Raw genomic sequence first — 72,089 nt, 5'->3', positions numbered from 1 at the left:
AAGGACAGAAGCAATTTAACACCAGATACTGAATAATCAACTCTTCTCAAGTCACTCGGAACCAGCAGGTATGGCTCGCAAGTCTTCGAAGACTGTCTCATGCTACCGGCTCCATTCTGACAAACTAGAGAAGTTAACACATGAGGCTGCAGATATTGTATGCAATACCGTACCTCCTAGCATGATATGCCTCACATTCAACTTTGCAGAGTATGTACTTCCTGCTTCAGTGGATTTCAGGTATTTATTATGCCCTGACGACCTCTTTGTCCTAAACTGCAGTTCATTTGTCTGAGTTCTTCTGCCTTATCTTTCTTTATTGTCTAATCTTAAACTTTCGGGCCTTGCGCATGAGAACAAGCCGAATAATACCATAAAATCATGCAAGTTGCTCAAAAAAGTGTGCAAGTAAAGAGCTGACCAACTTAATAAGTAAAGGGGGAATGGCAGTCACCAGCTAAATCACAAATAAAATATATATATTGTAATGAGCATGTACAATTGTGTACAGAACTGAAGGACGAAACTATCTTCACATGATGTATCAATGCCATAGTTGCTGAAACACTGGCTATACGTAGAACAAACAGTATAGATCAGCAGTTAAGTGAAAGAAATACACAGTGAGACGGACAGAATTATGACACTTTTTCCAGACAATGAAGTCACCGCTATTCATGATGGTCACTGGTATTACAATCGGTGCAACACGTTTGTTATCAGGATGTGTGATCGCCACGGAGTGCAGGGCACGCTCTGCATCATGGTCCCAGGCTGGCCAAAAGATTGGTAAGGTGTTTTGTGGTAGGCACTTCTGTTGTTCCACAAGTGCGATTGACAACTACTGGATGGTTCGGGTAGTTCTGATGGTAGAGCTCTTATCTGCGAAAGGAAAATATTCCGGGTTCCAGTTTTGGTCCGACATTCAGTTTTAATATGCCAGGAAGTTTAATATCAGCCGACACTCATTAGCAGAGTAAAAATTCATTCTGCAGGATGGTTGTTGGTGCATGTGAAAGTGCGGCAATACGTCACCCCCGCCAAAAAAATGCCTCTGAGCACTATGGGACTCAACATCTATGGTCATCAGTCCCCTAGAACTTAGAACTACTTAAACCTAAGTAACCTAAGGACATCACACAACGCCCAGTCATCACGAGGCAGAGAAAATCCCTGACCCCGCCGGGAATCGAACCCGGGAACCCGGGCGCGGGAAGCGAGAACGCTACCGCACGACCACGAGCTGACCCCCGCGCATCCCACAAGTGATTGATGAGGTTTAAGTTGGGGTACGGGCAGGGCAGTCCATTCGCTGAATATCGTCTCGTTTCAGGAGCTCATTCACCTGCTCTCGAATGGAACGTGCTACAACAAGAAGTCCTCACCAACTTTGTGGACAACATGGGAGCACGTTGCAGGGCGTGCTTTGCCATCCGCGGTGATCACATACCCTGTTAAGAAACATGCCCAGCGTCTGGTAATGGCCAGGGAACATCAGGAAACTCGGTGACTCTGCAGACTCACCACTACTGCTTGTCTGATTTCGTCATCTGCTACTATCGAGTCTGAGATTCATTCATACCTACTATGGCTGCTTGGTTGTCTCATTTGTTAATGCTTCTGATGGTTATTGCTTGAAGTTACCTCTCACTGCATTCTATGACTTGTGGCAACAGGGTTCCTTTCGAATTACGGTCCATGTAATTAAATGGGAAGTATTAGTTAATTTTCATCACTCAGTTATTTGAAATAATGCACAACGGATAATGCTCCTGGCTCAATTTCTTTCAGTTAATTAATTGAAGAAGAGTCGTGTGGCACTTAGAGAATTTATAGTGGCGGTCATCAGATTTTAAGTGACACATGCATTACAGAATTCTTAGATGAGCTACCATCAATATTTTAAAATTAAATTAAAATTCAAGCACTCAAAATTAGAGCACAGTTTACCACACAATGATTACACAGCCGCCGGCCGGTGTGGCCGTGCGGTTCTAAGCGCGTCAGTTTGGAACCGCGTGACCGCTACGGTCGCAGGTTCGAATCCTGCCTCGGGCATGGATGTGTGTGATGTCCTTAGGTTAGTTAGGTTTAAGTAGTTCTAAGTTCTAGGGGACTGATGACCTCAGTAGTTAAGTCCCATAGTGCTCAGAGCCACTTGAACCATTTGATTACACAGCCAGCCTATTATGTCGTCGATGCTCTCTGATGTAATATTGCATCCTGAAGCTCTCTGCAGTGCACAAAACACACTTTGTCACGCGAGGCATACCACGTAGTACCCCCACCCCACACAATGAAAACATGGAAAACAGTCACGGAGTTGCTATTTTCCTTAGCAATGACTGAACATTACAAAAAAAACACACACAAGTGATTACTGGCCACTGAGAACTGGCTCCCTGACTTGGTGCAAAACACGTGCTGCGAAGCCTTTAAAAATAGAGAGAGAGAGAGAGGGGGAGGAGTGACAGACTCGAAATTTAAAAATATATATATATATATATATATATATATATATATATATAAATAAATAAAAAAAACTTCAAAATTATTTCAAATCAGGCTATATACCGTCTATTAGCAAATACACTTACATAATTACCCGATTTCTCATAGAGTCCGTTACCTTGGGGAGCGAGTAACAAAGAAAAACCACGAAATGTTAAAATCGATCCCGTTACACTCTTATGATTACCTTTCGACCTACACAGCAATTACAAGCTTGGAAATTTTATGTATTATGGCTCCTTTCCCCCCGTACCGTTGGTGCATCCACAACGGAGGACTATCGGTTGAGAGGCAAGAAAAACGTGTGGTTCCTGAAGAGGGGCAGCAGCCTTTTTAATAGTTGCAGGGGCAACAGCAGGATGATTGACTGATCCGGCCTTGTAACTCTAACTAAAACGGCCTTGCTGTGCTGGTACTGCGAACGGCTGAAAGCAAGGGGAAAGTACAGCCGTCATTTTTCCCGAGGGTATGCAGCTTTACTGTATGTTTAAATGGTGATGGCGTCCTCTTGGGTAAAATATTCCGGAGGTAAAATAGTCCCCCATTCGGATCTCCGGGCGGGGACTACTCAAGAGGACGTCGTTATCAGGAGAAAGGGAACTGGCGTTCTACGGATCGGAGCGTGGAATGTCAAATTCCTTAATCGGGCAAGTAGGTTAGAAAATTTAAAAAGAGAAATGGATAGGTTAAAGTTAGAAATAGTGGGAATTTATGAAGTTCGGTGGCAGGAGGAACAAGACTTTTGGTCAGGTGAATACAGGGTTATAAAATACAAAATCAAATAGCGTTACTGCAGGAGTAGGTTTAATAATGAATAAAAAAAAGAGGAGTGCGGGTAAGCTACTTCAAACGGCATAGTGAACGCATTATTGTGGCCAAGATAGATACGAAGCCCATGCCTACTACAGTAGTACAAGTTTATATGCCAACTTGCTCTGCAGATGACGAAGACATTGATGAAACGTATGATGAGATAAAAGAAATTATTCAGATGGTGAAGGGAGACGAAAATTTAATGGTCATGGGTGACTGGAATTCGATAGTAGGAAAAGGAAGAGAAGGAAACGTAGTAGGTGATTATGGATTGGGGGGAAGGAATGAAAGAGGAAGCCGCCTGGTAGAATTTTGCACAGAGAATAACTTAATCAAAGCTAACACTAGCTATCATGAAAGAAGGTTGTGTACATGAAGAAGCTTGGAGATACTTGAAGGTATCAGATAGATTATATAACGGTAAGACAGACATTTAGGAACCAGGTTTTAAATTGTAAGACATTTCCAGGGGCAGATGTGGACTGTACATTAAAACTGAAGAAACTACAAAAAGGTGGGAAGTTAAGGAGATGGGAACTGGATAATCTGAAAGAACCAGAGGTTGTACAGAGTTTCGGGGAGAACGTAACGGAACAATTGACAGAAATGGGGGAAAGAAATACAGTAGAAGAACAATGAGTAGCTTTGAGGGATGAAGTAGTGAAGGCAGCAGAGGATCAAGTAGATAAAAAGATGAGGGCTAGTAGAAATCCTTGGGTAACAGAAGAAACATTCAATTTAATTGATGAAAGGAGAAAATATATAAATTCCGTAAATGAAGCAGGAAATAAAGGAATACAAACGTCTCAAAAATGAGATCGACAGGAAGTGCAAAATGGCTCAGCAGGGATGGCTAGAGGACAAGTGTAAGGATGTAGAGGCTTATCTCATTAGGGGTAAGATAGATACCGCCTACAGGAAAATTAAAGAGACCTTTGGAGAGAAGGGAACCACTTGTATGAATATCAAGAGCTCAGATCGAAACCCAATTCTAAGCAAAGAAGGGAAAGCAGAAAGCTGGATGGAGTATATAGAGGGCCTATACAAGGGCGATGTACTTGAGGACAATATTATGAAAATGAAAGAGGATGTAGATGAAGATGAAATGGAAGATACGATACTGCGTGAAGAGTTTGACAGAGCACTGAAAGACCTAAGTAAAACAAAAAAAAAAACTCCGGATGTAGACAACATTCCATTTGAACTACTAACAGCCTTGGGAGAGCTAGTCCTGACAAAACTCTAACATCTGACGAGCAAGATGTATGAGATAGGCGAAATACCCTCAGACTTCAAGAAGAATATAATAATTCCAATCCCAAAGAAGGCAGGCGTTGACAGATGTGAAAATTACTATCAGTTTAATAAGTCACGGCTGCAAAATACTAACGCGAGTTCTTTACAGACGAATGGAAAAACTGGTAGAAGCCGACCTCGGGAAAGATCAGATTGGATTCCGTAGAAATGTTGGAACACGTGAGGCAATAGTGACCCTACGACTTATTTTAGAAAATAGATTAAAGGAACGCAAACCTACGTTAGTAGCATTTGTAGATGTAGCGAAAGCTTTTGACAATGCTGACTGGAATACTCTCTTTGAAATTCTGAAGGTGGCAGGGGTAAAATGCAAGGAGCGAAAGGCTATTTACAATTTGTACAGAAACCAGATGGCAGTTATAAGAGTCGAGGGACATGAATGGGAAGCAGTGGTTGGGAAGGGAGTGAGACAGGGTTGTAGCCTATCCCCAATGTTATTCAATCTGTAAATTGAGCAAGCAGTAAAGGAAACAAAAGAAAAATTCGGAGTAGTTATTAAAATCCGTGGAGAAGAAATAAAAAGTTTGGGGTTCGCCGATGACATTGTAATTATGTCAGAAACAGCAAAGGACTTGGAAGAGCAGTTGAACGGAACGGACAGTGTCTTGAAAGGAGGATATAAGATGAATATGAACAAAAGCCAGACTAGTGTAATGGAATGTAGTCGAATTAAGTAGGGTGATGCTGAGGAAATTAGATTAGGAAATGAAACACTTAAAGTAGTAAAGGAGTTTTGCTATTTGGGGAGCAAAATAACTGATGATGGTCGAAGTAGAGAGGATTAAAATGTAGACTGGCAATGGCAAGGAAAGCTTTTCTGTTGAAGAGAAATGTTTTAACATCGAGTATAGGTTTAAGTGTCAGGAAGTCGTTCCTGAAAGTATTTGTATGGAGTTTAGCCATGTATGGAAGTGAAACATGGACGATAAATAGTATGGACAAGAAGAGAATACAAGCTTTAGAAATGTGATGCTACAGAAGAATGCTGAAAATTAGATGGGTAGATCAAATAACTAATGAGGAGGTATTGAATAGAATTGGGGAGAGGAAGAGTTTGTGGCACAACTTGACTAGAAGAGGAGATCGGTTGGTGGGACATGTTCTGAGGCATCAAAGTATCACCAGTTTAGTATTGGAGGGCAGTGTGGAGTGTAAAAATCGTAGAGGGAGACCAAGAGATGAATACACTAAGCAGATTCATAAGGATGTAGGTTGCAGTAGGTACTGGGAGATGAAGAAGCTTGCACAGGATAGAGTAGCATGGAGAACTGCATCAAACCAGTCTCAGGACTGAAGACCACAACAACAACAATGGCTCCTTTATGTGTTCACTGTGGAATGAACTCAGTACTATCACACAAAGGAGAGATCTTCAAAACCGAATAAAATTTGTAAACAAGTGCATAGATTTGAATAATTCTGTTCGCTCCCTTAACTGAAGAAAAGTAAACACAATGATGTCGCGCTGAGAGGCAGCACTACGCCCTAACTGCTGGAGCTGCAATACTAGAATTATCAAAATTGTCCAAAATATGAAAAATACGTCTTCTAGCATTTCCCTATCTATGTTGGCTTTATTTAATACATTTTGACTATGATCCCAGACAATATAGCTCATTTTTCATCTAGTTTTCTTACCATACCAGTACGACGACGAGACATCCGCACTCTAGGCCCTCGAACTACACAGTGCCTAAATGGGCGCACCCAGGGACGAATGTCTTACAGTTTGAACCTGTGGGGGGAGGGATGGGGTGTAGTTTCTCTTTGGTGGAGTTATGTGACAATCGATACAATGTGACAACCTCTGCTAACCTCAGTTTTCACCCTTTCTCGCAGATTTGTCTTCGGAAAACTACCACCCTCTATTTGTCTCTGGATAGTACTATCTATTCTACAACACACTGATAGTTTCATTCACTCATTTTCACGTGAAGGTAAAGACGGGACTAAGACTATGTGAGTAAGTAAACTAAAACGCAGTTTAAAAGCATTTTCACATCCAAATAACCATTGTGTGAGCGAATTATTTCGCGTATTTATTTCGCGTATCTTCTCTGTTTGCTACCAAAAACTCCGGTCATCAATAGAAAGATCTTTTGTATTAGCAGCCCGAAGGGCTTATACTATCGTACGATTTCTGTTCGTCTTCTTGCGTATTTCTTTCAGTTACTTTTTGTACTATACTACATTGTAGCAGCGCAGTAGGTACTGAAAAACTATCGCCAGGTATTCATCAGTACTAGCATTTGAGATATTTTATATTAACACACGTCAATACGTATAAGTCCAGTCAAACGAAATCCACCGTTTACAAGGTATGAGGCACTGTGCCCACGGGAGGTACTGGAAATATAATGAAAGTTAAGGAGGACATCGAAATTAAATTCATATTTGTGAGGTGTAATCTGCCACATACGTCACCTGCTGAGAAAGGACTGAAAATTCCTGTTTGAGAAACTGAAAATGTGGGAAAATGTACCTAAATAAGCAAGTGAATGGACAGTGAAATTTATTAGCAAAACAAACGTGCTAGCTAAGAATTTCTGGTGTCCACATGTGATTTAGTTACGCAAATATACTATTGGTAAATGGAGAATCCTGATGAATTGCAGAGAGCGCTAACATGTGTAGAGAAATAATATTGAAATTTTAAGGGAAGCATCAAGATATTTCATCTTGGCAGATACTCTGTAAGCAAGATTTTCGCTACCAAATGTCAAGGACGTGCGAAAGAAATATCTTTTACAGGCTGTCGCGAAAGTAGGCCGCACTGAAACAGGGCTAAGGCTAACCACGCCTCGCTGTCGCATGTTTGTCTCTGCCTCGGGTGCGCACTCTCTGACACATTGTGGTGTGTGTCAGAGCCCTGAACAAGTGCTTAGTCCACCGCCTAACAGCCAGTACGTACTGATATTTTATTTATCATGGAAGCTATGTTAACCCATAAATGCAGAGAACAGAAAAACCATTTTGTTTTATGTGTTCTGACCACAATTAATGACTACAGCTGCCTGGGGCTAAGCGGCGTATGTCTTCTAAATGAGTGGTCGTGCGGTAGCTTCCGCGCCCATGTTCCCGGGTTCGATTCCCGGCGGGGTCAGGGATTTTCTCTGCCTCGTGATGACTGGGTGTTGTGTGATGTCCTTAGGTTAGTTAGCTTTAAGTAGTTCTAAGTTCTAGGGGACTGATGACCATAGATGTTAAGTCCCATGGTGCTCAGAGCCATTTGAACCATTTCTTCTAAAAGCGTACCAGCTGGCGGACAAAATGAAAGTCCTTGAACAATTAGACAAAGATATGAGTCGTAAACAGTTAACTGAGACGATTAGCTTGGGAACATCTACAATTTTAGACATAAAAAAACATGTCGTCAGTTATAAAATTTCGTGTCTGTCTATGAGAATCAGGATTGGACTTCGCCGAGAAAAGCGATGAAAACGGAAGGTAACAAAGAGCTTGAAAAGGCCGTATTCAAAAGCTTTTGCAGCAGCAAGCACTAGGAAACCGTCTTTCATGACCGATCGTTTGTGAAAAACAAAACTTTTAGCCAAGAAAATCGATAGATTGTGTTTATGTAAAGCGAACATTGGTTGGCCACGGAATTTCAAGGCAAGATACAGTATAAGTGAGTTGGATTTAAGTGGTGAAAAACTATCAGCACACCCAGAAGCAACGGAAAATTTTACTGCAAGATACAGAATTGAAGCAGAACCTTCTGACAAAGAATTTTTATACAATGCATATGAGACAGGCCTTATTTGGAAGAAATTGCCTGAAACAATTTAAGCTTCTAAAAGAAAAACGAATGCTGCTAGCCATAAGGTTAGTCAAGACCGTTTTACCGCGCTGAACTGTAGTATCACTATGGGAAACCACAAAATACCCCTTTTGTTGATAGAAAAATCGAAAAATAACCGGGCTTTCAAAATGTGAAGAAGCTTCACATCTTTTGCAGGAATCAACCAAAGACATGGATCAATGCTACTTTGCTTTGCGAGTGATACAAGTTTCAAACCTGAAGTACAAAAACACAAACACGCCATAGCGAAAGAAGGCAGTACGGTGATGTTGAGCAACGGGCTCACCCACCCCAAAGAAAGCCTTCTTGATAGACAAGATGGTCGTTTGAAAAACGCTTCCTGCTGCCAAGTGTCACGAGTTTTCTGCAGCCAATAATTCAGTCGGTTATTGTAACTATGAAGCGACGTTACAGCAGACAAATGTCTTGACACAGTCCTGAAATGGATGGAACGGCAGCCTCAGTATGACCATATGCAAATGCTCTCCGGCAATCGGATTCGAGAATTGGCTGCTGGTCAGTATGACGTTAATTAACTGTCACACTGTAAGCACATATGTGCATCTCTTCTATGTGTAGAGCACTCGGCACAAACGACTATAAATTTCACCACTTTTTGACTGACAGGGGTTCCCTGCAGTCCACTGAAGCACTCACCTAGGTCTCCGACTCAACTGCGATAACCAAACGCACTCATCTGGATGCGTTGCTTTGCTTGCCGTCCTCTTCACCACAGGGAAAGACACCTTATATGTGGTCCCACATCTGCTCATCTACGTTCTACATAGACTGTAGGTTTTTCAAACAGCCCAGTCCAATGGGAAAAACCTCCCAGCCAGCTCCAACGTGGCTACTGGCCAGCAACCGACTCACTCCTCTCTGCGTCAACGAGTCCTTGCAGCTCCAACTGCGACGCGTTAGGCCTGCCACGCCCACCCAAAACGAGTTGGCGCAGCACCATATGTCTGGCCTGACTCTGACTGCCACAGATTAGTCAACCGCTTCCCTCGGAGGCTTTAGTCATTGTCGCTGCATCTCCATTTCCAATGTCCCCGTCTCCGGCCGGTGTGGCTGAGCGGTTCTAGGCGCTTCAGTCTGGAACCGCGCGACCGCTACGGTCGCAGGTTCGAATCCTGCCTCGGGCATGGATGTCTGTGATGTCCTTAGGTTAGTTAGGTGTAAGTAGTTCTACGTTCTAGGGGACTGATGACCTCAGATGTTAAGCCCATAGTGCTCAGAGCCATGTGAACCATTTGTTTTATGGGCAGTTTCGAACAAGAGTGTACCACCAACCTGTGTCCGCTTCTTTGCTCTCTTTGGGAAAAGTAGTTGGTGGAACGAGGGTGACTGACTTGTGGTAGAACTCTTCGGCCGCCATGTATTTGACATACGCTCGAATATCGAAACAGATCTTGATCTTTAGATAATTCAAAATTTTAACGTTCGGTTTTACACTCACGTACTTAGTTTTCAGCAATAACAGTCTCTGTTCCGAAGTAAAGGTCATATATGTAAATAATTCCGGTTAATGTGTTGATGTTATTCTCTGGACTGACTTGCCCTGTCTTACGTATGTATATTTCATGAAAAGTTTTTTAAAGACACGTTGCAGCTATTAGTAAGCGACTCTCAATACAACTTGCAGCAAGCTAAGGTCACAGTCGGGCACGGGCAGTTTTAATTAACCGACATTTCATTACAGCGGACATTACACACGCAGTGAAAGTTGCATTCGACATTAATTCCTTCCGCTGCGATCGATAAATTCTCCGCGGTATTCTCTCTACCTTGTTGATAATGACGCAGTGTACGGAGGTACTTGGAGAATGCAGAAAGAGCAGTTGGCAAGCTGAAACTTAGCTGAGCTGGCAAATCTTTGTCACTGAGATGCAAGTATCGCTTCCCACGTCTAATCAGGCAAATAGTTTTACCTATAATCCTAGAATGCGGAAAGAGCAGTTGGCAAGCTGAAACTTAGCTGAGCTGGCAAATCTTTGTCACTGAGATGCAAGTATCGCTTCCCACGTCTAATCAGTCAAATAGTTTTACCTATAATCCTAGCTTTTATAATTCCCACAAAACCAGATATTATTACATGAATACTCCTAGCCATTTCACCATTCTTGATCAGTACTATTGACGTGTGTGTGTGGGGGGTGGATCATCGGTATTAATCTTAGATCTTGTCAGCGATGACTTGAAATTAACAAAAATATTTGTTTTTTAGATTAGGAGATAAAATACAATACTTTCGAAAACTTCAGATTTAGAGTATTTGCTAAATGAAGGAGTAAACATGCAGATTTTGTTCACATACAAGTCAAACACGAATGCGCTTCGGCGAGTTCTCCGTTTTGTAGACAGTTTTTGTGACAAGAATCTGGGACGTATTGAAGGACGTATGGGTGGATTTGTGGAATCTGATTTCAGCTATATTACTGAGAAAAATGTTATTGATAAAAGAGACAATAAATAATCTGTGATATCCTCAGACAAGCTGTTAGGTTAAAGAGTCGAAGATTAGGGAAGGTAGGAGAGGATGTAGACGTTTTATAGGAGCAGCGTTGAGTGGATTGTGTTCGTATAGTCCGGGAAGAGAAGCGACAATGGAGATTAGTGGGGAATTAATGGAACTGTGAGTAGCGATAAGGGTAGGATACATTTAGACGTTCATAATGGATGAGAAGCATTAAGAATTTCGTAAACTAGTAAACATTTTGCATTAGAAAGGAAAGCTGATGCCTGAAGCCAAGTGGAGTGGACGTCATTCTGCATTTGGACGGAATTACAGAATTCTGTGGGAGCGAAAAGTCAGACATTTACGCAGAAGATCGTCACTCTGGTTCATACTTCATGGAGGTAAAGCTTGCTGAATGAAACATCTGTTAGTCATTAACAACAACTAGTAAAGTGCGGAAAACACGAACTCAGACTGCAATTCGGTAATTAAGTATCGTGTGGCACATAACACCATTGTATGCATTGTTTGCCATGCTTGTAAATCTTGGCTGCACAATCGACACTATCGTACTCACTCGCCGCTAACGAAGTGTCCTCTTTGACCACTGTAAATTATGCAGTATTCGAACGTGTCAACAAATTATACGTTTCTCGCCATTAACAGAAAACGTTACCGACCTATTTTCCATATTACATGCTTCACATTGACTAAACAACTACAGAGTTCACCACCTGGACAACGAGAAGAGTTGCTCAGTATGACTGGAAGACATTTTGTTTATCAAGCATGCTTCATTTACACACTGGTAGCTTTCCACAGGTACGTGGCACCGGATATCTACGCACGGGTCAGGCAGTAACCGTATGTTACGAGGCGGCGGGTGGTGGGCACGGACCTGGAGCCCACTGCCATCCCATATGTGTTCTATCTGGTTCAGAGCAGGTGAATTTGGCGGACAGAGATCACTGTAACACGATTCTGACCTTTTGATTCGGATAGTTATCCTGCCAGCAGATGTCACCCACATCAGAGAAGACTACCACGAAGTGATGAAGGTGGCCTGTGTGACGTCCCTTCCCTCCTTTTGCACTCGTCGGGAGGAGACGCGACTCGTAATGATGTTCGTCCCAGTCAGTATGCCGTGGAACAGTGCCTGTAACTCTCGTAAAACACAGCTCCTCGCGTGGTTAAGAAATATTCTATTGTTCGTCCGTAACAGTCTTATCTTCTTTATCTTTTATCTTATGCCCGGTTAGTTTCGTTGAGCAGTGAAATATTGGTTCTTAATCCTATCATTACGGTCGTTTTTCACATCATCCTTAGCGAGGATTAATAATTGCTGTTCGTAATTCCATTGCTAAGCCGTTGCTACGTCAAATTAGTAACAACGGTCCAACGTGACTCCAGATCACTTATGTTGAAGTAACGTCCTTGTAACACGGCGCAATGCTGATTTTTATGTTATTCACCTTTCACTGTCTGTTATTCCTGTCTTCACACAGTCACTTAAAATGTTTAAAAGACTCAATCACTAGTATGAACATACGTAATATTATTCCTTGAATCATGTAGGCGAAACATCTGATTTATCTCTTGACTAATAGTTTACTAATCATTTTGTAATTAATTGTTTGTCCCTATCATGCACACACACCGATATGTCTTTCAAGATGGACTTCTCATCAGTCCAGTAATCGTGACGTTGACAACAACTTTTGATTGAACGGCGTACTGGTTTTTCTTCATGACTTTGTATTATTGTGTCCTACTCAAGACTAAGAATAGTTTTCGTGTCACTGATCCATTACTATCAAATTCGCAACTGTTCTTCAGTCCGAAGGTTAAGTCCAGTAAATCAGTATCACTCAATTAAAATCACCATGGCGTTGATAACGGTAAAGATTATTTTATTCAGTCGAATGACTGAGTATGGCTTTAGTCTCTCTCACCCGAACTATCGAACTTTCGCAACTGAAACAATCTAATAGCGTTTGCTTCCATAAGACTATTAGTACTCTAGAGTGACTCAAGAGCAACTAACTAAACATTTCCATATCCGAGTTGTAATGTAGGCTCATTGAATTTCCTTTTCGATGTGGCTACAACTCTCTTCCAAGGTAAAGGTTACCTTTGACCGAATTACTCCTTGGATTTAACCTTCGTTCGTATGAATTTAAATTTATTCTATAGATGTTTAAAAGATAATGCATGATAACCCTTTCCTTTTATCTCCTCTTTTGTATGTTACTCTCAGTATTTAAGTGTTATAGTTGTTAATCAAAACATTATCAGTGTAATTAATTTTTTTATCACCAACAGTTGTTGTCACTGTCACGATGATTCACTTCCCTACTTTAAGGTTTCACAAAGTTTATTGATTGGGGTTTTCTGTCTTTGGGGCGTTACACCTCGAATAATTCTCAATTATTACACATTTGTCATTATGTCTTCGATTACCACAAGTCCCATAACATTATACTGCCCCCAACGCCATGTGTTCAAGGCGCAGAGCATGTTTCGACCAGCCGTTCGCCTAGATCACAGCCTACCCACTCTTCAAATTGAGGATACCATGTCGACTGCAGAAGTAGTTGATGACGTCGTTGGGCCAGCATGGGAGCACGTAGCAGTCATCTGCTGTGAACCCAGATATTCGACAACGTAGATGATCGTTTTGCTCCTAAACACTTGTGCATGCAAGAGCACTGTACTCTGTCGTCAAATCTGCACAGACCGCCTCCTATTCCGCTCAGGAGAATGAGCAGGTGTCCGACCCCCGAGCTCTGGACGAGGATATCCAATAGCTTTCCGCCTACTCGTGGTTTCACCGTCCTTCAACCACTTTCCATCGATGCTCATGATAATAGCAGACGAACACCCGACCCGATTCTCATTTCGAAGCGTCAGATCATAAAATCTCAAAGATTTTCTGTCACTTATGACACTCGATTATCTCATGTGCGACCCGTATTGTCGCAAGGATGAATCTCCATTTGTTTTTGCTCCTCGTAGCTACTTTCCTCACCGAGTCGAGAGTCAGCAAGGCCTCCCATCGGCATTCAGTCACGGGGTGGGCAGTAGTCATAAATTTTCTGGTTGTCTGTGCATGTGCATGGTCATTGCTGGTCCTTAATGCTTTCAAACAATGTACAAAAAGTTCCGCTATTTCACAACGTAATCTTTCTGTTTCTGAATCGTCTAAAGCCAAAGAAAATACGAATCTCAAAGCGCTGTCTTAGAAATATCCTTGTGGAGGTGACTTGACAATGCGTCTGGTCTGACCTCCGAATGGATAATTACGGATGAAAACCAATTCATCTTCAATAGCACCAAGATGTCTGTCTGTCTTAACGTTAACATCCAACATGGATCAGCGCCATCAATATCCAATGCTGTCATCCCACTATAAACGTTTTATAAGTATGAAATTCAAAGACAGTGGCACAGATTCTGGTGTCATGAACTGTACATCACTACCTGTATTCCTGTCATCAACTAGATAGTAATTATGAAAATTCCTTTCACCATCAGGATTCGAATGAACTGTCTCGTCTAAAGACCTCATTCGTTATTCTGATTGTATTACTTCCGAGTTACGTTCTACGTTTCAGTTGTTGACATACTGTAGTGAAAACCAAGAGCCGTGTGTTATAGATTGTCTTATCCTGGGTACATATGCTACGTATGCACTGTTGTGGCACCTTACACGGGAAATTCAAGTATTTGTCATTATATCTACAGAGAAATTTTTAATCCGGAAAATAACGCTACAATTAACATCACGCCTCTATATAATATTCATCAGTCCTTATGCATTTGTATCATCTTTTGACAACGTAATTCCATGCTCGAAGAAGCATAGCAACATCATTGACATCTGCTATTTCAGCGTCTTCACAACGCTGTGAAAGAGGTGTTCCTTCAACGCATCCAAAAAGTGAAAATTACGTGTAGGAGGTCAGGACTGTGGGATGGGTGCTCATCAGCTAATAAGTAACATTGTCAATGCTGTGCACTGTTTCACCAGCTGCATGAGCGCGAGCATTATCCTGAAGCAAGACCGCAACTTTGAAAGCCCCACTTCCCTTTTCTGTTTGAGTCAGTTTTCACATCTCGCAGTAGTTTACTGTAGCTGTCACTGTTCACCGTTCGACCATACCTAGTGCAATGAACCAGCACTGGACCTTCCATATCCAAAAGCATTGTTAAACAACCTCTCCTGCGGAAGCTTGGTATTTGAAATTTTTGCTGGGGACTAAGATGAATGTTTGAATAGCATACCTTCCATTTGGCTGGTTCATAGTAATGGACCCACGTCCCTCAACGGTTTCTGTGAGACTATTAAATATTGCCCTTCGCCTTTAAAACGCTTTGCAAACGGTCTTACCGCTGTGGTAACACCGGTTCCCGCCAGACCAGCGAAGTTCAGCACTGTCGGGCTGAGCTAGCACTTGGATGGGTGACCGTCCAGTCTGCTGAGCGCTGTTGGCAAGCGAGGTGCACTCAGCCCTTGTGAGGCAAACTGAGGAGATACTTAAGTGAGAAGTAGTGGCCCCGGTCACGAAATCTAACAACGGCCGATAGAGCGGTGTGCTGACCGTATGCCCCTCCGTATCCGCATCCAGTGAAGCCCCTGGGCTGGGAGGATAACACGGCGGCCGGTAGATGCCGTTGGGCCTTCCAAGGCCTGTTCGGACGGAGTTATAAAATGCTTTAAATAGGAATTCGGTATCTGAAAAAGATCCTATTTCGGTTAGCCACTTGACATGGTACCAAATGAGTACCAACTTTGCGACAGTTCAGAGGTTCACAGACAAATGCAAATCTTGGAGCGAGGTTTAAGTTCAACTCATACGCAACATCACTGATTCTGGCACGACGAGTACCACAAATCATTTGCTCAGCTGAATAAGATTCCTTAGAGTAGTGAAGGAATGCAAAAGAACAGACACAATACGAGAAGAAGATATTCGAAAGAATTTGAAAATTTGGTGTGTGAATGAATAGCTGGACAAAAACAAAGATAAATGGATAGAACATAAACAATGAATGGATCCAGAGAGTCTACAACATGAGATAAAGAACTTTAAACCAAAAGAGAGAATACGACATATCCAGCAGAACAGTGTTATTCCTCTTTGAGGCTGAACGTGCAACCTGAATTTTTTCCTTTGTTTTCTCCTACATATATCTGACTAAGAGACAATTAAAGTAATGAGAGAGATTCGAGCTCACGCTGAAGCTCAGTAAGAGTTGCTCATTCCACAGACAATTCGCGACTGAAACAAGAATAAAGGGAAGTAGTAGTGGTACACAAAGTACCGTGCGCCACACACCGTAAGATGCCTTATAGAGTACAGATATTGACAGAGATGTAGACATGTAAAATTTTACCGTTATGGTTTTCCTTGGAACAGGTTGTCTCCACGCACTATAAATCCAATCCTAGACAATCGCTCAGCAGAGGCATGTTGACCTGGCATATCCTGAACTTCTCTGCGACTTTTTGTAACCACTTACGGCAGAAATTTCAGTACCCCTTTGTGTTACATTTGTCTTATCAAAAGTCATCGCTGTTGAATTATATTGGTTTCTCTTAATTTTATTTTATTGGAAGCTATTTTTCGTTAGCTATGTGTTGTTGGCTTATAGCGTACACAGATACCACGATCTAGCTATAACTAGCTTCATGATTTACCCTTCTCATTGACCCTCTTTGCTTTCTACAGCGCGCTGCAATATCTGCGGGAAGCAGGCTTATCTCCTGCTAAGGCCCGAACATGAGAGTTCAACGTTCTTCCTTCTCTTATATCGTCATCTATTCTTTATTAGCACCATCTTCGGCAAAAATAATTTTTTCATCAAGAATCAACAAATTATATTGTATGATGAGTTGCTATAAAATAACATGGTTGATGCTGTCACGGAGTAAGTAGGTATGTGAAAAACATGAGCGATCAATATCTGTGAAGCGTGAGGACTTTTCAGTCGAATTCTGCATCTGTGGTGTCCGTGGACAAGTCAGTGCGACAGTGGCCTTCGTTTGTGTAAGGGCCGTTACGTTTTTTGCAGGTATAATGGTAAACGTAACAATAGAACAAGGAACTGTAGTGATGTTTCACATGTAGCTCGGAAAAACTGCTGTTGAAACCTGTTTCCTGCTAAAACAACTGTACGGTGGAGACTGTATATCTCGTATGCGAGACTCTGAGTAGTTCAAGCGTCTCCAAAATGACCTAGAAGACGCTGAAGACGACTCACGCCCGAGACGCCCTTCAACATCAACAACGCATGAAAATATCGAAAAAGTAGGTAAGTTGATTCGATATAACCATCGGTTGAGTATTCGACCGATCGCGGAAACTCTAGGAATTTACAAAGAATATGCAAGGAAATTTTGCGTAACCAATTTAACATGAGAAACGTTCTTGCAAGTTCTCGCGATCGAACAAAAAGAACGTGAAAATGTTTGTACTCACATTTCGAATGCAACTAAAAATTATCCTAATATCTTGGAAAGAACGATAAAATTTGACGTATCTTTATATTTTACTTATGAATCAAACAGTAAGCGCCAATCCATGAACCGGAAGCGGCAAACTATAGGTAGCGAAACGAGCTCGAATGGGCATATCAGGATTAAAGCGATGACGAATGTTGTTTTCGATATTAACGGAAGTTTTATCTTCTCTGGGCTTCTGAAGGTCGAACTACTAATCAGTAATAGTATCTTGGGGTTACGGAGAAGCAGGTCATGGATTCTGCATGAAGACAACGCACTGGCCAACACCGCAGTGTCTGTTAAGGTGAACACCATCGCAGGTTTGGACGATCCACTTTATTCTTAGATCTAGCGCCATGTGTATTATCTATTCCCCAAGCTCAAATCTGCATTAAAAGGAACAATATATCAGCCGGCTGAAACATCGAAAGAAAAGGCGGTATTTGCTATCAGGCCCTCACAGTGGAACCTTTGCAGCACTACTGTCATTAATGGAAAATTTGCATGGAGCACTGTAGGCATAGAGGAGGGGAGTATATTGACGGTGACAGTAACTAAGTACGTACGTTTCTGAAGTAAAATGTTTTACAGCAATAATCCGGTTATTTTATAGGCACACATCATATATAGGGTTTCACTGGACACACTTTTTTGATGTGGTTCCACGCCTTAGCGATCAATAATTTAGGGAAGTTTGGTGAGGTCTCAACTGTTATGTTTAAGGCATACAGTTGATTATATGGCAGAGTAACATAGTAGATTCATAATTTTACCGCAGTATACTCATGTTATAGAGTGTTTGTTTCCACTAGCCTCACAGGAATGTTACATCGGAACATGTCACGGTAAACTCCAACCAAGAAAATCAATTTCCTTGTGATGCCTCAAGATTTCATGATCTGTCGAACTGTTCTATATCAACTTGCTTAATACCTGCATAAGTGGATGTGAGTGTAAATTTAATATGATACAGGAGTCTCACTTCAGGGCATTTTCCAAATTCGGTGTTATTATTTACGACAAAATTACACAAGAATATTTTGCCACTTTAAAGTGCTTCACTTTCACCGTAAAGTCGTCTATTCGTTTTCCATGAACAAAGATAGGGGCAAGAAGGGCAGAAACAAGCGGTGCTGACGTAAGTAGCAGCTTTGCGTCAAATAAGAGCTCTTAACTGCCCCATTAACTACCTTCTGAAAATATTTTACTTCTAATCGGTCATTTGCAAATGTCCGGACAGCTCATAAATCACGCAGCTATCATGCAAAATCTCCCCTTTGGAACGTTCAGTGACAGTCAGCAAACGGTGACCAGTTCTCTTTGTAATGTAGTATCGCGCGCTATCGGCAGTTTTAGGGAATGCAAAAGAGTTTGGGGCGTGGCACACCACACGCCTATCTCTGCCACACAGTCAGTTTATGATACCTGTTGCTCTAGCTGTCACTGTCGCTCTGCTTTCTCCAGCTCAGTCGTCTCAAAGGTAATTGTATCCTACCTGCTGTTATTTGTTAAGACAAAGTAAATGGTGGACAACTTTGTAGACGTAACTACTGTTCACAAATATCTCAGTCGAATAAAGTAGTTCCTGTATTACTGGTTGGCCTTACGTAAGTAAGTATTGTCTTCGTAGAGTGGAAAATATAGCAAGCGAATGCCATTGCTTGCGAGAATACTAGCATTAGTGACGATCTCATGATCTGGGTTAGAGAGATCATCAGATACAACTTTTAAATTACAGCTGAAGAAGTCCAGTTATTACTCGAAATGTATGATTAAATAAAAACTGTGATGTTGGATACCAAAAATTCCGCTTGTTTACATATATGTGATTTTGTGTTCAAAGCATGAATGAAATGGCTACAGGTGACACCTCAGTTTCGCAGCAACGACCTTTATTTACATGGCAATATGAGTTATTTTTTACGGGGAACCTGTACGTAGCTCATAATTAATTTGAAATATGACATCGCAATTTTGTGATGTTATAAGTTTTAATAAAATCCTGATTGTAGGTTTTCTCATTAAACTTAAATAATAAATTAGTTAATATATTTGTCACGGAAATGTTAGTTAACTGTTTGTAACTTTAGATATGCTATGCTCGGTTACAGACAGGATACAGTTTCTTCATTCCATCACCTCACCAGTTTCCACCTTTCCGTGTCTTTCGTCTCGCATTCAGAAGGACGACGGTTCAATCCCGCGTCCGGCCATCCTGATTTAGGTTTTCCGTGATTTCCCTAAATCGCTTCAGGCAAATGCCGGGATGGATCCTTTAAAAGGGCACGGCCGACTTCCTTCCCCATCGTTCCCTAATCTGATGAGACCGATGGCATCGCGGTTTGGTCTCTTCCCCCGAAATCAACCCAACTCCTTGCTCTTTGGATGCAGGCTTTTTATTATATTGTGAGGATACTTTTCCGTCCATCCCTTGTAGCACAGTAAGATTTCAGGAATCATGTGTGATGCCTCCTTTTGATTCGGACGCCTGAATAGGTAGGACGTCTTTGTGATCACTTCACTGAGCACATGTGGTTCGGCGGTGAGAGCAGTATGGAGCAATTGGTAATACAACAGCCAGAGTGCTCCACGGGCTCAAACACAGTAGCAGAGAAGATTTTAATGTACGAGTACTGCGACCCACTGCTAGGATTAAATGAGAGGTCATCGGCGCAGACGTACTCTTAAGGCGAAAGGTGGGAAAATGTATTGCACCCACGGACATGATCGCTTTAGTAGTCCAGATGATATGGTAAGTGGAGGCGTAAAGTTGCGAGTGTGCGTGCCGACCACTCAGCAGCCAATGTTTTTACTGCACTGTACTTCTTCCCCATGAGCGTACACTCCGGCCTGAACTTATTTTTATGGATGAAAAAGTGCGACCGCATCTAACAGCGCAGGTGAGTAACTCTTGGAACTAGAGGATATTATTCGGCGAATGGACTGGTCTGCCCATTCCCGCTAGACTTGAGTCCCATCGATCAAGTGTTGGACGTGTTGCGAAGACGTTCCGTCTCCCAAACTTTACAGAAGCTCTCCTGGCAGGAGGTAGGGGAAGTAGACGACGAGGTACTGGCGGAAGTAAAGCTGTGACGACGGGTTGTGAGTCGTGCTTGGGTTGCTCAGTAGGCAGAGCACTTGAATGCGAAAGGCATAGGTCCCTACTTCGAGTCTCGGTCCGGCACACAGTTGCAATCTGTCAGGAAGTTTCAGATCAGCGCAAACTCCGCTGCAGAGTGAAAATTTCATTTTCGAATGCTGAAAATGTCTTCTGCCATTAGGGTGCTGACTAGTTACCTCGGGTTAAGTGTCTTCAGACTAGCGTATGTTGCGAGCACTGCTAAGAAAATGGCGTGTTTAGTAAATAACTGGCAACGGCACAGATGGTACACACATAGATGGAAACATCGCCAACTATACAAGACCAGATAAACGACACGATGATCTAAATACAACAGACATTACTGCCACTATTGTACGGGAACGGCATATCAGGACGTGCTACCGTAACTGCAGTAAGCTACCCAGGGAAATCGAGGAAGCGCTGGGCAAAAGTCCTGTTAGATATCATTCACCACTGTACCAAACCTCGTTAACTTGTTATGCAAATTTTTGGTATAAGATAAGGATCGACTTAAGGCCGTTTAGTTATGTACATTCGTTTATTTAAATAGATAAATTGAGAGAATAATTGTAAGGGAATCTTTATTACTCAAGCATTTCGTCTGAAACACTTGGTAACCAAATGTATCATGAAAAAGATCTTCCGGTAGCGGCAATGTTCACAAGTGAAGTGAAACTAATGACAGTCAAATTGAATTAAAGATATTTCGTAAACCAGCTACGGAACAGAAATACCAGTGTGAATTCAACTTGAATGAAACGTGAATATAATAATATGCTCACATATAAGACTATCAAGACTGACGCATGTGCAGGACACTTTCGTGCAGGCTTTTATTCAACAGCTTGGGATGGCAAAGCCTACTGAAATATTACCGCTAATACACTCTAATACTAAGAAAAACCGACGCACCACGAAGGAATTACTCGAATGGGAAGGAAATAGGTAGGTCTGATATACATGTACAGACAAACAAATAATTACAATTTCAGAACAAATCAATGACTTAGTCAAGGCAAAGAGTTTCACAAACTGGGCAAGCCAATAACGCATTAGTCCGCCTTATGCAGACAGTTATTCTGCTTGGCACTAATTGAAAGAGCTGTTGGATGCCCTCCTATTGTCCAACTGGTGCGTTAGATCGTCAAAATCCATGGAAGGGCCTTGCCTATAATGTCCTAAACATTGTAGATTGGGGAGAAATCAGGAAAACTTGCTGGCAAAGGTAGGGTTTGGCAAGCATGGAGACAAACAGTAGAAGCTCTCGCTGTGTGCGGACTGGCCTAACCTCGTTGAAATATAAACCCAGGATATATCGCCGCGAAGGGCAATAAAACAGGGTGTAGAAAATCGTCGACACACCCCTGTGTTGGGCAAGCATGGAGACAAACAGTAGAAGCTCTCGCTGTGTGCGGACTGGCCTAACCTCGTTGAAATATAAACCCAGGATATATCGCCACGAAGGGCAATAAAACAGGGTGTAGAAAATCGTCGACACACCCCTGTGTTGAAAGGGTACCGCGGGTGACTACCAAAGAGGCCCTGGTATGAAATATCGTGGCAACCTTGACCATCACTCCAGATTGTCGGACACGCCAGTGAGTTTGGTATCCCACTGCTGTCTGGGGCTTCACCAGGCACGTCTACTCTCGTCATCGGAGCTCAGTGCGAAACGAGACTCGTCACTGATGCCTGAAGAATCAGTAAGATTCCAGATTCCAGGCTGACGAAGTGTCGGGAGACGCCCTGGTCAGCGGTGGGATACTAACCTAGCAGTAAGGCCCGACAACCGGGACTGATGTCTGGGTGACTTTCTTTCCAAACCAGGAATGCTTTGGTTGTCATCCAGCATTTGGCACAGTGTCCCTCAGGGACAGACAACAATTGAAATGGCTCTGAGCACTATGGGACTTAACGTCTGTGGTCATCAGTCCCCTAGAACTTAGAACTACTTAAACCTAACACACCTAAGGACATCACACACATCCATGCCCGAGGCAGGATTCTAACCTGCGACCGCAGCGGTCACGTAGTTCCAGACTGAAGCGCCTAGAACCGCTAGGCCACACCGGCCGGCAGCAGGCAACAGCTCTATCAATCGATGCCTAGTCAAATAACTGCCTGCTTAAGGGTCAGAGATGCTCAATTTGTGAAGCTCTTTTTCTAGAATAAATCATCCAATTTTTCTGAAACTGTAACCAATTCTTTGTCTGAACATGTACATCACATCTACCAATTTCCGTCCCATTCGGATAATTCCCTCGTGGGCTGTCGGTTTTTGTTTGTCTTAGAGTATATTTACACTAAGTTGTTGACTCTGAAATGTTATATGGTAATCTTCCCTGTCGTAGTGATAGACGTTCCCCTTACGACGTAAAATCATCTGTCGTTTGTAAATGGATATTTCTCACAAATACTTTGTTCTGAGGAAAACCAGAAGCGTCGATGTACTGAAGCTCAAAATTGCAGTTTTTCACCTAAGGTATAATTTTTTTTATATCGTACAGAAAGTGAACCGGCCGGGGTGGCCGAGCGGTTCTAGGCGCTACAGTCTGTAACCGCGAGACCGCTACGGTCACAGGTTGTAATCCTGTCTCGGGCATGGGTGTGTGTGATGTCCTTAGGTTAGTTAGGTTTAAGTATTTCTAAGTTCTAGGAGACTTATGACCTAAGATGTTGAGTCCCATAGTGCTCAGAGCCATTTGAACCATTTTGAACAGAGAGTAAAGTCTGAAAGCACTCACTACATCGGTGTCATGCTCATAAAGTATTGCTATGCAACAGTTCAGATGAAGACTCATCTAGAAGATCCTGTCAAATTTCTTGAAGAAAAACTATCTTTTTGCTTACAGAAACTTGAGAGATATAATTTTGTTGGCAGAATCGTGACGAAAATACTTATGAAAAGGTTACAGAAGTAGCTCGATGTTCTTCACTCATACCAATCGGGATTCTGGAAAGGTACGCCAAGTATAAGCGATATCAGTACCGTACGAATCATCAACGAATAGTTTTCAGAGTTTAACGTAACTTAGTGGATTTTTATCACGCTTAGGAAATTAATTTATGAAACATCGGATGAAAAATCTTGAAACAAGAGCTCTTGACGTGGCCAAGTAAATCACGAATGTCTGCTACCTGTTCTCCTAAATTAAACATTCTCTTTTACTAAGAAAATTTAGAGGGGAATGCGAATCAATATGGCAACCACGCAAGTGGAAATGCTAAAAAGTAGGAAATTAAGTTCAGTAATAGCAGCAGATCGATGACAAGAGAAGATGGCGGATTATTATCGCCGAATCAACAGTTCAACGATCACGCTCTCACATATGCAATCTATTTGTGAAGCTAGCCAACTTCAGTATCAAACACCCAATATTCAACAGAAATCTTCATCTATTTGAGTTCTTCAAATATAACTCATCGTAAAAGTGTTACGTAAGCCACCTTTTTAAAGGAGTCCTGAAATAATGGTAATGTACTGTTTGTGTTCTTCAAATATAACTCATCCGTGAAAGGGTTACGTAACCCACCTTTTCGAAGGGGTATATATGTCTTCTATAGTTAGTAACGTTTGAAAAATACTCACCTAGAGACCAACAGAAGAGCTAATTAAGAAGAGAATGTGGAGGCTCCTTTCAAATCCTTCACCTTGTCCCAGGGCAACCGACGACTGATGGGGTCACACAAGCTGGAGGAAACTAGGACGACCTCGGATTACGCGAAGGAGATCTGCGAGCCGGGTAGAATACTGGCGGCAGCAGACGGTACTTCGCAAGACGCAAAAGATACGACTCTAGAAGGCTCTGTGGGGATAGCCTGTATTTAACTAGGAATTAAAGTATTCTGTTAACGACTGTCCAGTCGCGTTTATCTGGATCTTTAAGTTTTAAAATTAGTTCTTGTTTCTTGATGAACTAGTATACGGAAGGCATAGAAGCATGATTTATAAGAGGCAGCCAAATGTAAAACGAGACAGATGATGAAAAGTAGGTAAAAGGTTTATTATTTCAAAAGTAATAGCCGTAACTGTCAATATATATTTATTCTACTATGAAATAAGATGGTCATTACCTTCACGGAAAAATGTTTGCAGTTGCCTACGAAACGATTGTTCCCCGGTGTGCACGTCTCTGTCCGAACGAAATTGACGGCCACGTCAAGGGGAGACATCAGGACTTTCTAGAGAATATGCGAGGGCTTCACAGAAAAACAGCTGCAGCTTAGTCGACACAAATGTCAGCGGCCCCACATGTTGCTTAAGTTCGTTGGACCACGCTGTAGAGGGTTCGCTGGGAAGCTCTTACACATCCGCCAACCAGCCCTGATGTCTCTCCACGCGATTCCAATAATTTTGGAGTCCTGAAGGAAAACATTCGTGGCCGACTATTTGCTTCGTGCGAAGAGATGCACGTCTGGGAGCAATTGTGGTTCCGTAGGCAACCGCAAACGCTTCTCCATGAAGGCATTGACCGTCTTGTCTCACAGTGGGATAAATGTAGCAACAGTTACGGCGATTACTTTAGAAACAACAATCAGTTTACTTTTACCCCCTGTGGATCATTTTCATTTGACAGTCCCTTATAGATGTCAGGTTAAAATTTTTATGATTGAGACAGTCTTGGTTGATTTGAGAATTTAGTAGTTTTCCTTACGGAATGTTTTTACTATCATGCTAGTTCAATCAGAAGGAAGAAGTTATTTGTCGCTAAACAACCTCTGTATACTTAAAATTTCTAACTAGTGGAATGTAAGAAACACCATATTATGACATAGATAGAGTACTGCTCCAACGCCGTCATCCTTCGAACAACGCGACTTGCTAACTTAATAAATAATGATCTACATTAAGAACGATACTGAAAAATACTGAACGATTATTTTTTGACTACTGCGGAGAAACTGAACAAGTTAAAACAACGTATTTTCTATAATAATTATAGAGCAAGTAGAATGATGTTAGCTGTTACAACTATAGAAAACAGTAAACATATGAGAAATAAACAGCAGACAACTATGTAGTGCCATCCATTCACTCAAAAAATGTGTAAGTAACGATTCCTCCAACTTAATGTAACTTTAAAGAGTATCTAAAACAAATAAAAGTCGTACCTGTATTAACCTGTATTAACGGAAGATAATGTGGAAGACATAGAAAAAGGCGGCTCACTTTTTGAGACTTGGTCGAGAGCATGACTAACGCTATGATGTCTTCCATAGCCGTTAATTTCCTTCAGTCTTTCTCTAAATTGCATCTTGAGTTACACGCTTAGCACGCCTGCACAAACAGAGATGTGAGAAGATGACTGATAAGCGGTAACCTTTGTCTTGGTGCAGACTTTAGGGAACGGTTAAAGGTGGTCAAAACCGACTCCTTGAGTGCGATATGCACCCTGCTTTGTGCTACTGTCGCCAGACGACGGACAATGGCTGCCTCGATGTCGCTACGGACCAGAAACAAAACTTGTATGTCCGTGTCATAGGGAACCAGTACGACAATTACCTCAGCGACTTAGGAGCAACCGCAACGAGCTACTAAGTAATACACAGCCGACATATCACATCAAGGGAGTTGGAAATTTCATTGGAAATATCCATCCTTTCACTGAGGGCCTAAGATACTATTACGATGTTAGCTGGGCGAACTGGGCTCGTTGATACAATTTTGGCATGTCTACAATCGTTGGTAATTCATGACGATGATCGAACAACTACATGCTGTTAAATAATGTATTCTTTAACCAATGGTTTGTAGTTTTTGTTCAACAGCGTGTATTTAGTTTTGACTATTGCTTCCTCGTCACCCAGTTTCTCACAGGGATATGACGTACTATTTCTCGTTTACGTTTTGTTTCCATTGGTAAACTTTTACGCTATATATTTGTGTGAGTTTCTGTCGGAGCGCCACGGCTCCTAGACTTTTGTTAGTGTGAATGCACTAACATCATCCGAACTCCTACGGGAATCAGTAATTTGCGAGTAGGGTGTTCATGGATGAGGGTCCGAATGGCGGAAGAGGTTAAGGCAACCGCTCACGAGAAGCAATAAATACGAGTTCGAGTCCCGGTCCGGCACAAAGTTTTCGACTTTCGTCATTGCGTTACCACAATGCCCTGTGCTGTTGGAATTCAAGAATTTTCACTCATCTCTTCCCTTTCTTTCCCCATTTTCTAATTCATATAAATACTTTGATCGTACTCATAAATTTGTTTTGACGAAGTTGTATCAAGCATACAATGATAGAGAAGTTACTGCTGAGTCATTGTGGAGACCCCAGTGTTCACTGCGTTCTGAAAAACCCATTATTTAATAGCAGCAACAGCCTTAGTAGTAAAGGGACGAAACAAATGGATGGTTGGTGATGAAGTCCGTGAAGACGTAATGGCATATAGTGATATAAGTGGAAGTTAATCTGGTGTGCTGAGACTGCACTGAATGAATATGTAGTGAGCCATGAAAATTTCCAGCAGACTAGTATCGCCTTCTATTCGGGAGCCGCCATCTGGGCTCACACAGTCATTGTCACTGATATTTCCTCTTGTTGCTTGCGAACAATACAGGGAAAGGTTCTCCCACGGGTTAAGTTGTAATAGAAACTCGGGGCTGTGGAGGAAGCGGGTGAGCGGAGGGGGGGTTGGGGTGGGGGGGGGGGGGGGTGGACGTTTGTGTTGAGCGAGTAGCGAGTCGTTGCTTAGAGTAAGTATGGTCCTGATATACATTATCCACGACTTATTCATCACATTGCAAGTTCAGTTTGCACTGATATCATTTCATTAACTACTTCTCCACCAATTTCACCATCATCAATCCACTCATTTCATTTCAGTATATTAAATTCATTTCATATACAGTAATGAATCGACCACCATGAGACTGAATGGCTAGCTGGTGATATTTAAGGCACGAGACGCTGTGTGTGGTGTAGAGAGGAAAGGGGAATGACCCTAAAACATCCGTAATGGCAGCCGTAAGTAAAGTGAAATGATGGATGACTCTAAGACAGAAGGACACCCGAGAAGTTAGCCCTCCATAACATATGAGGAAATATAACCCAATAATATTCTCTTAGATGTTGCGTTAGGGAATCATTGTAGAGAGGATACAGGTAGCGAATGGGGAAATCAGCTAACATTACTTTGACGTGTGTCAGATTGTTATCGCCCGACACCTTGTAAAGAGCTCCACGGCAACAATAAGCTGGTCGGCCGTTTGAGTGCTACTGTCGTGTAAACCTGTGGAAAATGTTTGAAGGACGGTAATACCATGATCAGGCGACAATGTGTTAGACGTCCTCGCTCTATTACAGGCCACGGAAGTAGGAGACGGAGATCTGTGACAGCACGGCGCTGGTGCAGGCACAATTTTTACAGAGCTCACAGATCAGTGCATCCCTACATTTTCTCATATGGAACTAACGGCATTGTCAATGACAGCAGTGGACGCAGGAAAACCGAGAATGGGCCGTACATCAATGGAAACATGTCGTCTGGTCGGATGAATCATATTTCTTGTTACTGCTGGTCGTTGGTCGTGTACGGATACGCAGTTATCCTAACAAACGGGTGATCACTGGGACATTCACCTTGTCCTCCACTTGGTAGTGGTCGAAGGCACCATGACAAATGTAGAACATGTTAAAAGTGCTGCGGACCACCTGCATCCCTTCATGCTTGATGCCTTACCCGACGGCAATGTCATCTTCCTATGGGGTAATTGTCCGTGTTACAAGCCTAGTGTTGTACTAGAATGGTTACAGTGGTGGATCACGCTAGTGAACTGACGTTGACGAATTGGCCAACAAATGTACCAGAGCTGAACCGATGAAAGACGTCCGTGACATTGTGTATGTCCTCCGACCCCATAATCCACCAGCCCAAAACTTACAGGACTCGCGTGACGCATGCGTAGACGTCTGGTACTACAAACCCTTAAAACACTAAGATCGTCGAATTCATGCCATTGTGCATCGCCGCTGCATTGCTGCTCAGCATGTGGGCACAATATTTTGACTCATCTATGTCTATATATAAAAGGCTTGTTCGTGTACGAGCTGACAAACTTTTCTCCATGACCATCCACCCATTCCCATCCACTCGTGGTTGTGGTGGTAGTTAGTCCTTGGTCTCATGCTCTTAGTAAAGCAGTTTGGTCTTAGCACCAGGCAATGGATGACAGTGGCGAGCAAGATTTCGAGAAATATGAAGCAATAAATACTCTTATCAAAAGTTATACAGCGTGGTCATCTGATAGTGAAGGGGCTAAATATCTCACGAAATAAGCATCAACCGAAAAAACTACAAAGAACGAAACTCGTCTAGCTTGAAGGGGGAAACCAGATGGCCCTATGGTTGGCCCGCTAGATGGCGCTGCTATAGGTTCAAAATGGCTCTGAGCACTATGGGTCTTAACATCGGAGGTCATCATTCAAGAACTTAGAAGTACTTTACCTAACTAACCTAAGGACATCACACACATCCATGCTCGAGGCAGGATTCGAACCTGCGACCGTAGCAGTCGCGCGGTTCCGAACTGAAGCACCTAGAACCGCTTGGCCACCACGGCCGGCTGCTGCCATGGGTCAAACGGATGTCAACTGCGTTTTTTTGACTAGGAACCTCCATCTTTTTTTTACATATTCGTGTAGTACGTAAAGAAATATGGATGTTTTAGTTGGACCACTTTTTTCGCTTTGTTATAGATGGCGCTGTAATAATCACAACAAATACATGGTATCACGTAACATTCCGCCAGTGCGGACGGTATTTCCTTCGTGATACATTACCCATGTTAAAATGGACCGTTTAGCAATTGCGGAAAAGGTCGATATCGTGTTGATGTATGGCTATTGTGATCAAAATGCCCAACGGGTGTGTGCTATGTATGCTGCTTGGTATCCTGGACGACATCATCCAAGTGTCCGGACCATTCGCCGGATAGTTATGCTATTTAAGGAAACAGGAAGTGTTCAGCCACATGTGAAACGTCAAACACGACCTGCAACAAATGATGTTGCCCAAATAGGTGTTTTAGCTGCTGTCGCGGCTAACCCGCACATCGGTAGCAGACAAATTGCGCGAGAATCGGGAATCTCAAAAACGTCGGTGTTGAGAATGCTACATCAACATCGACTGCATCCGTACCATATTTCTATGCACCAGGAGTTTCGTGGTGACGACTCTGAACGTCGTGTACAGTTCTGCCACTGGGCACAAGAGAAATTACAGGACGATGACAGATTTTTTTCACGCGTTCTATTTAGCGACGAAGCGACGTTCACCAACAGCGGTAACGTAAACCGGCATAATATGCACTAATGGGCGGTTAATGTATGGTTCGGCATTATAGGAGGAAGGATAATTGGCACTCATTTTATCGATGGCAATCTAAATGGTGCAATGTATGCTGATTTCCTACGTGATGTTCTAGTGATGTTACTACAAGATGTTTCACTGCACGACAGAATGGCGATGTAGTTACAACATGATGGATGTCCGGCACATAGCACACGTGCGGTTGAAGCGGTATTGAATAGCATATTTCATGACAGCTGGATTGGTCGCCGAAGCACCATACCATAGCCCGCACGTTCACCGGATCTGACGTCCCCGTATTTCTGTCTGTGGGGAAAGTTGAAGGTTATTTGCTATCGTGATCCACCGTCAACGCCTGACAACATGCGTCAGCGCATTGTCAATGCATGTGCGAACATTACGGAAGGCTAACTACTCGCTGTTGAGAGGAATGTCGTTACACGTATTTCCAAATGCATTGAGGTTGACGAACATCATTTTAAGCATATATTGCATGAATGTGGTATTTAAAGGTAATAACGCTGTAATAGCACGTATTCGCAGAAATGATAAGTTCACAAAGGTACATGTATCACATTGGAACAACCGAAATAAATTGTTCAAACGTACCTACGTTTTGTATTTTTATTTTAAAAACCTACGTGTTACCAACTGTTCGTCTAAAATTGTGAGCCATATTTTTGTGACTATTACAGCGTCATCTATCACAAAGCGAAAAAAGTGGACCAACTAAAACATTCATATTTATTTACATACTGCACGAATATGTAATAATAAATGGGGGTTCCTATTTTAAACAAACGCAGTTGATATCGGTTTTACCTATGGCAGCGCCATCTTGCGGGCCAACCATAGTGCCATCTGGTTTCCCCCTTCAAGCTAGACGAGTTTCGTTCTTTGCAGTTTTTTTAGTTTGACGCTTATTTCGTGAGATATCTGGCCTGGTCACGATCAGTGGGCCACCCTGTATATTCGATGACTTACGAACTTTACTATACATGCAAAAGTGCGTTTATTGTTTCATTTTTGCGAGAAAATACGTTTGCGCGTTTTCGTCACTCAGACTTTAATAACAAAGTGTAATATCATAGTGATCAATTTTTAATCTCTTTCTCGTCAATCACGTTTCACCGGCGGCCAACAGAGACACAAAGGAAAAAATACTCGTAACTACCAAATGAATAAGTGATCGGTACACTACAGTGATTTCGAACAAACGTTTCTCTTATTCTTCAGTAGTAGAATCCTTTACATAATTTATCGCGTTTTCGTCATTCACTTCGCTTATTCATCTTTTGCATTATTTTTCTTTACTATAAGTATAATTATACTTTTATTAGTTAATGTAGATGACTTAAATTATCCATTCACAATTCCGTTTCCAGATAAGATACCGAAGCGTGAAACTGTGTTCACACATTGTCATGTGAATTCGCAACGAAGAAAACTGTTAAATGTAAAATAATGAAAACATAAAATGTTGTTGTTGTGGTCTTCAGTCCTGAGACTGGTTTGATGCAGCTCTCCATGCTACTCTATCCTGTGCAAGCTTCTTCATCTCCCAGTACCTACTGCAACCTACATCCTTCTGAATCTGTTTAGTGTATTCATCTCTTGGTCTCCCCCTACGATTTTTACCCTCCACGCTGCCCTCCAATACTAAATTGGTGATCCCTTGATGCCTCAGATCATGTCCTACCAACCGATCCCTTCTTCTGGTCAAGTTGTGCCACAAACTTCTCTTCTCCCCAGTCCTATTCAATACTTCCTCATTAGTTATGTGATCTACCCATCTAATCTTTATCATTCTTCCTTAGCACCACATTTCGAAAGCTTCTATTCTCTTCTTGTCCAAACTATTTACCGTCCATGTTTCACTTCCATACATGGCTACACTCCATACAAATACTTTCAGAAATGACTTCCTGACACTTAAATCTATACTCGATGTTAACAAATTTCTCTTCTTCAGAAACGCTTTCCTTGCCATTACGAGTCTACATTTTATATCCTCTCTACTTCGACCATCATCAGTTATTTTGCTCCCCAAATAGCAGAACTCCTTTACTACTTTAAGTGTCTCATTTCCTAATCTAATTCCCTCAGCATCACCCGACTACATTCCATTATCCTCGTTTCGCTTTTGTTGATGTTCATCTTATATCCTCCTTTCAAGACACTGTCTATTCCGTTCAACTGATCTTCCAAGTCCTTTGCTGTCTCTGACAGAATTACAATGTCATCTGCAAACCTCAAGGTTTTTATTTCTTCTCCATGGATTTTAATACCTACTCCGAATTTTTCTTTAGTTTCCTTTACTGCTTGCTCAATATATAGATTGAATAACATCGGGGAGAGGCTACAACCCTTTCTTACTCCCTTCCCAACCACTGCTTCCCTTTCATGTCCCTCGACTCTTATAACTGCCATCTGGTTTCTGTACAAATTGTAAATAGCTTTTCGCTCCCTGTATTTTACCCCTGCCACCTTTAGAATTTGAAAGAGAGTATTCCAGTCAACATTGTCGAAAGCTTTCTCTAAGTCTACAAATTCTAGAAACGTAGGTTTGCCTTTCCTTAATATTTCTTCTAAGATAAGTCGTAAGATCAGTATTGCCTCACGTGTTCCAGTATTTCTAAGGAATCCAAACTGATCTTCCCCGAGGTCGGCTTCTACTAGTTTTTCCATTCGTCTGTAAAGAATTCGTGTTAGTATTTTGCAGCTGTGGCTTATTAAACTGATTGTTCGGTAATTTTCACATCTGTCAACACCTGCTTTCTTTGGGATTGGAATTATAATATTCTTCTTGAAGTCTGAGGGTATTTCGCCTGTTTCATACATCTTGCTCACCAGATGGTAGAGTTTTGTCAGGACTGGCTCTCCCAAGGCCGTCAGTAGTTCCAATGGAATGTTGTCTACTCCGGGGGCCTTGTTTCGACTCAGGTCTTTCAGTGCTCTGTCAAACTCTTCACGCAGTATCGTATCTCCCATTTCATCTTCATCTACATCCTCTTCCATTTCCATAATATTGTCCTCAAGTACATCGCCCTTGTATAGACCCTCTATATAATCCTTCCACCTTTCTGCTTTCCCTTCTTTGCTTAGAACTGGGTTTCCATCTGAGCTCTTGATGTTCATACAAGTTGTTCTCTTATCTCCAAAGGTCTCTTTAATTTTCCTGTAGGCAGTATCTATCTTACTCCTAGTGAGATAAGCCTCTACATCCTTCCATTTGTCCTCTAGCCATCCCTGCTTAGCCATTTTGCACTTCCTGTCGATCTCATTTTTGTTTTCCTTTTTGCCTGCATTTTTATATTTTCTCCTTTCATCAATTAAATTCAATATTTCTTCTGTTACCCAAGGATTTCTACTAGCCCTCGTCTTTTTACCTACTTGATTCTCTGCTGCCTTCACTACTTCATCCATCAAAGCTACTCATTCTTCTTCTACTGTATTTCTTTCCCCCATTCCTGTCAATTGTTCCCTTATGCTCTCCCTAAAACTCTGTACAACCTCTGGTTCTTTCAGTTTATCCAGGTCCCATCTCCTTAAATTCCCACCTTTTTGCAGTTTCTTCAGTTTTAATCTACAGGTCATAGCCAATAGATTCTGGTCAGAGTCCACATCTGGCCCTGGAAACGTCTTACAATTCAAAACCTGGTTCCTAAATCTCTGTCTTACCATTGTATAATCTATCTGATACCTTTTAGTATCTCCAGGGTTCTTCCATGTATACAACCTTCTATCATGATTCTTAAACCAAGTGTTAGCTATAATTAATTTGTGCTCTGTGCAAAATTCTACCAGGCAGCTTCCTCTTTCGTTTCTTAGCCCCAATCCATATTCACCTACTACGTTTCCTTCTCTCCCTTTTCCTACACTCGAATTCCAGTCACCCATGACTATTAAATTTTCGTCTCCCTTCACTATCTGAATAATTTTTTTTATATCATCATACATTTCTTCAATTTCTTCGTCATCTGTAGAGCTAGTTGGCATATAAACTTGTACTACTGTAGTAGGCATGGGCTTCGTGTCTATCTTGGCCACAATAATGCGTTCACTACGCTGTTTGTAGTAGCATACCCGCATTCCTATTTTCCTATTCATTATTAAACCTACTCCTGCATTACCCCTATTTGACTTTGTGTTTATAACCCTGTAGTCACCTGACCAGAAGTCTTGTTCCTCCTGCCACCAAACTTCACTAATTCCCACTATATCTAACTTTAACCTATCCATTTCCCTTTTTAAATTTTCTAACCTACCTGCCCGATTAAGGGATCTGACATTCCACGCTCCGATCCGTAGAACGCCAGTTTTCTTTCTTCTGATAACGACATCCTCTTGAGTAGTCCCCGCCCGGAGATCCGAATGGGGGACTATTTTACCTCCGGAATATTTTACCCAAGAGGACGCCATCATCATTTAATCATACAGTAAAGCTGCATGCCCTCGGGAAAAATTACGGCCGTAGTTTCCCCTTGCTTTCAGCCGTTCGCAGTACCAGCACAGCAAGGCCGATTTGGTTATTGTTACAAGGCCAGATCAGTCAATCATCCAGACTGTTGCCCTTGCAACTAATGATAAGGCTGCTGCCCCTCTTCAGGAACCACACGTTTGTCTGGCCTCTCAACAGATACGCCTCCGTTGTGGTTGTACCTACGGTACGGCTATCTGTACCGCTGAGGCACGCAAGCCTCCCCACCAACGGCAAGGTCCATGGTTCATGGGGGGGAAACATTAAATATGTCTGCATAAATTATTTTCACTGTGGATGGAACAGAATGAGAATTGTGTATGTGAGTATATTCACTAGTACGGTAACGTTTAAAAATCATAGAGAATACAGTTTCTTCTAAGAGAACTAAGCGTTCCGCATTACGCATTATATTGAGATATCTGCCAACAACAATCACCCATTTCCACCAACTACCGTATAATAAAACACGCTTACGATTCTTACCTGCATTACATTTTACACTGCATTGTGAACGAAATGTAAAAACATTTTCAAATATGCGATAATGTTCGAAGTCGTGTATTATTTGGCTTCGCTTAAGAGTATCTGCTGCTCTATATTTCGCGTATCATCATCCCGTTCACCCTCACCCACTGCCACGTACCACGACCAAACTACATTAGTAATAGGACAACTGCCTTCATAACATCCTTAATGAGATATACGTATGTTTGTATCTAGTACTAGTATGGTTCTCATGCTTTCCCCCATGCCATATATTCTGATCCAGGCAACGACGGGTTTCTCATTTAGTGTGGTGAGGGAATTGCCATGGTTCTTCAGCGATTCCATTCCGCCATTGGTTTAGAGTCACGGTCTGGCCAAAATTTACAGTTGTCACTATATAATGTACCGAGGTGAAGCGTTTTAGGTGATCCACAGCGAATATTTGTCACTATATAATGTACCGAGGTGAAGTGTTTTAGGTGATCCACTCACGTCTGAACCTGATTCCTTTCCTTTGACTGTCCAATGTTTCATTCCCCTGTTTGTTCATTGAGTGAATTGCAAATTCTGTACTTCTCTGCTTTACTAATTTGAGAGCGTCAAAGAGATTGTTTATTTTATGAAAATCGACTCATTGCTGCATGCTATTGGTCTGTGTAACGCCACAACACGGCGCTCCATAGTGGGCTCCTCAGTGGGCTTCTAATCCTTCGAAAAAGCACTATTAAAATATTTTTAAGATTCGTAACTCTTACCAATTTTAAACGTTATGATACGTTAATTTTCTTGCTTATGTTCAACTTTGAATGTGTACAAAGGAGGCAAAAACGTTTTGCATCGATCTGTGGTGAATGTTTCGGTGTGTAATCTACAACTACTATTCAGTCCCGTAATTCTCCATGGCGAGAGCAATAACAACTAGAAGTAATGAACATAGGCAGTAGCTTTCCCTTACTCCACCACCATCTTCACACACAGGTGGACAATCAACAACTCTGATCACAAATGTTGCACCGAATACTGATAGAAGGGACAAACGTCCACGGAGCTGGACGCATATACTGAATTCATAGCACATTTTGAAATTTATCCGTATTTTCGGCTTGTGAAGGTGACCGTACTCAATCCACAAGTTGAATAATGATGCCCCCAGTTACAAAATTTTTGAGTGAATAAAAAAAACCGAAAAAATTGTGACTGAAGGGTTTTTTATTTATTGTTCTTTTGCATTGAATTGCGTTCTGCAACGATTGTATTTGACCCGTTAATAGAGGGAATTTGTTTCCAGCATTTTTCTACATTTATAAAATACCATGGACCGCCATGATGGTGTCACGAGTCCAGTAACTAAACTCATCTAGCTCACCGTAGAAGGCAAGAAAATGCAACAAGCTGTACAAGTGCTTACAGCTGTGTATTACAGGTTATCCCGTTTTCTCAACTGACGTTCAAATATCCATCATTCCAGTTCCGGTCAGTAGTGTCACTTAGTTTTAGTCCTGGGATGCTGAAATGCACAGTCAGCCGCTGCTACGAAGGTAGAACAATGCTACTTGGGGCCACTGTCAGCTAGGAGTATCGATAACCGTTTGTACACATGTTGGCCTACTAACAAGCAGCCTCATACCAACCATCCCCTCACACCTTAATATTGAACAGGCTTCCGTTTGTAGCGTAATGGAAGCTGCAACTGTAGCTATGAATGAGCTACTTTAGCTATTATGCCATGGAGCCCCTCTGAGCCAGGTAGAGGCGGTATGTATCCGATTAGTGTGAGTGGAGGCAACTGTGCAATACCAGGCAGCAAGATCAGTCACTACTCCGTAAGTGATGAGCATATCCTTGGAATGGTATAACTGTACTCGTGCAATGTTTTTTGGTGAGACGTTATGTATTAGCGAGACTATTAAGTGGTCGTCCACGTTAACATAGTGAGTCCTTGTGCAGACACTTTTCGTGTTGCTTAAAAGATTATTGTGCATTGTGTCTAATTCTGTCGTAAAAACTGCACAACAACGGAATGACGCAGTCGAACTTATAGATGATGAGCAGCATCCTTGTTGGAATGTTGCACAATTTCTATGAGAGTATCTGCCATATGCAGCTGCTACGACCAAAGAGTCTCAAACAGGACATTCTTCACGCTGTTCTACATGCTTCAAAATGTTTCTGGATTACGCTCTCCATCGCAGTCAGCAGTCATGAGATGCGCATCAGAGGTGGTAGGGGGGGGGGTCATTAATGGACGGCGATCGATCCACACTACATTACCGAGAAAATCCTTTGACTACTATTTTTTTTTTCCTTTTGTGTCATCGGGCCGGCCGCAGAGGTCTAGCGGTTCCAGGCGCTCAGTCCGGAACCGCGCGACTGCTACGGTCGCAGGTTAGAATCCTGCCTCTGCATTGAAGTGTGTGATGTCCTTAGGTTAGTTAGGTTGAAGTAGTTCTAAGTTCTAGGGGACTGATGACCACAGATGTTGAGTCCCATAGTGCTCAGAGCCATTCGAACCATTGTTTTGTGTCATCGGTCTTCTGACTGGTTTGATGCGGCCCGGCACGAATTTCTCTCCTGTGCCAACCTCTTCACCTCAGAGTAGAGCTTGCAACCTACGTCCTCAATTATCAGCCGGATGTATTCCAAGAGCAGTCTTCCTCTACAGTTTTTGCTCTATACAGCTCCCTCTAGTACCATGGAAGTCAGACCCTGATAATAGATGTCCTATCATCCTGTCCCTTCTCATTATCAGTGTTTTCCACATATTCCTCTCCTCTCCGATTCTGTGCAGAACCTCCTCATTCCTTACCTTACCAGCTCACGTCATTTTCAACATTCGTCTGTAGCAACACATCTCAAATTCTTCGATTCTCTTCTGTTCCGGTTTTCCCACAGTCCAACTTCAGCTGCCATACAATGCTGTGCTCCAAACGTATATTCTCAGAAATTTCTTCCTCCAGTTTAGGTCTATGTTTGATTCTAGTAGACTTCTCTTGGCCCTTTTTGCCAGTGCTCGTCTGCTTTTGATGTCCTCCTTGCTCTGTCCGTCATTAGGTGATAGTAATACTGCAGGAAAAAGTCTTCGAAGATGACGCACAATACTTCTGTGGTTGTCTCTCGTACTATTTCTGTATTCCAGCGTAAAAAGTCTATGCAAATATAATGTATATTGGCCGAACCTAATCTGCGACAAAAGTCTGTGGATTAGTAAATGATAATAATGACGAAGTGTACAACCTGTGTTGTACAAGAATAAAATTTCATTCTTCTCACACCACAAACACACGCATGGACACACACACACACACACACACACACACACACACACACATACACACACACACACACAAACATAAATATACATGCATCATCAGCGAACATCTATCAAAGCTCAATATCAAAATTTCTACCACAATAATAAACACAATAAACGTCTTTGGCACGTTTCGTACAGTAGCGTGGACGATTGCGGAAACTCTTGTCCTAACAGCGTTTTGTGACGTTGTTATCCTGTCACTATTTCAATATACAAACAGTGTTTTGATATTTAAGTCCACTTGTCTCTCCAGCGTTACATAAAAAGATCCACAGTTCCATTAAAACAATTTGCTATCACAATGCGGCAGCTATGAACGCAAAAATGACTTGCGTACGTCACAAAATTCATCACAACGATCGCTGCGACTTTCTGAGAAATCTCGAAGTACTCACTGATTATCGATATACGTTTGCATATGGTCGTATCAGGTAGGTTCAAGTTGTATTTAGTACGCCACCGTTTCCAAATAAACGAGGGCATGCTAAAAAGTAATGCCTCCGAATTTTTCATATAAAAACTCTAAACAGCTTTTTTAACTAAGTGACTTTATTAATACTCTACATCTTTAGTCTTCACGCCTACATATTTATTTCTCAACAGTCAGCCTGGTGACGAACACATGTCTCCCTACGAGACACCAGTTTGTTCATATCGTCACTGCAGAATGTTTGACTTTGTTGATGAAGTCCAACCTCACCTCTGCTTGCACCGCTTTATCACTATCAAAGTTAAACTCTTGGAGGTGTTCTCTAAGTTCTGAAAACATGAAATTCGGATGGGTTGGAGTGGGGATTGTATGGAGGAAGGAGAGTGACAGTGAACCCAAGGCGTCAGACTGTTGGAGATGTAGCTGCGCTCGTGTGTGATTTTTTATTCTCATGTTGAAGGAGAGGGAGTGACAATGTGGACGAAGTCTTCAAATTCGTGCCGTCAGTTTTCTGTACTGTTTCACACGCACTGACATCGTAACGTTACTCACCGCCGTGTTAGGCGCTTCAATTCTGAACCTTCTGACGGCAGAGTGTTACAACAAGCGTCATTGGAGCGGCGAAGTTGACCGTCTAACAAGCATTACATGTAACAAGTCAACCGATATTTAGAACAGAATGAAAAACTCGGTGACATTACGTTTCAGCACACCCTCGTAACTGTTCCCTACATCGGTAGAAGTGCTTAATCTGTCTCAACATCTGCCAATGGACATTGCAACACTATATCACAAAGACGTCGAAACCCCTGGAAACAGTACCAGGCCTCCGCTTCATCCTTACTCCACTATCTTCTCTATCTCATCACGGTGACTGCAAGGCTAAAATTTCAATTAGTCAGTTTCGTGTGAGCCGGGCGGCACTGACACACATCTTAGATAGATCTATATCTCATCCTCAGACCTTACTATACCTGCATTTATTTTTCAAAAACAAATGTGAAAGGGTCCAACATAATCATAACAGACTACATAGTAGATATCGGAAGAAAGTATTTATCTAGCTAATTTACAAGGAAACGTTTCTACCAGTACCAAAAATTCAGGCACGAAATCTTATGAATTTTATTGTACTTAGTTTGGGAACGACAGCAATTTCTTCGTCAACCAGAAGCAATACTACCAAGACTGCACTAAATCTTGTGTCAGAAACGGTGCTAGGAATGACTTCCGCCAGCCGCTGTGGCCGAGCGGTTCTACGTGATTTAGACCGGAACCCTGGTGCTGCTACGGTCGCAGCGGCATGCCTCGGGCATGGATGTATGTGATGCCGTTAGGTTAGTTAGGTTTCAGTAGTTCTAAGTCTAGGGGACTGAAGACCTCAGAGGTTAAGTCCTATAGTGCTCAGAGCCATTTGAACCATTTGAATGACTTCTTACTCCCGAATTTATAAATTTTGGAATTTTGCGGGACAGAAGAATAAAATAATGCTAATAAGTGTCTAAACATTACATATCAGAAGCCTTCACGATTATTTGAAGTTCAACCTAGTAATACAATTTTAGTTCTTTGAGAATAGTTTCGAAGTTGTTATTTCAGCTAAAATTTGTTACTCCGTTTCTTTCACCAAAAGTTTGAAAGGCTTTTGCGACATATTTATTGGAAACAACACAGGGAAAATTTCAGTAGGAGGAATCTATCTCAGCTTGGTTCGTCGTTCAACCAAGAATGCAAATCAGTCATTTACTTCTGCTAGCAAACATGCAATTTTGTCCTTAATTGACCTGAGTCAGAAAGGGGAACTTCACGTTGTGTCTGTTGTACTCTGCACAGCTATGGCAGAGGGTAAAGATGGCACTAACATTTTTCCTGCGTCTGAGGAATATAGGTGTGTAAAGCATGTACCTGCAAAAACATCGGAAGTGGAACGCTGTCCAGTGAAACTACAGTAATAAAAACACACCTAATGTTACGGGGTCGCAGATATCCTTCTAAGCTGTATCCACTTCCAAAAACCCCTATGTTTTAATCATTGACACAGCAACTCGCATGTCATATCCGTGACAACTGTCCCCTATTTCGCGTTAATACAATACGAGCTGCCCTTCTTTAAACTTTTCTCACGTTATCCGTTCATACCTGGTAAGGATCCTCTACGTGTAGCAATAATACAGAAAAACAACGGAAAAGTGTAGTACACTCCCGGAAATGGAAAAAAACACACATTGACACCAGTGTGTCAGACCCACCATACTTGCTCCGGACACTGCGAGAGGGCTGTACAAGCAATGATCACACGCACGGCACAGCGGACACACCAGGAACCGCGGTGTTGGCCGTCGAATGGCGCTAGCTGCGCAGCATTTGTGCACCGCCGCCGTCAGTGTCAGCCAGTTTGCCGTGGCATACGGAGCTCCATCGCAGTCTTTAACACTGGTAGCATGCCGCGACAGCGTGGACGTGAACCGTATGTGCAGTTGACGGACTTTGAACGAGGGCGTATAGTGGGCATGCGGGAGGCCGGGTGGACGTACCGCCGAATTGCTCAACACGTGGGGCGTGAGGTCTCCACAGTACATCGATGTTGTCGCCAGTGGTCGGCGGAAGGTGCACGTGCCCGTCGACCTGGGACGGGACCGCAGCGACGCACGGATGCACGCCAAGACCGTAGGATCCTACGCAGTGCCGTAGGGGACCGCACCGCCACTTCCCGGCAAATTAGGGACACTGTTGCTCCTGGGGTATCGGCGAGGACCATTCGCAACCGTCTCCATGAAGCTGGGCTACGGTCCCGCACACCGTTAGGCCGTCTTCCGCTCACGCCCCAACATCGTGCAGCCCGCCTCCAGTGGTGTCGCGACAGGCGTGAATGGAGGGACGAATGGAGACGTGTCGTCTTCAGCGATGAGAGTCGCTTCTGCCTTGGTGCCAATGATGGTCGTATGCGTGTTTGGCACCGTGCAGGTGAGCGCCACAATCAGGACTGCACACGACCGAGGCACACAGGGCCAACACCCGGCATCATGGTGTGGGGAGCGATCTCCTACACTGGCCGTACACCACTGGTGATCGTCGAGGGGACACTGAATAGTGCACGGTACATCCAAACCGTCATCGAACCCATCGTTCTACCATTCCTAGACCGGCAAGGGAACTTGATGTTCCAACAGGACAATGCACGTCCGCATGTATCCCGTGCCACCCAACGTGCTCTAGAGGGTGTAAGTCAACTACCCTGGCCAGCAAGATCTCCGGATCTGTCCCCCATTGAGCATGTTTGGGACTGGATGAAGCGTCGTCTCACGCGGTCTGCACGTCCAGCACGAACGCTGGTCCAGCTGAGGCGCCAGGTGCAAATGGCATGGCAAGCCGTTCCACAGGACTACATACAGCATCTCTACGATCGTCGCCATGGGAGAATAGCAGCCTGCATTGCTGCGAAAGGTGGATATACACTGTACTAGTGCCGACATTGTGCATGCTCTGTTGCCTGTGTCTATGTGCCTGTGGTTCTGTCAGTGTGATCATGTGATGTATCTGACCCCAGGAATGTGTCAATAAAGTTTCCCCTTCCTGAGACAATGAATTCACGGTGTTCTTATTTCAATTTCCAGGAGTGTATATGCAGTCTCTCAATACTGTAAAATTAAAATAAACAGTCTCTGGTTCGCCCCTCCCACGACACTTTCTATGCGATTTCAGTTCGTGCGTAATGGTAAAATCAAGGTAATTAGTTCAATCTCTCTCTTTTTTTTTTTCAGGTTGGTATGATGTTTCATGCGACACCACGAATTCCTCTCCTGTATCAGTCTTTTCGTCTCAGAGTAGCAGCGTACGATTTAGTGATTTGCTGGATGTATTCCAATCTCTGTCTTCATCTACAGTTTTAATCCTCTATAGTTCTCTCTTTTATCGTGGAAGCAGTACCTTCATGTCTCAACAGATGTCCTGTCATGTTGGCCCCTCTTCTTCTCGGTTTTGTCCATATACTCCTATGATCGCCAATTGTGCGGAGAACCTCCCTCTCCTTTTCTTTACAGTCCACAATTCTTCTGTAGCACAAGTCAAATTCTTCGGTTCACTTCCGTTCCGATTTTCCCACAACTCACTCATGTTTCACTGCCATACAGTGCTGGTCTCCAAATGTACATTCTCAAAAATTTCTTGCTCAAATTGAAGCAGACTTCTTCTAGGAATGCCTGTTTCGCCAGTGCTAGTCTGCTTTTTATGTTCTCCTTCCTCCGTCCGTTTTGGGTTATTTTATTTCCAAGATAGGAGAGTTCCTTAATTTCGTCTACCTTGAGATTGCTGATTTTGGTATAAAGTTTCTTGCTGAACTCATTTTTCCTACTTTTTGTCTTTCTTCGATTTATTCTCAGTCCATACTTTGTACTCATTAGACCGCTGATTTCACTTAACAGATGCTGTAATTCTCTTTCACTTTCACTGAGAACCGCAACGTAATCAACGAATCTTATAATTGATGTCCTTTCACCCTGAATTTCAATCTCACTCTTGAACCTTTCTTTTACTTCCATCATTGTTTCTTCGATGTTTAGACTGAACAGTAGGATCGAAAGACTACCTCCCTGTCGTACACCCTTTCTAGACCGAGCACTTCCACTCTCATTATTCCCTGTTGGCGCTAGTACATATTGTATATTACCGCTCTTTCCTACAGCTTACCCATATTTGCCTCAGAATTTTGTACATCTTGCACCTTTTGACACTGAGGAACGCTTTTTCCCGGTGGACATATTCTATGAACGTGCCATGATGTTTTTTCAGTCTTGCTTCCACCATCAATCACAACGTCAAAACTGCCTCTCTAGTGCAATTACCTTTCTTAAAGCCGAACTGACCGTCATCTAACAGTTCCGCAATTTCTTTCCCCATTCTTAAATCTACAACTATTAAATGTGTTATTTAACATATAATCGAAGTTTTATGAAATTTATTGGTATTAGTGAGAAGGACTTGACAGCATTTCTTGTTTGGGGCCAACCGTGCAGATATCTAGTCGAAATTATTGTGCAGTTCGTTCACATAGACCAAACAAACAGGGCGACTGAGATTATCTATTACGTTGTTTACATATATTACGGACAGCAGAAGGCCTATAACGTTACATTTGGGAGCCCTAGATATAGTTTCTATTTCACTAGATCACGTCCTATGATTTTCTTCTCACTGTGATCGTTGTAACAGGCAGACCCGAATCCAGTCGGACACCTGAGAGGATGTACCCTATCCTGCCAGATTGAATAGAAGCCACTCGTGATGAAAATTGTAAGACGCCTTTTGAAAATCTGGAAATGTAGTATCATCTTGAGATCAGTTGTCGGTAGCACTCATTACTTGCTGCGAATGAAGAGCCAGTTGTGTTCCACAAGAGCAACATTTTCTGAATCGCTGCTGGTTATGAGTAAACATATCATTTCTTGCACTGCGAAAAAAAAGAAAAATAAACAAATAAATAAATCCGGATAATTACGAGCAGGACTCGCGCACCGAGGGTTTGGTACAAACTTAATTATGAACACAAATAGTTCATTCATCCCAGCATTTGACGCTCTCGACGTTTTTGGCCTGTTATTGATATCAATGCAGGAAAGTATTAGGCCTACACATTCCTGAGAAAATGGGATCTGAAAAGGACAGACCTGCATTCGGATAACAAACGAGAAAAAACCAAATGACTTAATTACAAATTAACAATTATAGACCTTTTTCCTTTGTATTTGCTGTGATGCCTTGCTTTCTTCCAAATTTCATGATCCTAGGTCAACGCGAAGTACCCTACAGGTTTTGAAGAGTTAGTTTGCGAGCACGAAAATTTGTGACATAAACAGCCGTACCTTTTAAATTGCATTGACTTAGAAACTTACATTTATTACACCACCAACGACTATAGACCTTAGTACACGTCACAAATTTCAACTTGATGTCAACCTGTTCCTGAGAAAAAGAGGTCCTGAAATAAGGAGGGGTAGATAGACAGTGAGACAACAAATAACACAAAAAAATTTGTTTCGTGTGCTATAATTACGATTTAACAATTTTCTGATTTTTTTTCTTTAGTTGTAATGTGAAATTTTGTTTCTTGTCATATTTAATATTTCTAGGTCGACGTGAAGTACCTTACAGGTTTTGATGAGTGAGTTTGTGAGCATCGAAATATCTGACATAAATGGCCTTCTGTTTTGATCTTATTCATGTGTTGGCAGAAGAGCCAACACCGTGTTGCTAGAGGAGGCCGAAATGCACGCGTTTAAGCTGACGCAAACTGGCGTGAGGTCTGGAACAGGACAATGTAATTAATATAGCCAATAAGGTACGTTGCTGCTGGAATACTTAACTTTAATCCATAATTGGTGTACATCGCTCTTGACGGTACATGATTTACAATCTCAATATAAACTGGTAATGGCGCCTTGCTAGGACGTAGCAAATGACGTAGCTGAAAGCTATGCTAACTATCGTCTCGGCAAATGAGAGCGTATTTGTCAGTGTAGCTTCGCTAGCAAAGTCGGCTATACAACTGGGGCGAGTGCTAGGAAGTCTCTCTAGACCTGCCGTGTGGCGGCGCTCGGTCTGCAATCACTGACAGTGGCGACACGCGGGTCCGACGTATAATAATGGACCGCAGCCGATTTAAAGGCTACCACCTAGTAAGTGTGGTGTCTGGCGGTGACACCACACTTATTGACATAGAAGCTTCAACTTTTTTCATCGTCATGGACCATAGACCCTATACGTGATATTAATTTCACCTTTTTGTTGCTACTCATTCCTAAGAAAAGGGATTTTTAACAGTGGCACAGACAGGCAGAAGCACAGAGAGACAGCAGACGCTACAAAGCGATGATATAAGGGTTCCGTTTTTACCGACTGAGGTACGGAACAACATAGACCGAGAAATCACCGAGAAAAAATGAAAGTTACTATGAAGCTCATAAAATTTAATAATAAAGCTTTGGAAGGTCCTGCACGCACCTATAAAAACTACTGGTTTATGTTGATACCTGAATCTAGATGTGTCTTCGGCAAATGGGTGAGGCAGTGGGGAGTGTTTGAGGTGACTAGGTCGTGGCTTGTAATCAATGTGGAACACTGGCCGTGGTGGTGGAGGAGGTAACCGGCCGTGGCCCGCAGTGAATCAGTGAGGCTGTGGTGTCGGGTGTGCGCCCCCCGCTCTCTCCTCCGGCAGCCCCTGCGCGATACGCCGCCACTCCAGGCCACGCCAGGCCAGCATATAAGCCGCGCCAGCCGTCACTGCGGCACAGTCGACAACAGGTAGCTCACAGCACCGACACCACCAGCATGAACCGTCACGTAGCTCTGCTGCTCTGCGCCTCCTTGGCGCTCGTCGCGGCCGCCGAGGTAAGCATCACTTCTCGTCGCCAAGGGCCACGCCGCGTTTCTAGTGCACAGTCTTCAATTCAAAACAGTCTTCCATAACCACCCACAATTCTTCATACATAGTTTTCCACAATGCTTTCACCTAACAAACTTACTTCGGGCGCACCACAAAGGAACTGCTGTAGGATCTTTGTTTTGAAGTAAGTTTATATGTAGCCTGGTGGGTAAGGTCGGAAGCTCCATTGCTGCCATTCTCGTACAGTGATGTTCTGTACGTGGCTCCCAAATATTTTAGATATCTCATTTTGCACTTTCTTCCTAACTCCAACTGCCTTCTTCAAAACCTTCCAAGTGGTTATAATTAAAGTGCAGCTATTCACACAGGCTGTGATTATCATACGACAGCGACACTTGGTTCATATCCTATTGCTGTAAGTGGAACCGATTTACTCTGGAAAAAGAATTAGTTACAATTTTGGCCACCAAGTGCAAACCTGGAACTGTGAATGCAAGAAAGACGTACAGAAATGTTGCCATATGTAATAGATTTGGAACAGGACGTGGCGAGAAAATGTTAAACTAGTGAGAGAGCTATAATGTTGGTTTTATTATTAACCACTGCTTAAGCTATTTGTTCAATATGAGCGCCGGAACCGTCGACGAGATGTTTTACAGGGCTAGAGTTGCACCTTGTGGCCAAAATGGGAACTAATTTTTTCTGGCATAAGTCGGTTCCACATTAACACATTAGCATAATTACCAGGTCTCGCTACCATACTATTATTACAGCCCACACAGGACCGTTACAAGCTGTAGTTTAATTATAACCACCCACTAGTTGAATATCTCCTAAGATTGCTTTCTTTTATTCAGTCTATGAAACTGGCAGCGTCCTTCCCATCATGGTTTCCAAAATTTCTTCCATCTTCAGATAGATTTCTCTCTTGATTTAAATTTTACACCTCCATTAAGAACTTGTCTCTGGATTTTTCTTGGGTATTCGGCTTTAGTTCATTCACATTACCTGCTATGCAATCTGATTTCAGAACGAGCTGTAATATCTTGTTTTGTGGTTCCCAGAAATGCACTTGTTGCTGCTGTTCTGTCTACGTATTCCTTCCGTTCTAAGGCTTAATTACCGATAATGGTGACGTAAGCAAAGACATAATTTGTTCTTGTGTTATTGAGTCCGAATACTGACCTAGCTCTCCACGCATCTTCCATGGGGAAGCCTCTACGTTTAAGGACTCTGAAATTCCACGTTTCGTCCTGCAGGACAACAGATTTGTTTTTCTTAATGACAACAACCAGTTCGGCTGTTCTCAACCATAATTCCAAATTGAGACTTATTTTATGTCCACAGTATTTTAGCAAAGAGGGTACAATCGTCAATAACCCTTACACTAAAGCTGCATTTTTCGGTAAATATAATGGGTGTAGATTCCCCTTGTTTTCAGCCCATGTCAGTACCAACACAGCAACGCCAGTTGGCTTATGCTAGAAGACTGTATCAGTCAACCAGACTGTTGTCCCTACAACTACTGAAAACGTTGCTGTACTATTACAGGAACGATATGTTAGTCCGGCCTCCCTAGAGATACCTCTATGTTGTGGTTGCACGTACCGTATCTGCATCGTAGAGGCGCACACAAGCGAGTGTCTCCTCTGCCCCCCCCCCCCCCCCCCATCCTATTTTGTGGTTAGATGTATGTTTAGTGAGGGATGGCATTGTCTTCATCAAACAAGTTACCTTAAAAAAGGACAGGAACAATGTAATGGATGAATACTACCAAACGCTTATGAAACACAGGGCAACGATCCCAGTACCTCTACTGAAAATTGATTATTCACTTTTAAACTCAACCGAGGGACCCGTGCGAAATTTTCTTACTTTTATAGTAAATAAATAATAACAGTAAATAAATAATAACAGTGCTTGAAATATTTTGTTGGGATAAAGGTAGTAATGAGAATGAAGAGAAAAATCTTTAAAAATGAACCGATGACGTGAAATAATAATCATGAATTTATGACACTTCCTTGTAGATATGTGTCTAAAAGTACGTTTTCCATTCGGTATGCTTTTCCCCGGCTTGTAGGATGGGCAGAGATTATCGAGTATCAGTAGGGTCACATAACCTAAACTGTAACTCAACTAACATTTGCAGTCACAGTAATCAGGTGAGACGGTAGCAGTAATAGGTAAATAACAAATCAAGGCGACAATGGCAAATATGTTTATTGTTTAGGACAGTATATTCATTTAGAAAAATCAACTTTTACTATGGGCAGAGATAATGGACTGCCGCAGTAGTCACGGTTATTATCTGTGACAATGCTGTATACAAATAATCCATTTAATAAACACTTTAAAACAAATTAAATGGTATTTGTGATAACGTAATATGAAAAGTGAATCTCTTGTTCGTGATTAGCTACATTCGTAAAACGTAAGTATGCAGCTGTCTATGACAGTTAAAAGCCTCTTTTATGTTGAAATTTTCCACAAATTAAGGTTTACCGCAAAACTGGTGCTCAGTGTCAGAAGTCGGTTAAGAAGCCTTTCTGAGGACATGTCATTCGCCCGTGTACGATCTGTATGTGTCGAGGAAAAGGGATGATGTATATGACCAGAGAAATAAGTAAAACATGATTGGTTGGGAGAATAAAGGGAGAAGCAAATAGCGTTACAGTGAAGATTAGTTATATCGCCATGCGAAGTAGTGATTACCGGATAGCAGAAGTACCCTTAGTTCCAGAGATACTCTGTATGCAAACCAGATAGCCGTACTTGGTGATGTAAAACAGCAAGTGACTGTGGGTCAGCGGTGAGGCGGCAGTCGGCCACACACGCAGACGTGCGCGTGTTGTGGGTGGGAGGGAGCGCTGCCTGCGAGAGTGAGAGCGGTCCAGCGGGCTGTTGCGTCACCATTGCCGCAGGTCGCGGTTTCGCCGACTGGCGCACAGGCGTCACACCGGAATAGCTGCGTCTGCAACTGACGACAGAATGAACCTTTAATAGCAGCATACCACGCGATAGTATACCATTTATTAGTCCCATACCATGCGATAGTATTACATTATATGGTCCCATCTGGTACCGGATACCAAGGATCCCGAAGAAATGTGAGGTCAACATCAGTCTGTCGTCCAAATGTAACTCATTATACTACCATATACAATTAGTAAATAAGGTAAAACTTAATAAACGCTCGAGTGTATAAATTTCAGGATATTTGTCTACAGACGTTAAAGTAACATCTGGCGTGCCACAGGGGAGTCCTATGGGACCATTGCTTTTCACAATATATATAAATGGCCGAGAAGATAGTGTTGGAAGTTCCATGCGGCTTTTCGCGGATGACGCTGTAGTACACAGAGAAGTTGCAGCATTAGAAAATTGCAGCGATATGCAGGAAGATCTGAAGCAGATAGGCACTTGGTGCAGGCAGTGGCAAATGACCCTTAACACAGACAAATGTAATGTATTGCGAATACATAGAAAGAAGGAACCTTTATTGTATGATTATGTGATAGCGGAACAAATATTGGTGGCAGTTACTTCTGTAAAATATCTGGGAGTATGCGTACGGAACGATTTGAAGTGGAATGATCATATAAAATTAATTGTTGGTAAGGCGGGTGCCAGGTTGAGATTCATTGGGAGAGTCCTTAGAAAATGTAGTCCATCAACAAAGGAGGTAGCTTACAAAACACTCGTTCGACCTATACTTGAGTATCGCTCATCAGTGTGGGATCCGTACCAGGTCGGGTTGACGGAGGAGATAGAGAAGATCCAAAGAAGAGCGGCGCGTTTCGTCACAGGGTTATCTGGTAAGCGTGATAGCGTTACGGAAATGTTTGGCAAACTCAAGTGGCAGACTCTGCAAGAGAGGCGCTCTGCATAGCGGTGTAGCTTGCTGTCCAGGTTTCGAGAGGGTGCGTTTCTTATCGAATATATAGCTTCCCCCTACTTGTACCTCCCGAGGAGATCACGAATGTAAAATTAGAGAGATTAGAGCCGCACGGAGGCTTTCCGGTAGTCGTTCTTCTCACGAACCATACGCGACTGGAACAGGAAAGGGAGGTAATGACTGTGGCACGTAAAGTGCCCTCCGCCACACACCGTTGGGTGGCTTGCGGAGTATAAATGTAGATGTATAACTTGTATGTTACACAGACAGGGAGAGCGTATTGGAACGTATGGAGGCCTTTCACGAAATAATTACATTAAGTGAACTGTTTGAATCCTTTTTGCATGCACAATCAAAAGGCATCAAATTACAGATTCTGGAAAGCTCCGAAGTACACAGAAACCAAAAGCGACAATAAGCTGTAATTGTGAACGAAACGATTATCAACGAACACACAAAAGTAATAAAGACCTTAATGAAACAAGCCTCTTCTTTCAAACCACATCATATTCAATTGAATGCACTTAGTTTTATTTATTGTACATTCTCTTTTAGTAGCATATGTTATTTTTACAAACACATCAAATCACAAACAAAGTCGTTTATGCAGAAACATTCAGAATTCAAATTATGTGATACGCTTTATTGTTTTTAATTAAATGGATGGCATATTTGAAGAACAGACTAAAGACAGTTCTCTTTTACGAAAAATAGTCTGAAAAAATAAATATCTTCATAACGAGAAACTATACAGTATCTCTATTAACCAGGAACTCTAGGTGCGTGTAAGATCTCTGGTAATGACTGTAAACTTTTAATGTGTTAAGTCCGAAAGTAGCGCTCTCGAGAAAGGTAGATAACAAAGATTCGCGGGACTACAGGGAATATTTCGTCTTGTGAATCCACCACAACCATTCTCAAAAGAAAACGATAATTACAATGAAATGAATAGCCCTAGCTGCATACAGGCGTTGATATACGTGAACGAGGACAGTTGAAAATGTGTGCCCCGACTATGACTCGAACCTGGGATCTCCTGCTTACATGACAGACGCTCTATTCATGTGAGCCACCGAAGACACAGAGGATAGTGCGACTGCAAGGACGTATCTCTGGCACGCCTCCCGTGAGACCCACATTCACAATTGATTGTCCCGCACTATATTCACTGTTCCCCTGCTCATTATACTCATTACTCGCTGCTTTTGCCGATTCCCCTAAGAGTTTGGGCGCTGTTTGTGCATTCGCACAGAAGAAGATGGTCAAATGGCTGGTGATCATTATATATATATATATATATAACGATAAGCTTAAAGCCTATATAATTCGACATTGATGATTTCCCAAGAACAGTGCAACTTCAGCTATACCTCGGAACCGGCATCTGATGAAGGATGAAGGCCTCCAAAATACGTCGTAAATAATAAAAAAAGTAGAGCAACATTAAAATCTAATAACTGGTTACGATGGGTCAATATATTTGAAACAGAGTCAGAGTAACAGCCTGAACAACATGTGTACATGTAAAGCAACAGAGTTATCGTTTGAAATATAAGTGACAGTATCAACGATCGATTTCAGCTGGCGTTTTTTAAGTTTCCTCTTCTTCTGAAGCTGTAACTAAATTTAATGGCAGGGTTTGGGACATGGTCTTAAACGACAATTTCATCTTTTCTACATATAAAATTAATCCCGTAATCTATGTACACAATTAGCCAACATTTATGCATGCACAGATACCAATGCTAATTTTAGTAGATATGTCTTGAAGAACTCATTAAGGAAGACTTCGGAGATGTATTGAGAGGGGTGGTGCCTTGGTAAGGTGCTAGAAACGTTTTCGGGAAGATGGTGGTTCTAATTTCCCATCAGGCTCTCGAGTTACAGTTTAAAGCGATTGCCAAGATGGTACCTTTGGAACGGTACGGGCGATATCGCCAGTTTTGTTCGGGAATACGAATTAGTGTGCATGCAGTGAGCCCTCTGGTTACAGCGAATGGTGTGCTGTGTTGCAGGAGAAGTACCCGGCCACGTTCGACAGCCTGGACCTGAAGGCGCTGCTGTCGGATGAAACGAGAGTCCAGGACGCGGTGCGCTGCCTGCTGGAAGAAGGAGACTCAGCGTGCAGACCCGCCGGGAAGGCGCTCAAGGGTGAGCCCCATCATAGTCTACACTCCGCTACCAAGTAGGATGGTTTGGTCCATACCATAAGCTCACACACTCAAAATGAGGCCCGTGCCGTGGATACAGTGAGTCTGAATTCAGTAATCACGTAACTCCAGATTGCAGTAACGGGACCCCAATGGAGCAATGATAATTGGAATATGAGTGGTCCCCGAATTTAAATAAGTCTGATTAGAAATAAAAATGTGGGTTGGGATAAAGGTATAAGTCAGTCTGAAATTCCAGTCTACTGTGGCTGATATTACAAGAACTGTGTTGTCCGCAGTGAATAGCCACCGAGCCCATACTCTAGTTCCATTCAAGTAACTTAATTTCTCTCCCAGAATACATAGTGCTTATTGGTAAAATTAGAGAAATCTTGGTTTATTGCTGTACCCGTCAACTTTTCCGAGGCACGCACATTTGCCGACATGTATTACTTTAACTGTGCAACTCACCACCTTACCCTGTAACACAACCACAGGCCGCGAATAATTCTTCCTCTTCATTGAATAATTTAACGTTATTTGTTTCACGTGGTTAGCAAGAGGAGAAAGCGGAATTACCTTGATAGCGGAAGTGGCGGTAAAAATCAGCACAGTCAATGACTGTTGCTCCATTACTAACAGAGTTATGTGTGTGCGCGAAAAGAAATAAACATATATCAATACCAGTATTTGCGTTGCTTAGGAATGCTTCTTTTAAAAAGATCGAACTCCGTAAAAAGAATTTTCAGTAAACATCGTTTCCATTATAGATCCTGCAATATGTGTTTACGGCTACAGCAGTGGCTGCCGATCAGTAGCAACACCGTATTAGAAACAACTAATTTCTTTTGGCGCTTCTCGTTAAAATCCAGGAAAATCATTTAAGACAATGTTAGGACATGAAATATTAGCAATACTGAATAAAAGTAATACAGCTTTTGATCATGTTAATCTAAGTTGTACAAGGAGAAGGCCTAGAAATAAGTGGTAAAAGAAACTGAACTAGTTCCAGCAAATGTTTTAAAACAAAAACATAACGGAAAGGTTAGACAGAGGTTACTTTTTTTTTTTTTTACATAAACTCGAGTCTTGGGTGGCTGTGGATTCTTTTTCATATAATAAGGTACTGCTACACGTCACAAGACAGATATAACCACTGCAGAAATCGCTGTATCGCTGTTGTCGCGCTGTACCCTGATTACTACTAGATTTCTAAAAACAAAACAATTAGAGTGGTTAAAATAGAACATTGTTTACCAATCACAAGCGTTAATTCTTCCCTAAGGCATGTGTTGAGTTAATCTGTTGCACTCAATTATACAGGGCGGACGGAAACAGTCTGGAAATCTAGTAAAAGTGCTACAGGGCAGCTAATGCTTAGCAATAACTGTTAAGAAGGAAATTCGACACGTTGCGCCGTTTCTGAGTTCATTAGAATTGAAATTACTCAGTCAGGTCGTTACGCGCGGAAATTCAAGCCGCCCGCCAGAGACGGTGTTGCCAAACGTGTGCTTCGTTTGGTTTCCTAAAACGGGAGAAGAGAGCGATACAAAAATTGGAGACAGGATCGTTGTAAAGATCGAACCTGAGGCAAAGCCGGAGCAACCTCTTCGCGTTATCATCTACGCTATAATAAAAACTGACACTAAATGTATCTGATGGGCTGACCTGATTGACTAACTTCAACAGCACAAGCTCTCCAGACTATTTCTTGCCACCCTGTATATCATCAACCAATCATTAAACTGCGCAGGAACAAAATTCAGCTCAAAATGCTATAAACACTGACTTTAATTGAAAGGAATAATATTAATTGATTGACCAGAGTACTACACTTAACACGATAACACTACTCACGGTGCTGACTCACCTCCAAAACTCGCCTATTGACTGTAGTGATGGCAGTATAGCAATACACGTCAAACATTCCGATGCTTCCGCTATCGCCCACGTTGTTCATTCTTATTGCCGTTCAAAATTGCATTTAATTTTACATCTCACAGGGAGACACCATACCGAGCCAAAATTTTGTGACCAGCTGATTAATAGCCTGCTGGTACACCGATGGAACGTAATAAGGAGGTGGATGTGCGTGGCATGGATTTTAAATGTCATTGTTGGATCTGTGGAGGTATACAACACCAAATCTCTACACACTGGCCACGTGGTTTCTGTAAATCACGGGCCAGATATTTGTAGGCGCGGTGCTGGCACCCTGAAGCGTCCAGTAGTGTTCCAATGGCGTCACTTCATATGTATCCGGTGACCAAAATATCAATATGAGTTTACTGTCGTGCTCCTAAGACTGCTGTAGCATGATTTTGGTGTTGTGACGTGGACCATTATACTGCTGGAAGATGGCATCGCCATCGGGAAAGATCAAACATAAAGGGATACAAGCGGTCCGCAAAAATGTTATTGTGGTCCACAGTTGCGATTGGGCCTTCGATTGTTGCCACAGATCCCGTGAAAGCCGAAGTGCAAGTCTTGATAGCGTGCTAGGCGGCGACCTTGGCGCGATGCACATTCGATTTGAAGACGGTATATCCGGGCATGACCACCGCCCTGGAGTAACAAGAAATGTGATTCATCAGACCAAGCGACTCTCTTCCGTTTGATCCACTGTCCAGTACTGATAACCCCGTGCCAATTGCTACACAACTGATGATGTCGTTGTTTCAGGCTGAAAAGACGTGCGGGTCACGGCTGCGGAGCTGAACGATTAGTGGTCTGCTCCGAAACACCTGTGACCGGACCAGCACTGTCGTCACTTCTGCCACAGATTGCCTCCTGTCCAGTTTTCCAGAACGGGAAATCTCCGACCTCAACGTTATGCGATGAAAGGTGGACGCCCGGCAGCTTGTGGTCTACCTGTAGTTTCACACCTTCAACCAGTTTCCATACCGGTTCACGACATAATCACATGAAAAGCCGACCAAAGTCGCCGTTCCCTAGATGCCCGTTCCGAGGCGTCGGGCCATAGCAATCTGCACTTTGTTAGAGTGGCTTATGTCAATGGAATTCTCCATATCGTCGGCTAGGATGTGAAGTTACTCTCGCAGTGCTTCCAGCACGAGCTATTACGTCGTCTAACTTTTCGTACTCAGTTAAGCTCAAGTAAATTCTGAATTACCACGATTGTTCTCCGCTAATTGATCTGTTCCTTTCCTAGCCTCATGTCTTGTACCATCAACAGTGGAAGATGGTATTCTGTCTAGCCCCCACTACACACCTTAGGACAGTTGACAAAGGACGGATGTATATGTAATGCGAATGCCGGGATGGGTCCGTACTTAATGACACAACCACATTTTCTGGCCCTTTTTAGGCCAATCGATGCTTGTGTTTTGACTCTAGTGAACTTATTCTAAAGACATTTGAAGCCCAAATATTTCTTCAAAACTATTAGTGTATACAGAATGAGATTTTCACTCTGCAGCGGAGTGTGCGCTGATATGAAACTTCCTGGCAGATTAAAACTGTGTGCCCGACCGAGACTCGAACTCGGGACCTTTGCCTTTCGCGGGCAAGTGCTCTACCAACTGAGCTACCGAAGCACGACTCACGCCCAGTACTCACAGTTTAGTGTATAGTTTCGTTTTGAATTACGTTGTCTTTGAGCGTGAATTATCCGATTTTACATATGTACTCGATGTTTAGAATTATTTTACTTTAGTCATTTTGTTGGAAATCTTTTATTACTTTTCAGCATAAATCTCTTACACCAGTCGCCACCCAATAGACTTCTATATCTAATAATCTATTGCTACGCTCCCCATATAAATCGGGTTACCCTTCTCTAGGGGAAATAATACATTTGGCATTCGTATGCGGTTGCATACTATTGTTGGTGTTTATATGTTTACGGTGCAAGAATTCCAGTATGAGACAGTAAGCAATCCCATAAACGACCAACTGCTTACTGAGAAGAACCCAGAGTTCTGAACTCGGGCTAACCACTCTTTGGCTGATTTAAATAGTAATAGGTGAAAGCTCACCTAACAGTGATGAGACTATCTACTTAACATACTCCCCCAATTTAATGTCAGTAACCTAGTCGTATGTCTATCAATCGATATCGCTAAAGAATCCCCAGAATTTCCATGTCCTGCGAAACATTTTTTTTTTTTTGTAATTCTTGGTGTCTACGCTTTCTCGATTATTTTGGCTGCTAGAAAATTGAAAAATATAAACGCTGAGGTAGTGAATGTAGTTTCTCTGGAGGCACTAACAGATTATTAAAATCAGGTTTATGAAGTACAGAAGTAATAGGGCATACTACAGCTTACTGTAACCAACCACTTTACCTAATGCGATAGATGTACTCGCGAATTCGTTGTTTCCAGGGACAGTGCGAATTCATGCGCCTCAGATTACCGAAACTGTGTAGCGACCGGTTTGCCGGTCGTTGCTCCAGACAGCAAAGTTGCATAAACGAAACCGGTCGGAGAGCTTTTACGCAGCCGCGGCAATCTCTTAGCGAGTTACGCGATTTAATTAGTTGCAGTCACGTGATGGGGTGTGAAATATAGAGGTAGCCTGCTGAACGGAGAGAGTGATCCACCGCGTAAATGTTACGAAACGTTGCTCTTTCTTCAATTTTCATACAGATTTATACATCGTTGTTGCACTCATGGTCCTCTACAAACCCTTACGTATATCGGCTACTGACATAAAGTCACTGTGTCAGAAGCTCTCTGCAACCATATCTTCGTTTTGACACGGCTTTCTCGCAACTTCCTGTTTTCGCGTTTACTTTTAAATAAGTGTCTTCCGTGTCACGCACTTGGGAATCCTCTTACCCTAATCGTAACGTGTTTGGCTTGTGATAAAGAGAACTGAGAGGTGTAAGATACAAAGAGTAAAAGGTGAACAAAAAATCAGACTTAACATTCTTCAATAGCAACAAATTTCCTGGGCTCCTGGACGCACAATAATGAGTTACTAATAAATTGAGAATCTTTCTTCTCAGTTCCAGGATACATTATCCTTTTTCTTCCTGAATATTATTTATTCTCTTCATCCATCAATCCCTGTAATGTAGCTTCCACGACAACAGACACGTATGTTTTTTTTTGTTAAACTTTGTAATTTATCTCTCGTCTTGGATCTGGTGATCATTAACACAAATTTTAGTATTTAGCAGTTTATCCCTCAGACTTAATGCCTTCCTGTATTTTATTAAAAACCTTAGCAATACACGAAGGAAGAAATTAGTACCAAAGTCAACTGTGTCTGAATTCTATGCGCCTACCGAACAGTTTTGGTACTGAAACTGCTTGGCAGAATGAACCTGCGGTACCGGGACTCCAAACTGCGACCTTTGCTTTTCGCGGGCAAATGCTCTGCCGACTGTACTATCAAGCACCTCTGAAGAGTTATACCGACCGAGCTATCGAAGCGCGACCCTCGACTCACCCTCAAAGCTTTACTGTCGCGAGAATCTCTTGTCCCGGCCCTATACACATTTTTAATCTCCCAGGAAGTTAGGAATTGTCGAGTGAAAGACCGCCCTCTCCTTTCGCCACTAAGTTACGTTAACTTAGCCACCTATTTGGAAAGACATTCATAACCAGCCTTTCTCCACGAGGTGACAGTATTGTGTCCTAAGCGTATCTACTGATGGATGCTTGGTTGCTGGTAGATGTGTGCGTAAACAGTTGACTGCAGTGCTTCACAGTGAGAAGTAAGCGAGAGGAAAAACATTATGCAAATTTCAAGTCGTATTAAAACAAGCTGAATCTCGAACACAAATTTCATTGACTGTTTGAATGCAGAGTGTCGTATTTGGTTAATAATTGCATGATTCCTTTCTTTCGAGTCTGTAAACGTCTGTATATGTCCAAAAATGTAAATAGCTCCAAAAAGTTAACGCTTGTGAAGTTGTACTAATACTTTGCTTGAACGAGAATGGATTTTGGCGAAAGATCACTATATTCATAACGACGCTCTTTTTATCGCAGCTTAATCGTCTTCTCTGTATGTCTATCCAAAAAGTGTTGTTTATCTGTATCTTTGCCTGAAAGTTGTACGATGGTGAAGCATTTATCTGTAGGCCTAAACTTGAAACGCTAGTGCTGGCCTAGATATACCTACGTACAGCATTTGTAGGAGCCACAAAAGCATCAAAACTGCGTATATTTGCCGTGATACAGTTTACGATAAAGTTTCTTTATATGTCATTACCTAGTATATTTTCTAATTGTCTTCCTAATCCTGTCGTTGTTAAACATTTATACCTCTTCGTAGTAAAGTTAATGAGTAAAACATGGCCTTCTATGCTTCAGCAATGTTTCATTACTTTCTAGAATTAATGTTTGCCCATAAGAAGATGTAGTACCGTGGTTGGAAACTCATTGTTTCTTTAAGGGTCTAGTTTCTTCTTCAGTATACTTAGTTAGCCCAATTGTTATGTTTTAAAACGCCTGGGACGCACCGTTTATCTTTTGTCGTTGGCTTGTAACTGCAGACCTGAAATCAAACAACAAGGTGTAATGCGATTACGTGGCAGCCTTTTCGAGATGACGCAGTAGTTTCCACCAGAAAAGTAAAAGAGTAGTTATGTTTGACGTCTGAGGACCCTAGTGACTATGTCAACAATTTACGCACTGCTCACCCCAATCTACACATCCTAAACAGACTTCCATCACGAAGCACAACACAATTCTACGATTGTAACCGTATTTTCCGTTGCAGATGTGCTGCCAGAAATAGTGCGTACAGACTGCGCCAAGTGCACTGAGACACAGCACAAGAAGATCGGAGGTTTCTTCGGAGAGATTTCGCGCCGCCACCCAGACCTCATGAAGAAGCTGCTGGACAAGTACGACCCATCTGGAGAATACAGGAAGAAGTACGCCAAGTCCTGGGCCGAGCACAGCATCCACCACTAATCACCATCATCCCTTGTAACTCTTATATTTAATAAATCTATCACCTACCCTATAATGTAAAAAATCATTTCGACCTATCCACAAACATGAAAATACATGGAGCTGCTAAAGTCGTTTGTTCTGTGAACACAGAAGCGATCTGCTTTCACTTCACTTAATATTTAGTGATGAAGCAACATTTCATTTTAGAATCGGCGTCATTTGCACTTATGAGTCCCAAGAACCAGAAGTCATTTGTTAAGCATGAAAGAGATCTTCCATAAGTGAACGTGGTTTATTTAATGTTTCATGACAAGGTTTGCAACATATTCTTTTCTAAGGACACACACAGTAACTGGAAACATAGTCTTGAAGTGCACAGACGTGGACGTTTCTACAAATTCAAGAAGACACCAGTGATTTCCTATGCGAACAACATGGAGTCTCAACAATGAGCGGCAATGCCTCAGTGACACACTGCCCTACGTTCTCGATGTCCGTGTCTCCAGACATGATCCCATCAAACTGTTCATGTGTACCTAAAGTATTCGTTAGAACTTTATCTCGTGACATGAATCGTCTCTTCGGCAGAACAACAAGAACAGTGACATTTATCGTCAAAGGAATCTTGCTTAGCGTAAATGAAGAATTATGTAAACGGCATCTGCTTGACTAGCTATGATAACACAGCGGAAACCTTTGGTTTTGTAAACATTTTGCGGTTTTTTTTCCTGTTTTATAGTGATTTTCGACTAGTAAATATGAATTCTTATACTCATTTCATTCTTATTGAAACCCAACATCCCAGCAACACCAGTGTCCATCGTAGATCCAGCGAACGTATATAACCAGATTTCCAAGGTATTAGCTTATCTACTTGTAACAACTGCCTCATATAGCTTATCGAGACAAAATACGGCTTATGGAAATTTGTTTATCACGGTGGTAAATATTGTACGGGTATTCAAAAGTAAATACATGCGAAAGTTCCACGCAGTAGATTGCACCGGTCCCAGTAGTGCCAGCGGCATTACCGCTCGTAGAAACTGCTTGTGGTTTTTTTTAAATTTTTTTTTAGCCTTAATAAATGAAGCTTTGGCAACGTCTTACAAGCACAATCAAACTGTCTATGGAGCGTGAGGGGATTCACAAAAGAAGAATTAGATCACAACAAGAAAAACGTGTCGCATTGGTATGTTCCGGAGCTAGCTATATTTTGAATTTAATTACAGATGGATGGTTCAGATGGCTCTGAGCACTATGGGACTTAACATCTATGGTCATCAGTCCCCTAGAACTTAGAACTACTTAAACCTAACTAACCTAAGGACAGCACACAACACCCAGCCATCACGAGGCAGTGAAAATCCCTGACCCCGCCGGGAATCGAACCCGGCAACCCGGGCGTGGGAAGCGAGAACGCTACCGCACGAGAATTTAATTACAAACGCGAGTGTTGTATTCTGCAGTTGTTGCCATTTAGTAAGTATTTGATCTACTCGCCACGTTGTTACATAGAATATTTTTCCACTGTGTAAGGGATCTTCAGCTGACTGGTGTACTACTACTCGGCCAGTACCACGTCCATATCTTATGTATTGCCATTTCCCCTGCCCGTAGTTGTAGAGAGCACAGTTAAAATCAAGTTTTTAATAGCTGGCAGTAGTGTGCGGCCGCTACTGACACGATGTTCGGACAGTAAACAAGACGACGAGACGTATACACGGTTACGTTAACATCGAAGACGAATTTGATTATGTGTTGTAATACCAGCATTGCACGTGCAGAGAAATAATTGCATATATGCCAGCCTTCCACGTAATTCTCCGCTGACAATGTTGCATCTAACCTCTGCTAACTTTGCCCCAGTTAAAACAGTTAAAAGCTACTTTTTTCACAGTTACCATTTTCTTTTCTTTTCTTTTTTCTTTTTTCAATGTAAGACTTACAACCTTTGCTGACATACATTTTGTTTTACTTCCGCATAAATAGTGTCTACAATGTCCAAATGTTGACAAATGGTGGCTAATTAGAAAATTAATTAAGTAAGGAAGTGAATAAAACTGAAAATGTCTAAACGAAAGACATGAAGACATCGCGGATAGTACAAATACAAAAGAAACATGCTCCAGTAGCAATGAAATGAAATTCGTGTCGGGGGCGACACCTGCTAACGACCCGACGTTCGATAGAGCAAGAGAGATATCTGTCGTCTCGTTCTCCCCAGAACGTTGGTGTAAGACTGGATCGTCTTCTCGAAATTAACTAAGGGTCCATAAGTGTGATCGATGTCTATCTCGGCTTCTTCGTCTATCTCATCTCTCACCCGTCACACCCCATCTGGTCGGCGGGTCGGTAAATATAAGTCGCAATTAATTAGCGAAATCTTTCCTATATTTCTTATGCTCTTGCAGCTTCATGTGTCCATCCAGGAGAAAATGCCAAAAATCCATTTTGTCCTTTACCGATTCGTTATAGACGTAGCCCACAACCATTCCCCGTACCCATGTCACTGGATTGGTTTTTCGGACCGGAAAATAAGAGTCTTGGGGGAAAAAAAGTGTGTCTGATGAAATTGTGTGAGGGGCGGAGCGTAACAGGAACGCCAATATCTGTTGTGCCAAGTGCCACACCGGAGCCGTCCCACTACATGCTAAACGATGTTCATCAGTGTCCTCTGTTGCGCAGCCTAAATATAGTGGAGTGTCTGCCAAATGAATCGCGTGCCGCCGTTGATTCGTTGCGAACTTCCTATTTACCACCACATACCATGTTGAGCGTACCGACGTTGGGAGGTAAACGCTCTGTATAACGCGCCATATCTGTCGCCAGTTCTTGTCTGGGTACTTCTTTTCCAGGGTATTCATGGGGCACCGGCGCAGTAAGAGTTGGTATATATCCTCGCGTCGTCGGTAGTCGTGTTGTTGGGAAGGATTCTCTGACATAGCAGAGCTCAAAAAAAAAAGAAAAAAAAAATTAAATATGGCCAACACTGACTGGGGCCAGCATTGAAGTGGGCGCTTGTACATCGGCCAACGCACCCGAGATATTGCGAAATTGACAGCACCACTGTCGTAAACTCGTACTGACGAATAACGCCCGTGCCTTTTCATATTCGTTCACTAGACCAAGTCCACCCTCTCCAGGTGGTAGCGTAAGCGTTGTGTATTGGATCTTAAACAGGTGTCCCACACTCACGTAGGTTCCGAAAGTTGCTTGTATCCGTGATGCCACTGTGTGCGTTAAAGACAGGACATGCGCTACGTGAGTGAGTCTCGGTGCTAGGTATACGTTAACATAGGTCACCCTCTGAATCATATCCAACGCTCTTAATTTCTGTTCAAAATGGTTCGAATGGCTCTGAGCACTATGGCACTTAACTTCTAATGTCACAGTCCCCTAGAACTTAGAACTACTTAAACCTAACTAACCTAAGGACATCCCACATATCCATGCCCGAGGCAGGATTCTAACCTGCGAGGTTTCAGACTGAAGCGCCTAGAACCGCTCGGCCACCCTGGCCGGGCTCTTAATTTCTGTAACAGTACCATTGTCCGCGTCAGCTTCAATATGCGTCGGTAGTTATCCGCTGTTGTCCGCTGCACATCCGTGTGGAACGTAACACCTAGACATTTTATGGTCTTAACTAACATGAGCGGGCCTTCCTCCCCCGGGTGCAATCCTCGACCGACATCCATGCACCGTGACTTCCGTAGATTAAGCACGCTTCCTGCCGCCATCCCGTATCGCTGTATCCGTGCCAACGCCGTACGTACTTCGTCGCCTGTCCTTGCCACCAGCATCACATCGTCAGCATAAGCGCGGCAATGAAAGGTCAGTTGCGGCAACGGCACTCCCTCCAGTCAACTTCGGAGACCATATAGACAAGGTTCCAAAGCCATTGCATACAAAAATATCGAAAGGGGGCAACCTTGACGAACTGACCTTGAAATAACAATGTAGTCAGTGCCCCACCCATTCACCGAGACCTTTGATCGCACGTCGTGTAACAGTCGCATGATCACTGGAATGAAGGCCTGTGGGATTCCCAATCTGCCCATAACTGCGTGCAAAACGATATGATTCACTCTGTCGAACGCATGATCGAAGTCAATAGCGACTAGTACCCCAAGCACTCGGCATGCCGCTCCTAATGCGATGATATGTCGGTAGTCAACGAGCGCCGTATGTACGTTACTCTTACCGCCGAGGCATGTCTGATCTATGAGAAGTCTATCAGAAATTGAAGACCACAGGTGAGCCTCAAGGACGCGCGCGAAAATCTTATAGTCGCAGTTCAAGAGAGTGAGTGGTCTATAATCTCCTGGCCTTCTGCCACCGCGTGGTTTGGGTATTGGGATGATGATACCCTCTGTGAATTCGGCAGGTATCTCGGTCTGCGGTAACAGGAGTTCGTTGTACATCGAATCCAGGTCCGTCCCATGAGGTATGCAAAGGCGCGGTAAAATTCAATTGGGAAGCCGTCCTGTCCTGGGGACTTGTTCGGAGCTCCCCTGGCAATTGCGTCTGTCAGCTCGTCCTCCGTTATCGCTGTGATGAAAGTCTCTGCATCCAGTGGCGGTCCTCTATCTGGCATTTCCGAGATGACATCATGTAGTGTCTGGTGGTTCATTTGTAGAGGTCCATATAACTGGCGGAAATAGTCAGTAAACACATGCGCAATATCACGCTGGTTAACAACTTGCTGACCAGTTTAGTTCCCTGATCAATGTCCTTCGTCGTCGTTTGCATTCACGTACTACTTGGTGCATGGAGGGGGCTTCGGCAGCAACTGTGTCCCCCAATCTCGCCCGGACCATTATCCCTTCCATCCTTAGTCTCGTCAGGTGTAATAACTTGGCTTTTATCCTGCGCATGGCCGTGTGCCTTTCCGACGATGGTTGTTGGGTCTTCATCTCCCTCAGGGCAGTAAAATAAAAATCCGCCGTCGTGAGGTTCCACTGCGATTTGTCCTACCCGTATCGTATCAACGTTCTCCGTAACGTTGGTTTTGCGCATTTGATCCACCACTGGAGAACCTAGGTGTATGCTCGTTGGCGGCGAACGCAGGTCTCCCAGACCGCCTTTATCGACCGGCAACTTGCAGTGTCACGTAAAAGTGCACTATTCATTTTCCAGTGACACTTACTCCGCCATATCTTCTGATGCGTTAGTGAAATCGTACAGACGTACGCCATATGATCTGTAAAAGCCGCTGGCCAGATTTCGGCATCCAGTATCGCCGTCCGCAGAGCTCGTGTCACTTACACTCTATCAAGTCTACTCGCCGAGTGTCCCGTTACATACGTATAACCCGGTCTGTCGCCATGCTGCAGTTCCCAGATATCCAGAAGCGCTATTTCGGTAATCAAAGCACGCAGTTCCATGCATGGCACATAATGAGGTACTTGGTGCTTTTAGTCGACGACACAATTAAAGTCGCCGCCCACTACATAGTTATCATAGCGTCCAGCAAACAACGGTGCTATCTCTTCGGTGTAAAAGGTCGCCCTTTCTCTTCGTGTTTTTTTAGCCAGAAGGCGCGTATAAATTGATGAAACGAACTCCGTCGACAGTGATCGCTTTGCCACGTGCCGAAGGGAGAGACATGACTTCCTCCAATCCTGTTCCTTCCCTGGTCAGGATCGCCACACCGCATCCACTCTCATCATGCACTGAATAATGTGCTTCGTAGCCGTAGAACTCCGGCGGCGATATGAAACGCACTTCTTGTAGGAGTACAATATCCACGTCCGCAGCGTGTAACATATCATTCAGCATTTGAATTTTAAGCTGTGTCCGAATGCCATTAATGTTTATCGTTGCAATGCGGTACGCCTGGCGTGTATTCATCAGTTGTAGGGGGGGGGGTTTCATCAAGCGATGGTGTTGAAATCCGGACTGCTGTCATCTATCGGCACCCCGGGCGCTCCTCACCACACTAAGTTGTTCAACATTCCACGGCCCCTCCCGGCGTCTGTCCAGGACTATCCTCAATCGTCGCGTTCGTACCTTCATTCTGTTCCTGTTGGTCCATTTCTTGCGCCCAGTCCCCTAGCATATTCCAGTGACTGGCCGAAGGATGGTAGGCATCGTTGTCACCGCTCTGATGGTGGACAATTGTCATCTCTACTTCTCCCTTCCGGTCACCAGAAGGAGAATTCAAGTTACCGTCGCTGTGCAATTCCTGCACCGTCATCTCGGTATCTGTTGAATCCACTGGTCTCAGGTCGATACTGTCGTTGTCGTCCACTGTCCCCTCGGGACTATGGCTATCGTCAGCAGAAGTCAGTCGGCGCTTCTTTCTTCTCTTCGGCGAACGCTGTTTCCATTGCCTTGCTTCCGCATCGGCTGTTTGGGTTGCGTATCCTCCGTCTCGGGCCTGGCCTATCACGCTCTCGTTGGAAGCACTGGCAGCCACCACGGTTGAGCCTGGAGCCTGGAGCATCTCTTGTATGGTGTCCTGTGTCTGCTGTGGTGAAACCGGTGGTTGGAGTTCCAGTCCGTTGGTGTCCATGTTCTCTATAGGGCGCAACTGCTGGTGCCCATCGGAAATCTCCCTCACGTCTCCTATCAGGGCTTCCACAAAGGTCAACGGTAATACAGTCATCTGTTGTGGCGCCTGAATGCCATCCCGTGGGTTTTGCACTAAACGTCGCTGTAGGCATTCCGAGCGTACGTGTCCTTCCTTCCCACACCCCGAGCAAGTGCGAGGTTGTCCATCATAGATTATAATCGCTCGACAACCTCCTATGGCTAGCCGTTATGGCCGAGTGGTTCTAGGCGCTTCAGTCCGGAATCGCGCTACCGCTACGGTCGCAGGTTCGAATCCTTCCTGGGGCATGGATGTGTGTGATGTCCTTAGGTTAGTTAGGTTTAGGTAGTTCTTAGTGCTAGGGGACTGATGACCTCAGATGTTAAGTCTCATAGTGCTCAGAGCCATTTGAACCAACCTCCTACGTACAAATAAGAGGGGACGTGCTTTCGCAGTTCTATCCGTATCTGTCTCACCCGATTTAGGACGTAGTATGTGGTAAAACTCGTCCATTTTTCGGCCACATGGGATAGAACTGTACCTTATGGATGAAACGTGTCGGTCACAAGTTCAGACGGGACCTCAAACGGAATTTCGAAGACCCGTATAGCGCGGATCCCAATTCCCACGTGATCGACCGTAACCGCACCAACATTCCCGTCGGCATGACTGAAACGATACCCGTTCGGTGATCGTTGTAGAGGTCTTCCGAAAGCAGCCTCGTCAATAGCTTGACATAGACGACGCTTGAAACGATCGATAAATGGATTCCCACGATTTCCTGTGGATCAATTTTTACCTCTTCTCTTAAAAAACGTTCAATCTCGTGCGCCTTTGGTCGTGTATAGTCGTTCGCAAAACTGAACTTCAAAGTCCTTTTTCTGTACGAGTGTGGCATCTCGTTCTAGACTCACAACACCGAAAACGCGAAGCTGCTCCGGCGTAAACAAACAGGCGCGCGCACCACAGCGCGGCCGGCAGGCAACACGGTCCGCACTATGTCACTGCCGAAGGCAGACTGTGGACCTTTGCGTTCCACGGGCAAGTGCTCTACCATCTGCGCTACCCAAGCACGACTCACGGACCCTTCTCACAGCTGTACTTCTGCCAGAACGTCGTCTCCTACCTTCCAAACTTTGCAGAAGCTCTCCTACGGGTTTCTGTCCGGCACACAGTTTTAATCTCTCAGGAAGTTTCGGAACAGTATCTTATTTAACATAAGACTGGCTCACATGGTGATTTCAGTAAAAGTTTTCTATTTGTTTCTTTCTGTTCATAATTCATGTGCTACGAAATTATTCTTAATGCGGTTAACAGAGAGACCACGCAGTAATTTTTTTTTCTTAACTGTCCATATAACTTTCATCTTCCTTGTGCAATGTTACATGCAAATCTTTTCAATTTTCTTCTTTTCCGGTTTTCCCAGAGTCCATGATTCACTTTCATACAATGCTGTGGTTCAGACGTGCTTTCTCAGGAACCTCGTCTTCAATTTAAGACCGACGGTTGATACCAGAAGACATACTTTGCCTGTTTGACTGTATTAGTGTTCTCCTTACAGCCCCCTTACTTCCTCTATCGAGAGCTGATACGCTGCCACGGCACCAGAATTTCTTCACTTCGTGTGCTATGTTGTCAGCAGGCATGATGTTAGGTGTATTACCAACGTAACTTTTGCTGTAAATTGTTGCTTCCATCTTTGTTTTATTTACTTTTAATTCTTATTCTGAGCTGAGTAGCTTGGTCGTTCTGTTCAACAGTATAATGGTGATACAATCGCCAATAAGTTTTTTAGTGGAAGACATGGATCACAAGGTTTTCGATCGTCATTCACCATTTATTGCACACAAAACGATTTATTCATAAAATATTTCAAAATTAAAATAATTTAATTTCCATGAAAATATAAATGTTCTCTAAACTCAAACAAAGTTGACGATTGAAAAACAACAATTCACCAATATAAAACTCTCAGATAGGAAAACTATAATTTAATTTAAAGCACTCCGTCTTCAGGCCACGAGTGGCCTACCGTGACCATCCGACCGCCGTGTCATCCTCAGTGGAGGATGCGGATAGGAGGGGCGTGTGGTCAGCACACCGCTCTCCCGGTCGTTATGATGATATTATTGACCGAAGCCGTTACTATTCGGTCGAGTAGCCCCTCAATTGGCACGACGAGGCTGAGTGCACCCCGAAAAAATGGCAACAGCGCATGGTGGCTTGGATGGTCACCCATCCAAGTGCCGACCACCCCCGACAGCGCTTAACTTCGGTGATCTCACAGGAACCGGCGTCTCCACTGAGGTAAGGCCGTTGCCAATTTAATTTAAAGGGGTTCTAAATTTGTTTGAGTTTCTTTGATGAGAACCTCTTAGTGGGCAAGAGCTCAGTAAGCAAGGCTTCATTTCACATAGCCAATTAAAAACTATTTTAGCAATTAATAAAGTGTCGAGGGTATAGTGCCAATTCCCAGAATTTATTTACAACAGATAACAAACCCGAAGGGCTCGCAACCACACTAACAATAATTTCCCCTTAGAAGAAAAAGATGATGCCAATAAAGGGCAAGAACTCGATACAGAGAAATGAGGGTATCACAACCCTGTTCATTAAAATAATTTTGAACAATCGCGATAAACACTTTTAGCGGGGCGAGAGACCCCCATACTCTTAGTGAGTGCCACAAGCGAAACTCTTATTATCCACCAACACTTTTTTAGAAGCATTAACATATCAATATTTCTTCATTAAGAAAATGAAACATATAACAGTAAAAACATACCAGCCTCACTATATAACCCGAAGATATGATAAAGCACAAAGCCAAAAACCCTTTTCTTGAATACATAATTTAGTGCCTGCTTGGAGAGCACAAGCTATTAAAGCAAATACTCCAAAATTGAGTGAATTTTCCAGAGAGTACAAAACGAATAAAACATCTTGTATGTAAGCTCCGTTCACGGAGTGGTCTTCGATAACACCGTCGCACACAACGGTAGCCACAGTTAAACCCTTGCCAGCGCATCCGATCGCCAGGTGAGAGAGGGAAAAACAGTGTACCCATACACTGCGGAAGTGCGAAACAAGGATCACAAGCCCCAGCTAGGTTCAAACACTCACGCCCACGCATAGCAGTACAAGACCCAGAAAGCAACCAAGTTAAGCGTAGATACCCACCACAAAGCATCCATTAGCAAATATTAAATTACGGATACCTCAACTGCGCGTACACCAAAACAAATTAACACAGCTAAGCCCAGAACATTCCAAGGAACCCCTATGCACTGACACAATTTCAGCTGAGTGTACAAAACATAAATTACAAACACATAGGAGGCTAAAGCCAAATCAACTGAACAAAAAATATAAATACTGAAACGCTCTGGTCAAAACTATATCAAAACTGGCGTGAAACTAGTTCGCCTAATATCCAGTTATAAATCTGCCATACATTAATTGCTTATCCGGTGCTGAGGCAGTAACCAGGTCGGCGGTACACACAGTAAATGCCAAAACTGGGGGAGGGTAAAATAACAAATATCCGTATTGATCGCTGATTTTCAAGGTAACAATGTCAGTGAAGCAGGCCGGATAGCTTGAATTATTGTTCTGCACCACTCTTAGGTTAACGGATCGTACCCTGACCAGAGCAATAAATCATGAATATGAATTCAGAGTTCCGAAGCAGACAGCAAACTGCAATTAACTTCAGGGTAAAGACACCTGCAGATACATAGGCCAAAAAACATGTTAAAATAAAACGACGTAAGCACAGGAAACTCACCTTAATACATTTCAAGAGCCCACTTCTGACAATACGAATTCTCCAGTTCGCAGATATCAGGCCCACGTAGCAACAACCGTTAATGCTTCCGCCCCCCTTCCTCCCTCCCCCACCAGCGTTGCGCTAACTCCTAGGCTCCGCGGCTAGTCACGCACACATCCCACACACCGCAAGTACAGCCGACGCCGCCCAAATCGGCGACCACTTCGCAAGGCACTTGCTGGCTCGTAGTGCTTTGACCTTTTTTCGGGGACCCCTTTTCTCTCTCGTAGAGTGCGCCATATTGTGCTAGAGTTTAACAGATGACCGAAGATCAAAACAGAGGGTAAGAGTCGATATACAAGAGCCGCCACGACTCAAAAGCTGATCCTGAACTTTCTTTTACTTTCACCGATGATAGCAATTTAAACATTGATATCCTTTCACACTGATTTTAATCTCAGTGTTGAAACTTTCTTGTACTGCTTCCCTCGTGTCTGGTGTCCAAGCTCAAGGTTCGCCCGCGGATTCCCTTTAAAGCCGGCAGCACAGCGGTTTTCAGTCAGTTGTGATTTCTGTGGGCTACAGTGCTGATCACCATACACACCGATGTCTGGGCTCTGAATTCGCTACGTATTAGATTTAGATCTTGGTTTCCTCGCTAGACTTGTTGTTATTCTGTCTTGCGTCTCCGTTCTCTGCCATTCTTTCCTGTTGTCCATCTGTTACCCTCTTGCAGTTCGCTGTCGAGCTCTCTCTGAGTCCGCTGGGTCTCGTGTCATGTCATTTCCAGTTTTGTCTCATTCCGGACTTATATCACGTACAGATTGAACAGTAGGGAAGGAAGGCTGCATCCCTTTCTAGTTCGGTCACTTCTTCCTCGCCCTTCCATTCCTTCGTCGTAGTTGTCTGCATTGTATATTAGCCATATGGATCCACAAGCTTTGTTTTAGGTAATTGGACACAATTTCTAGGTGGACAGGTTGTTTAAAAGTATCTCAATCTTACTTAAATCTAAACACCGGCGTCAATTGCATTGTAAGAACTGATTTACTCGAGTCTTTACCTTCCGTAAAGAAAATTTTATGATTTAAATAATTCTCACTTTTCTTTTCAGTTCTACAACGCAAAATTCTTGTCAACATCTTACGTGATAGAGGTAACTGTATTATAGTTCTCAAATATATCCGTGTCTGATATTTTCATCATTTTGGGAATGACACTCTTGCGAAAGAATGATTGTCATAAACTGAAACACCATAACTTAAATAATCCTTTGTTTCACACTTCCTCAAATGATATTAAAAATTCTGTAGGAATATCTATACCTCATGCTTAGTTTAATTAAAGTCCTACAAAGGTCTCTCAAATTTTAGATACCCTAAGTCTTAGAAATCGACATTGATTTCCTTGTCCATCACTTCAGCAGATTTCCTACCTTTCGTAGCGATATTTAGCCCTTTAAATGCTAGCGACGTATATTATCCGTAGATTTTCGTGGTACTATGACGTACACTGACGTGACAAAAGTAGTGAGATGCCTCGTAATATCGTTTCGGGCCTCGTTTTGGCCAGCATAGAGCAGCAACTCAACCAGTCGTTGGAAGTCCACTGCAGAACTATTGAGCCATGCTGACTCTATAGCCCTCCATAATTACAAAGGGGTTGACAGAGATGGATTTTGTGCACCAACTGACCTGTAGATTATTTCCCATAAATGTTCGATAGGATCCATATCGGGCGATCTGAGTGACTAAATCGTTCCCTCGAACTGTCCAAAATATTTTTCAAATCAATCGTGAACAAATGTGGCCCGATGACATGGCGCATTGACATTCACAAAAGTCCATCGTTGTTTGGGAGCATTAAGCCCATGAATGGCTGCAAACAGTAGATGAAGATAACCATTTCCACTCAAAGATCCATGCAAACACATCTCAAGACTAATGAGGACAAAGCGCAAGAGAAGCAAGATAATTTCTGTGTGGCTAAGATGTGAATTAGGGTCTGATGGGAGGGATTCTATAGTAGTACGTGCAGTTGCCATGACCACTGTGTCTGGATGGCGCAGTAATCAGCGCATCTGCCAAGGAAGCAAGAGACCCGGTTCGGATCCTGGTCCAGCACAAATTTTCAACCATCCCCATTGATTTAAATCAGTGCCCACTCACAGCCAATGTCTGAATTCCTTCATATCTTACATCCGACACCATTACTGAGCCACCACCAGCTAGCACAGTGCCTTGTTGACAATTTGGGTCCATGGCTACGTGGGGTCATCGCCAGACTCGAACCATACCACCAGCTCATCAGCTCTTACAACTGATATCGGGACTCATCTGACCATTCCTTGCTTGTCCTGTCGTTTGGGTTCCATTGATATGGTCACGAGCCCAGTAGAGGCGCTCCAGCGGATGTCGTGCTGTTACCAAAGGCACTCCACCGTCATAGCCCATTAACGCCAAATTTCGTCACACCGCCGGACGGGTAAATTCATCGTACGTCCTCCATTGATGTTTGCGAATATTTCACGCAGTGTCTATTACCTGTGACAAATCTACGCAAACGTCTTTTCTCTCGGTCGTTAAGGCCGTCGGCCACTGTCTTGTTCGTAGTCGGAGATAATGCCTGAAATGGATTATCGCCAAGTCTTGACACTGTGGATTTCGGAATATTGAATTCCCTAACGATTTCCGGACAGTAATGTTCCAAGCGTCTAGCTCCAACTATAATACCGTGTTCAAAGTATTTTAATTCCCATAGGGCGGCCATAATTACGTCGGAAATCCTCTCACACTAGTCGCCTGTGTAAAATGACAACTCCACCGATGCACAGGCCTTTTGTATCTTGTGATCTTGTGTACGCTGTACCACAACCATCTATCACCGTCTGTGCGTATGTGCATATCGCTACCCTATGATTTTGATCACCTCAGT

The 72,089-nt window shown here is 43.0% G+C and overlaps 1 protein-coding gene across 1 annotated transcript; it reads left to right on the top strand.

Annotated features, from left to right (window-relative positions):
* The first annotated feature begins 40,896 nt into the window (after nucleotides 1–40,896).
* LOC126088287 (allergen Tha p 1-like) lies at nucleotides 40,897–58,914 on the top strand. The gene is made up of 4 exons (XM_049906416.1): nucleotides 40,897–41,020; nucleotides 45,764–45,936; nucleotides 51,845–51,980; nucleotides 58,676–58,914. The coding sequence occupies exons 1-4, from the start codon at nucleotides 40,897–40,899 to the stop codon at nucleotides 58,870–58,872; spliced, it is 630 nt and encodes a 209-aa protein (XP_049762373.1). The 3' UTR covers nucleotides 58,873–58,914.
* Nucleotides 58,915–72,089: the final 13,175 nt, after the last annotated feature.

This window comes from Schistocerca cancellata, chromosome 6, assembly GCF_023864275.1.
Source record: "Schistocerca cancellata isolate TAMUIC-IGC-003103 chromosome 6, iqSchCanc2.1, whole genome shotgun sequence".
Taxonomy (NCBI): domain Eukaryota; kingdom Metazoa; phylum Arthropoda; class Insecta; order Orthoptera; family Acrididae; genus Schistocerca; species Schistocerca cancellata.
This window is presented reverse-complemented; position numbering and strand designations above follow the sequence as displayed.

Bases quoted from the DNA above. Each gene is read 5' to 3' on its own strand.
- LOC126088287 (XM_049906416.1), top strand. From the start codon at position 40,897: ATGGCGCTAGCTGCGCAGCATTTGTGCACCGCCGCCGTCAGTGTCAGC. The intron at 45,937-51,844 runs GTAAGCATCACT...GCTGTGTTGCAG, and splicing joins CGCTCGTCGCGGCCGCCGAG to GAGAAGTACCCGGCCACGTT. The intron at 51,981-58,675 runs GTGAGCCCCATC...TTTCCGTTGCAG, and splicing joins CGCCGGGAAGGCGCTCAAGG to ATGTGCTGCCAGAAATAGTG.